General features: G+C 31.8%; 9 protein-coding genes across 21 annotated transcripts; 5 read left to right on the top strand and 4 right to left on the bottom strand.

The window, feature by feature from the left end:
- Positions 1-459: 459 nt before the first annotated feature.
- Positions 460-7728, top strand: LOC137823572 (RNA polymerase II C-terminal domain phosphatase-like 2). 4 transcript variants are annotated; one of them, XR_011083147.1, is made up of 17 exons: positions 460-1001; positions 1093-1563; positions 2878-3088; positions 3310-3467; positions 3551-3621; positions 3699-3804; positions 3938-4018; positions 4202-4355; positions 4436-4812; positions 4922-4979; positions 5179-5309; positions 5390-5443; positions 5711-5807; positions 6263-6423; positions 6570-6665; positions 7055-7131; positions 7392-7728. XR_011083147.1 is itself a non-coding variant. In XM_068628759.1 (16 exons), the coding sequence occupies exons 1-16, from the start codon at positions 729-731 to the stop codon at positions 7426-7428; spliced, it is 2517 nt and encodes an 838-aa protein (XP_068484860.1). In that variant the 5' UTR covers positions 460-728; the 3' UTR covers positions 7429-7728. The 4 variants fall into 4 exon arrangements, 2 of the variants coding, with proteins under 2 accessions (XP_068484860.1, XP_068484861.1); XR_011083148.1 differs by having other exon boundaries at positions 4202-4343; XM_068628759.1 differs by lacking the exon at positions 6570-6665.
- A 6334-nt stretch (positions 7729-14062) lies between these two features.
- LOC137823573 (uncharacterized) lies at positions 14063-15533 on the bottom strand. The gene is made up of 4 exons (XM_068628761.1): positions 15244-15533; positions 14955-14997; positions 14691-14851; positions 14063-14591 (listed from the first exon to the last, which is right to left on the bottom strand). The coding sequence occupies exons 1-4, from the start codon at positions 15433-15435 to the stop codon at positions 14277-14279; spliced, it is 711 nt and encodes a 236-aa protein (XP_068484862.1). The 5' UTR covers positions 15436-15533; the 3' UTR covers positions 14063-14276.
- Positions 15534-20413: 4880 nt separating this feature from the next.
- LOC137826092 (probable LRR receptor-like serine/threonine-protein kinase At3g47570) lies at positions 20414-24282 on the bottom strand. The gene is made up of 2 exons (XM_068631943.1): positions 21449-24282; positions 20414-21366 (listed from the first exon to the last, which is right to left on the bottom strand). Exons 1-2 carry the CDS (start codon positions 24078-24080, stop codon positions 20951-20953), a joined length of 3048 nt encoding a protein of 1015 aa, XP_068488044.1. The 5' UTR covers positions 24081-24282; the 3' UTR covers positions 20414-20950.
- Positions 24283-27439: 3157 nt separating this feature from the next.
- On the top strand, positions 27440-29780 carry LOC137826093 (uncharacterized). Its single transcript, XM_068631944.1, has one exon. It carries the CDS (start codon positions 27605-27607, stop codon positions 28916-28918), a length of 1314 nt encoding a protein of 437 aa, XP_068488045.1. The 5' UTR covers positions 27440-27604; the 3' UTR covers positions 28919-29780.
- Positions 29781-38370: 8590 nt separating this feature from the next.
- On the top strand, positions 38371-42927 carry LOC137825725 (pentatricopeptide repeat-containing protein At4g28010). Of its 8 annotated transcripts, none has more exons than XR_011083334.1 (5): positions 38371-40619; positions 41011-41180; positions 41706-41760; positions 41843-41910; positions 42590-42927. XR_011083334.1 is itself a non-coding variant. In XM_068631467.1 (2 exons), the coding sequence occupies exon 1, from the start codon at positions 38431-38433 to the stop codon at positions 40582-40584; it is 2154 nt and encodes a 717-aa protein (XP_068487568.1). In that variant the 5' UTR covers positions 38373-38430; the 3' UTR covers positions 40585-40619; positions 42590-42927. The 8 variants fall into 8 exon arrangements, 2 of the variants coding, with proteins under 2 accessions (XP_068487568.1, XP_068487569.1); XR_011083337.1 differs by having other exon boundaries at positions 38374-40619; positions 41858-41910; XR_011083335.1 differs by lacking the exon at positions 41011-41180 and having other exon boundaries at positions 38373-40619.
- Positions 42928-45872: 2945 nt separating this feature from the next.
- On the top strand, positions 45873-47530 carry LOC137826373 (uncharacterized). Its single transcript, XM_068632317.1, has 2 exons — positions 45873-46484; positions 46945-47530. The coding sequence occupies exons 1-2, from the start codon at positions 45956-45958 to the stop codon at positions 47304-47306; spliced, it is 891 nt and encodes a 296-aa protein (XP_068488418.1). The 5' UTR covers positions 45873-45955; the 3' UTR covers positions 47307-47530.
- On the bottom strand, positions 47353-49959 carry LOC137826372 (UPF0481 protein At3g47200-like). Its single transcript, XM_068632316.1, has one exon. The coding sequence runs from the start codon at positions 49806-49808 to the stop codon at positions 48441-48443; it is 1368 nt and encodes a 455-aa protein (XP_068488417.1). The 5' UTR covers positions 49809-49959; the 3' UTR covers positions 47353-48440.
- Positions 49960-51000: 1041 nt separating this feature from the next.
- LOC137826374 (uncharacterized) lies at positions 51001-52031 on the top strand. The gene is made up of 2 exons (XM_068632318.1): positions 51001-51435; positions 51747-52031. The coding sequence occupies exons 1-2, from the start codon at positions 51153-51155 to the stop codon at positions 51887-51889; spliced, it is 426 nt and encodes a 141-aa protein (XP_068488419.1). The 5' UTR covers positions 51001-51152; the 3' UTR covers positions 51890-52031.
- An 8334-nt stretch (positions 52032-60365) lies between these two features.
- Positions 60366-67280, bottom strand: LOC137823945 (auxin transporter-like protein 2). Of its 3 annotated transcripts, none has more exons than XM_068629311.1 (10): positions 66586-67280; positions 66346-66457; positions 65870-66078; positions 65599-65784; positions 65227-65339; positions 64932-65115; positions 64628-64725; positions 63507-63714; positions 61743-62000; positions 60366-60876 (listed from the first exon to the last, which is right to left on the bottom strand). In XM_068629311.1, exons 3-10 carry the CDS (start codon positions 66059-66061, stop codon positions 60640-60642), a joined length of 1476 nt encoding a protein of 491 aa, XP_068485412.1. In that variant the 5' UTR covers positions 66062-66078; positions 66346-66457; positions 66586-67280; the 3' UTR covers positions 60366-60639. The 3 variants fall into 3 exon arrangements, with proteins under 3 accessions (XP_068485412.1, XP_068485413.1, XP_068485414.1); XM_068629312.1 differs by having other exon boundaries at positions 66341-66457; positions 66586-67225; XM_068629313.1 differs by lacking the exons at positions 66346-66457; positions 66586-67280 and adding an exon at positions 66167-66247.
- Positions 67281-70799: the final 3519 nt, after the last annotated feature.

Here is a 70799-nt window from a genome sequence, read left to right on the forward strand (position 1 = left end):
ATGCATTGATTATATTTAAAGTGTTATTTAAGTGATAATATTAAAGTATATTTAAAAATAAAAATAAATTGTTCAATTTACATATTTAAATAAAAAGAATTAGAAAGTTAAAGGAAACCATTTATAAGATGAAAATGTCGTAAACTTTTATAAGCAAAATGTCTTTTTACACTAAAATTTATGTTTTCAAGTAGCGTATAGGAGAGAGAATTGAAAGAGATGTTTAGTGTAAAGTGAGGTTATAAATAGTACGATACGTAACCCTCTTCTTTGTACGATTAACGGTGGATGGTAGTGCAACGTGTCCCAGAGGGTCTCGTAATTTGTCCCCACCCGTGTAATTTTAACATCTCCCGGGAAGCTAATCGGGGTATATCCGTAATCTCACACAACATCCACGTTTCCTGTTCAACCGAACCCCTCTTTCTGGCTATATATATGGAAGCGCTGTGATAGTTTGAAAACGCAGGCTAGAGAGAGAAAGAAGAGAGAGAGTGTGTGTGAGAGAATGGTCTGAGTCTCAGAGACTGTAATAGAGAGAGGGAGTGTTTGTGACTCTGCAAGAGTATCTCCGATGATTAGAAGAACCAAACACCGGAAGAAGAAAATGGCATTCGCGAATCTGCGCGAAACTCTCGTCTCCTGAGCATTCTCCTACCTGCTTTGCGTTTTGTCTCCACTGTCGTCGTTTCAGTTTCCGATACTCGGAAGCGTTCTGCGCGCGAGTGATGAATCGTTTAGGGTTCAAACATGAGGTCTACGATGGCGACAAGCACGTTGGCGAACTTGATGTTTCTCCGACGACGCCGTTTCACAACTTCCGCTTCCCCAACAACGAGATTCGCATCCACCACTTCAGTGCCAAGAGCGAGCGCTGCCCTCCGCTGTCGATCCTCCAAACCATTGCCGCATTCAACGTCCGCTGCAAGCTCGATTCCTCAGTCGTCGCAGAGCAAAAGGAACTAACCTCCATCCACGCCAGTTGCTTCTACGAAATGAAGGTTAAAATCAAGAAATTAAATGCGCGAAATGAGTAAATGAAGCTTTTATTTTCTGCAATTTTAGTGTTTCTGACAAAACTGTGCGTTTTAGACGGCGGTGGTGCTGGTAAATGACGAGGAGATTCACCTCGTTTCGATGCCGAGCAAAAGGAAGAAGTTCCCGTGCTTCTGGTGCTTCGCGGTTCCTGTAGGACTCTACCACGCGTGTTTGGGGATGCTGAACCTGCGGTGTCTGGCGATTGTGTTCGATTTGGACGAGACTCTCATCGTTGCGAACACGATGAAGTCGTTTGAGGATAGGATTGAGGCCTTGAGGGTTTGGCTTTCACGCGAGATCGACCCGTTGCGGGTGCAAGGGATGTCGGCGGAGCTTAAGCGCTACCTGGAGGACCGGTTGCTGCTGAAGCAGTTTGCGGAGAGCGATTGCGTGATGGATAACGGGAAGGTGTATAAGGTTCAGATGGAGGAGGTGCTGCCGCATTCCGGTAGCCACGAGAAACTGATTCGTCCGGTTGTTAGGCTGCAAGATAAGAATATTGTACTCACTCGCATCAATCCTGAGGTTTGTGCCTTTATGGTTATTTATTGACTGTTACTATTAACTTAAGACTATAGTCGCTCAATGAGAACTTTGTATGTGTTTGTGTTTGGTTTTAGTTGTTGGTTAGTTTGGGTTTTGGGGTTATTTCTTATGGAGTTAAGTGGTGGTTTGAGATTGCTCGATGGCGGTTTTAGGGTTTAAATTTGGGGTTTTTCGAATCGATGAAAATTAATAGTTGAAGTTTGAGGTGTCTGATTATGGGATGTGTAGTGTGCTGATGTGGTTAATTTTTTAAAACTGTTTGATGGGATTGAAATGGTGAAACGGATTGTGTAACGTGGGTGTTCTCGGTTCTGACGTTTGCAACACTACAACTGCATTGTGCTTTGCTTGTGGATTGCATTGGGCTGTAGTAGAGCACAACGCAACTGCAATTTAAACCGTTTAAATGGTTTGGAAATTGATGAAGAATGAAATGGGAGTTGGGGAGAGTTGTAAATCTTCTTGAATAATTTTTTGCAAACCTGTCCTTATGTTTGATTCTGGGTCACACAGCAAAATTGAATGGGGTAAACATTGGGAAGACAAACAGCTTTGACTCGGATAAGCATAGGTTTTCAACTGGTTTATATATTTATCTACTTCATTACTGCTTTACTCATAAATGAACGCTTTCAGAGATTTGGGTTTGAAGAGTATAGTTTTGCTCGGTAGTTTTTTGGCGGAATTAGGAATGTTTTATTACCTTTATAGGGGAGAGACAAATAATTACATCATTATTGGTATTTGATATTTTATGCTTTCTTTCATCTCGTATTTTAGATGATTGGCCATTTAAGAGTTATTGTGGTTTAATACTTTGTGTTGATTCCTTCTTATTTACAGTTTCAGCTTTTGCTTATTTGTTTGCCTGTGTAAATGTACCTTCAAATTATCTGTTGAGTTACAAAAATTAAGTAATGAGCTAAATAAGCTGAGTGGCAAAGGCTCTAAGGCATTTGAGTCTTAATTTTACATTTCTATTATTGATTAAATTGCTTGGTGGCTACTGATTCCTGCATATGCTTATCCTTGTTATGAATGTATATGCTATCAATGCACTTGGGCAGGGTTTTAGTTTCTTAGTGGATTGACTTTGTTTAGTTTTGTTGTAGTTAAGCATTCTAATTCATCTTCATCCCATCTCTCTAGATAATAAACGAAGTATAAACTTGACTTCTTTTCCTATGAATCTGTAAGCGTGCAATGTAGTTAGTAGTTGCACCTAATTGGTGTAGTTGTGTTTGGAAGCCTTTTGGCATGTAGGGAATTTGAGTCTGCTTGTTTTTTTTACAGATACGTGATACTAGTGTATTAGTGAGATTACGACCAGCATGGGAGGATCTAAGATGCTATTTAACTGCAAAAGGACGCAAGCGGTTTGAAGTATATGTTTGTACTATGGCTGAAAGGGATTATGCTTTGGAAATGTGGAGGCTTCTCGATCCCGAGGCACATCTTATAGGTCCAAAGCAAATCCTTGAACGTGTTATTTGTGTCAAATCGGGTATGATTCTCTTTTGTACCTAACTATTTGAACCTTCTGTAAATAATCTTTCTTTAACATGATACATTTTTCGCACAATTTTTGAAATGAAACAACCTCTTCAAATAAATTGTTCTATTTTGTATTTTTGGTTATGGAACAAATACAAATTGCACAACTTCGTTTGTGCTTTATTGTGTCATGTTGTGGATAATTTCTTCTTGGCTGCAATTCATTTTCAGGCTCCCGCAAATCTCTGCCAAATGTTTTCCAAGATGGCATGTGCCATCCCAAAATGGCAATGGTGATTGATGACCGGTCAAAGGTTTGGGAAGACAAGGACCAGCCTAGGGTTCATGTTGTTCCTGCATTTACTCCTTATTATGCTCCTCAAGCAGAGGTACAGGTTTATTATTGCAAAAAAATATTTTTTCTTCTAAGTATCCATGGTAGAGACTTTAACTTTAGTATTTTTTTTATTAGACGGCCAATGCTGTCCCAGTCCTATGTGTAGCGAGAAATGTTGCATGCAATGTCAGAGGTTGTTTTTTCAAGTAAGTTGTGATATTTAGTTTCACTAGCTCAAATATACTTCCCACTATGACTAAGAATTACTTTGCCATGTTCTCAGAGAGTTTGATGAGAGTTTATTACAAAGAATTGCTGAAATCTTCTTTGAAGATGATATTGGAATTTTACCTCACCCTCCAGATGTGAGCAACTACTTGATGTCGGAGGTATTACACTGGAAGATATGCTTTTTCTAGTTATTGATGATAACTTGCCATCTAGGATGATGTGCCTTTATATTGCTGTTGAAGATTCTGATTTGTTTGTTGCTCTAATATCACCATGTTCACTGGATGACAGGATGTGCCAAATGGTAATACTAATGCCCCACTCAGTGAAGGAATCAATGGTGCAGAAGTTGAACGGAGGTTAAGTCAACCTGTAAGTTTCCTTGGTTTTCAATCTAATATTTCTGATCTCGTTATAGCAATGTTTTCTCAACCTTTCCAGTAAATATTGGTAGGGGATTTCTTGTCCGTGTGATGAATGTTGGTATTTAAGTGCACGGAACATTTGTAGATACTACAATAATTATCCCTTTATTTATTGTATTATTCTTATCAGGGTGATAAATTTCCTGTTGACATGGTCACCCAACCCATGGCAAACAGTGTTGAGTTTAGACATGAGGCCTCTCAGCCTACTGCTGGTATTATTTCAAGTGTCACTGGCCCTGGATCTTCAAGAATACTGATTCCGTCACTGAGTATGGAACATCGTATGCTGTTAGGATTTCTACATTGTACATTCGAAACTATATGCCTTCTTTTGATGTAATCTTTACCAACCTTGTTTCAGAACCTGGTTTGCTTGGACCCCCGGTCAAACATGAAGCCAGCTCTGTTGATCGAGATTATGACATGCGAAAAGGTGTTCTAGGCATGAGACATGGACCAGATATAAGAGGTCAAATTTCAGCTGAACCTCCTCTGATATCTAGGCCACCCAATCAAGCATCAGCATCTTTAATGCCACAGTCATTTGGAGGTGGGTTGGTAGAAGATGATATAACCAGCAGAACTCAAACAAATAATTGGTCTATAGCATCTGGTAAAGAATCTAGTCTAGTAAAGTCCGATAAGCATCAGGCTCAACTGAAACCGTTTTCTCATAGTGTCATAGGTTCACCTTCCAATGTCGTACACCAACAAGCATCACAACTTAAGACTGAAGAGGTTTGTCAACAAACATTCTGTTGCCTCCCAATTTTTATTTTGTACTATGTTTTAAGTGTTCTTTGGAATACTGTAAATTTTCCTGATTTGAAATATTGCTTATACGCAGGCAACTTCTGTTTCTGATTTGCCGAGGCAGAATGCTCCATCTAAGTCTCTGCTATCAGGTAAAGTGTATTTTTGTAATATATTCTGATTCAAGTCTTTAAGTTGTATTTGATACTCTTGTTATGTATGCTGAATTGTGTGTGAAAATATACCATATATTATGGACAAGCTAGTTTCTGGACTTCACATTTGCATTATTTTATTTGCCTATAATTATTGCTTTTTTCTGTGTTGTGTTATTGACCCAACATTCTGCAGAGGATGGGATATCTCAGAATCATGCATCTTCTAATAGTAAAGATCTTCAAAATGAAGCTGGAAAATTGAACTTATTACCACCTCTGTCCATTCAAGTGCTGCAGGAAATTGGGAGGCGGTGTAACTCAAAGGTGTGCATGGCTTCTGCACCTAACTGATAATATTTTTGTTTGTTTTTCTTGAACTGCATTAATATGTTTTTCCTTTAAAGGTTGAGTTTAAGTCTATTCTAAGCACCAGCAAAGACTTGCAGTTTTCAGTTGAGGTCAGTGAAATTTCCTTTCTATTCTTTTTTTTTTGTTATTATATGCTTGTGTATGCATGTCATGTGAACAATTATTCTTATTTGCAGTACTCTTTTCTTATTTAGTATGAGTTGTGTTATACTATTATATGCAGTAGTTGATCTGTGTTATTAAACTAGATTTGTTATATGGTTATTTGTTACCCATGGATCTGAAGTAGTTATGTTCTTATCTCTTTTAATTGATTCATAGCCTGTGTTGTAAATTTGTCTTGTGACTGGGTTTAGGTACTATTTACTGGTGAGAAAATAGGTGTTGGTATGGGTAGGACAAGGAAGGATGCTCAACAACAAGCTGCTGAGAATGCCCTTCGCAGCTTAGCAGGTAACACTGTCAATATAATATAGTGATAGCTTTTACTTGTTGCCTGACAACAAGTATTTGAATCTCCCCTTGCATTCCATCACTATGCATGCATGTAGAATAGTTCTGAGATTCTTTATTTTTAATGGTTTGTGAAATTATACGCATTGATTTTTGAGGCAAGTTGAACAATTAGGAGTCAGTTCAAGAATATCTTATGGTACCCAATGTTCCAGCGTATGTTAAATGTAAGGGTAGAAAATATCAGCATACTTGGTTCAAGAAGTAAATATTCTTTACTTTATTTTCTTGTCTGGACTTGAGGAATTGCTTCTCTGCATGACACTGGTGGATGCATTCTGGTTTATCAACTACGTTTGTCCATGCTAAGTCATTGTTACAACTCTAACTAACTTTTTACCCTTTATTGGAATTATAGTAAGTTCTGAATGCTTTTTTGGTGTATGGAATTACAGAGAAGTATGTGGCGCATGTGGAGCCTCAGTGTAGAGTCGTTGATAGAGAATTTGACAAGCTTTCTCTTGGACGTGACAATGGTTTCTTGTGGGATGTGGTCAATCCTGAATCCAATGAACTGCGAAGAGAAGATGGAGTGCCTAGAGAAAATGCTTCTGAGGTGGGTTTTCGTAATGTTTTTGGTAGTTGACTTGACTTGTTTATTTAAGGAAATAGGTGATGCTTGGATAAGGGGGGTATGTGGACTAGAAATTCCAGATGAAAGTGGTTGTTTAGAGAAATCACATCGTTTATGGAATTGTGTAGCATCAATGTGAAGGCTAAATCACTGAATGGGGAGTGAACTGGCTTCACGTCTGGTACTGCTGTCTTAGACAGGCTTCTTAAGTTCCGGCTTAAAAGGTAATGGCTTGGTGGTTAGTCCCTGGTATCTACCCATTATCCAAGTACACCCTTCTCATTTGAACCATATTGTTGCTATTGCATGTCTCTCATTGTTGCCTTCCAGTTCAGTTGGAAAACAAGTAATCAATTATTTTTTTCCAGAAGTTTATGTTATTCTTTTAATTATTTTTCATAACAGTTGGTCTAAGGTTTGACATGTGGAATTTGTACAGACTAAAATAATTGGTGCCGCTTGATAGTACTTGCACTAGGTTGTTTTCTGGAATTTTTATTGTGTGTTGGCTTTATACCACTAAGGGGAAAAAGTTGATATGCTAGGTCATCTCTGAATTTCCTAACTTCTCACGTGGATTTAATTATTTGTATCAATTCACTATGATTTTCAGGCTTCGGATGCTGAGACTAGATCAAGTACACCTAATGCCATTAATCAACAAATGGAAAAGCGTATCAGCTCCCCGAGGTAATTTAAAATAAGATTTTATCTGAAAGTGTGAAAGCATGAATTTTTCGTTTTGAACTCTTGTATCTCATGTTTTTCCTCGATTTTTTGTTTATTTTTTTCCTCCAGAATATATAATGGTGTCTTTATCACGCCCTTCAATAAACTTTTTGGATCTATATCTAAATTTAATGATTTGTTACTCCAGAAGTTTGGTTTTAGGAGTGAGTATTTTATATCATAAGGGGTGTCCATGCTTAGTTTTTTTTGTTTACTTTCAGAATGGCTTCTGTTTCCAATAAACGATTGAAGGAATGAAAAAGTTGGAAGATGAAGTATTTACCGTCGGTGAAGCAACTGGAAAAGGGGCTTTTGAATTTTCCGGACGGCACATTATCATTTTGCACGCAAAAGGGTTTTTGATGTAATTTGCTCCTGTAATATCTGTGGATAGCGGTTGTAGATATGCCAAGGTAAATTTCCTTGGCAAAATTCTGTCATCGGGAAGGGCATTTTTTTTTTGCCCTACTATTTTCCTCATTTACAGAATGTTTGTGTAGCACCCTTTTCAGTATAGTTGGAATATTAATTACAAGAAAATAATTTCTCCTTTCTTAAGCATTGGTGTCTTCTGATTTGACTGATTAATATTTTTAGTAATCACTGCAATTAGTATCCTGAGATATTCGTATAATCTTTTGATCTTTTGGGTTCATTACGTGACTAGTAATCGGTTAAGAGTTTGAGTCTCTTTTTAAGGGGTGTTTTTCTCAGTTAAACATAGGTCTTCTTGTGACGACCTACATTGGGTCTTTTTATAGATTAAGATGACCAATTTACAAAATTTTCCATTTAAAATATTCAAAATATAATGTTTCTCTGAAAATTTGGTTAAGTTTTTAAGAATTTAGGATATAAAATTAATTTTTTAGTTAGAAGATTGAGAAGTTATTTATTTTGAAGGATTTTTATTGGATGTGGTAAAAACTAGGATAAAGAGAAGAAATTTTTAAATTTCTCGAGTGAACTTTGATGTGTCGGTATGTTGTGTACTGTGTAAAACGTTAAAAAAACAATTATTCAATGAGTAAATTTAGGTAAGAAAGAGAAGATAGAATGTGATAATAAACGTGCGATAGGGGAAATTTACAGTAGGAGGTGATCGAGTTTTTTTTTGTATTAGTCAATAATTAGGTTAATGATGGGATGATTAACTTACAAGTTGGTATTTAAAGAAAATTCAATCAAGTTTAAGCTATTAGTATCTTGTAATAAACTAAACATCCAATTAAAGTAAATTTTAGCCCATTTAAGTTTTATATGCATAATAGACTAAATTCGTCCTTCAGTATTTTAAATTTTTGTTTCTTATTTCTTAATTAAGAAATTGTGGATATATATGATTTATTAAAAATATAAAGTGTAGCAAAGATGACCTTTTATCGTACAATTGCTAGTGTGTTAGTAGTGTGTTAGTGATCTCTTTATTCCTTTCTTAGAATCTCTTCCTTCAAATGTTTGTGTTCGGTTAGAATCGACCTCAAGATAAGTATTATGTGTAAAGAATATATGTTTGTAAACTGATTAAAAACGTACTTTACACATTTGGAGAAAGTTTATTTATAGTGTTGGTTATGAGTCCTTGTTGTGATGTGCTGGATATCAGTTATTCACTGATGTGCATCGTGATCCTTAGAGGATATATTGGTATATAGGTATGTTGAAATATCTAAAGAATATTTGTATAATCTCTTGGTTAATTAGTATTTAGCTAATTTGTCATAGATGTTTTTGCGACTCATTAAGTGTTCTTGTAATTATTATTGTTGTCATTTATTATGTATCTTAAGGTGTTGACTCAGTCGGTCGGTTACCAAGATTGAGACTGACTCGTCCGATATTGACCAATGCATAAAATAATCAACATATAAAGTAATCCAAAAATTTGGTTGGAAAATTTGTGAAAATTAAGGACTTAGTATTATGTAAAAATGTAAAGATTTACAGGGTTTGAAAAGGGGAGAAAAAGTTTTATCTATATATGTCTAAATAGTTTTTTCTAATATTTAAATGTTATAATAATAGCTTATATGGATATTTGCTATCAAGATTTGAACCGATGACTTACGCCTGATCATGGCGTTACTCTACCACTGAGTTAAAATGGCCCTTTTTCTTTCAATTCCTAAATAAGGAACTAGCATGACTAATACATCTATTTGTTACTTTGTATACTTAGTATACTTATTCTATCAATTTCTATAAATTATATAAATGAAATGATATAAATGGGGTTATCTTATCCATCCCACACGATAGACTAAATTAGTTGCAAGCTTTATGACTTTTTTTAGCGGATATTTTGTTACAAATTATTTAAGGAATTATGAGGTGATTAAATTTTTTGTAGATTAATATTGTGATGTTTTAATGTTTTTCGAGGGATTAACTTGAAGTTAGTTTAGGATTGTCAAGCTAGTTCACAAGAGAATAAAAAACATAGGAAAATAACTTGTTCAACTAAACTTTTTTTTATAAATGTTAAATAATATGAAAGTAGTTTTACCTTTAATTGTCTAAAGCTTTGTATAATGTTGAAGTTATAAGAATTAAGATTATTATATAAATATAAATAATTAAATCATAATCTAATTAAATTAACCAATCAAATAGATATTGGTTAAAAGATTCATATCAAACATGTATCATTAGAGATTAATGTATGATATTTTAAGGACGTTGATTTATAATTTAATAGGTTGGAATAAATATATTGCATCAATATTTGTGTATTTGAGTGTGGAAGAACTTTTTTTTAACTTCTTACTATCTTATGTCTTAATATATAATTAAGAAAATCATGATATTTTTTTTTTCAATTGTAGGTTAATATATTCAATGTTACTGTTCTGGTTTAAATAATGAAGTGACTTTAAATTAGTAAATTAAGTGAGTTCAAGTGTCGTATTTATAGAGAAACTTAGTTAAAAAAGACATTACAAAGTACCAAAATTTAATAATAATAGTTAAATGTAGTACTAGAAATTTAAATTTTTACATATTCAATTGACTCAGAAAATTTTAGTAACAAACTCATAACGACCTTATTGGATCACCTTTAGGTCGATGGGTTTAAGTCTTTAGATTATTGGAATGTTAGGTTATTTAGTTTGGATTAAATGCAAGTGGTAGCTTACACTTCATTTATAATATGTTTAATATAAGATTGTATATTTATAAGTTATACATTAAAAGTAACATATTATCTTTAGTGTCTGATTATAATAATATTTGATTATGATAATATAGTTATAAATCACAAACTAGAATAACATATTATCTTTAGGTGTGTGACCTAATTAATCCAATTTTAATATATCATAAAATAAAATAAAAAAATACATCAATAAAATGAAATAAAAAAGAATTATCACAATCCCAATCAAGTGTATTTAAATCTATTAAGCGCATCAAAATTTAGTGAGTGAATAAGTCTAGAATTAATTAACTTTTGTTTATAGACAGATGAATCGTACAATTAAGATTATTATATAAATATAAATAATTAAATCATAATCTAATTAAATTAACCAATCAAATAGATATTGGTTAAAAGATTCATATCAAACATGTATCATTAGAGATTAATGTATGATATTTTAAGGACGTTGATTTATAATTTAATAGGTTGGAATAAATATATTGCATCAATATTTGTGTATTTGAGTGTGGAAGAACTTTTTTTTAACTTCTTACTATCTTATGTCTTAATATATAATTAAGAAAATCATGATATTTTTTTTTCAATTGTAGGTTAATATATTCAATGTTACTGTTCTGGTTTAAATAATGAAGTGACTTTAAATTAGTAAATTAAGTGAGTTCAAGTGTCGTATTTATAGAGAAACTTAGTTAAAAAAGACATTACAAAGTACCAAAATTTAATAATAATAGTTAAATGTAGTACTAGAAATTTAAATTTTTACATATTCAATTGACTCAGAAAATTTTAGTAACAAACTCATAACGACCTTATTGGATCACCTTTAGGTCGATGGGTTTAAGTCTTTAGATTATTGGAATGTTAGGTTATTTAGTTTGGATTAAATGCAAGTGGTAGCTTACACTTCATTTATAATATGTTTAATATAAGATTGTATATTTATAAGTTATACATTAAAAGTAACATATTATCTTTAGTGTCTGATTATAATAATATTTGATTATGATAATATAGTTATAAATCACAAACTAGAATAACATATTATCTTTAGGTGTGTGACCTAATTAATCCAATTTTAATATATCATAAAATAAAATAAAAAAATACATCAATAAAATGAAATAAAAAAGAATTATCACAATCCCAATCAAGTGTATTTAAATCTATTAAGCGCATCAAAATTTAGTGAGTGAATAAGTCTAGAATTAATTAACTTTTGTTTATAGACAGATGAATCGTACAATTAAGATTATTATATAAATATAAATAATTAAATCATAATCTAATTAAATTAACCAATCAAATAGATATTGGTTAAAAGATTCATATCAAACATGTATCATTAGAGATTAATGTATGATATTTTAAGGACGTTGATTTATAATTTAATAGGTTGGAATAAATATATTGCATCAATATTTGTGTATTTGAGTGTGGAAGAACTTTTTTTTAACTTCTTACTATCTTATGTCTTAATATATAATTAAGAAAATCATGATATTTTTTTTTTCAATTGTAGGTTAATATATTCAATGTTACTGTTCTGGTTTAAATAATGAAGTGACTTTAAATTAGTAAATTAAGTGAGTTCAAGTGTCGTATTTATAGAGAAACTTAGTTAAAAAAGACATTACAAAGTACCAAAATTTAATAATAATAGTTAAATGTAGTACTAGAAATTTAAATTTTTACATATTCAATTGACTCAGAAAATTTTAGTAACAAACTCATAACGACCTTATTGGATCACCTTTAGGTCGATGGGTTTAAGTCTTTAGATTATTGGAATGTTAGGTTATTTAGTTTGGATTAAATGCAAGTGGTAGCTTACACTTCATTTATAATATGTTTAATATAAGATTGTATATTTATAAGTTATACATTAAAAGTAACATATTATCTTTAGTGTCTGATTATAATAATATTTGATTATGATAATATAGTTATAAATCACAAACTAGAATAACATATTATCTTTAGGTGTGTGACCTAATTAATCCAATTTTAATATATCATAAAATAAAATAAAAAAATACATCAATAAAATGAAATAAAAAAGAATTATCACAATCCCAATCAAGTGTATTTAAATCTATTAAGCGCATCAAAATTTAGTGAGTGAATAAGTCTAGAATTAATTAACTTTTGTTTATAGACAGATGAATCGTACAATTAAGATTATTATATAAATATAAATAATTAAATCATAATCTAATTAAATTAACCAATCAAATAGATATTGGTTAAAAGATTCATATCAAACATGTATCATTAGAGATTAATGTATGATATTTTAAGGACGTTGATTTATAATTTAATAGGTTGGAATAAATATATTGCATCAATATTTGTGTATTTGAGTGTGGAAGAACTTTTTTTTAACTTCTTACTATCTTATGTCTTAATATATAATTAAGAAAATCATGATATTTTTTTTTCAATTGTAGGTTAATATATTCAATGTTACTGTTCTGGTTTAAATAATGAAGTGACTTTAAATTAGTAAATTAAGTGAGTTCAAGTGTCGTATTTATAGAGAAACTTAGTTAAAAAAGACATTACAAAGTACCAAAATTTAATAATAATAGTTAAATGTAGTACTAGAAATTTAAATTTTTACATATTCAATTGACTCAGAAAATTTTAGTAACAAACTCATAACGACCTTATTGGATCACCTTTAGGTCGATGGGTTTAAGTCTTTAGATTATTGGAATGTTAGGTTATTTAGTTTGGATTAAATGCAAGTGGTAGCTTACACTTCATTTATAATATGTTTAATATAAGATTGTATATTTATAAGTTATACATTAAAAGTAACATATTATCTTTAGTGTCTGATTATAATAATATTTGATTATGATAATATAGTTATAAATCACAAACTAGAATAACATATTATCTTTAGGTGTGTGACCTAATTAATCCAATTTTAATATATCATAAAATAAAATAAAAAAATACATCAATAAAATGAAATAAAAAAGAATTATCACAATCCCAATCAAGTGTATTTAAATCTATTAAGCGCATCAAAATTTAGTGAGTGAATAAGTCTAGAATTAATTAACTTTTGTTTATAGACAGATGAATCGTACAAAATTAAAAACTATATATAATATTTTAAAATCAATTTCAATTCATAAACTACAAATTCCAGTCATTCCATCAAATTAAAAATGCACACAAAATAAACATGCTTAAAGCATAACTACTACCATTCAATTTGATAAAACCAAAGTTCAAGTGTAAAACCCTCACATAATGATGCACCATTTCAAGAACAATAATACTCCATACACATATTCAATTGCGCTAATAAATGAAAATAATTTTCTTTATTTAGAAATTGTTTAACCCTAAAAGGGAGTATAGAATGCACCAATACTTTTAGGAACTTAGGAAAAATCATCACTAGAATAAAAAACAAAAATCAAAGCACAAGAGTTAAGAAAAATACTATTTTTCATATGATAGGGTAAACAAAACTAAAAAAACTTACCATTATAGTTAAACAAATTTAAGAGTAGAGATATTTTATAAAAATGACCTTAAAATTCAATTATGATAAAATATAACTGTTCTATACTCTATTTTTTTTATGAAGGGTGTGTTAAGAAAATGAGAAACAAAAGTAGAAAGAAGTTTGGAGGAGCGAGAGAGCTAAAGAGAAGCAGAGAAGAAGAATATGTAAGAAAAAGAAAGAAGAAAAGAAAAAGGAGAAAAGGATGAAAGTAAATAAATAAATTTGATTGATGAAGACATGTGAACATAGAATTGAAGTGAGACACTTATTTTGACTAACAAAAAATAGTAATAATATGAGAAGAATGGAAATAACTAGCTCAAGACTAATTGGAGCTTTGATTGTAGCCGCAGATCATAATACTTTGTGTGTTGAAGGAAACAAAATTCAGCAATGGCCTCTAAAGAGTGTTGTTCTTCATGACCTTGAAGCATCGGATTTCTGGTTCTCTTTTGCAGTATCCAAATTCTCAGCCACATTGGAAATTTCAGACTTTTTCTGGGAATCCTTATCTGCCTGATCAGCTTTATCTTCCTCTGATGTCTTGGTGGAAACAACTTCATTATCATCTGTTACTTTCTGAAGTCTAGCATTTTCCCAATCCTCAGAAATAGTGATTCTGTTCATAGCTTCCCAAGTCTGAACAAATCTGTCTGGCCCTGGCTGCCACATAATGTCACCATTTCTTGTTTTCAAGATGATTTTGTACTGGAATTTTCCAGCAGGTACAGCCTAATTGCATCAAATGTGGCAATAATACCCAAACCTTTTAGTCACACAAAAATTTCCATAATTTGAAAAGATTTTAATAATAGTAACAATAAGACTCACCATCTCTGCTGTCCACACATGCCCTTCTGACCAGCTCATTGGTATGGCTTTTGCAGGGTTCCATGAGCCAAACATTGGATCATTACCAACTACCATAAATTGTTCCTCAAAACGACATTTCTGATGCAACTGAAATTTGACATTAATGATCTTTGGTTCCTCTGCACCACACAAATGGACATTTTTTAGATAGCTACTTAGACAGAATATATATATTTGGTAGAAAGATCTTATAGGATGTTTGCCAAGACTTAGAAAACTCACTTGGTTTTTCTTCAGTTTGAAGCACCAAATTGTCCAAATCCACCTGCATCATGTCATGCAAACCAGGATTAAATGTTATTTAGCAATCAGACTAGTTTTTGTTTGTCTCTTGACAGAGACTAATTCAGAAAGTTTGATTTCATAACAAGTTTCTCCAAATATGAGAAAGAAGTTGTAAGTTTAATCTAATGGAGAATTTTTAGAAACACATGCAAGGTCAAAACCAATATCCATCATTAGACAATTAAAACAAAGGAAGAAAGCAAAAAGATGTGAAAAAGGAAAGGACCATAGTTTCGGATGGCACAGAGTGAAGTGGGAAAAGACCCTGGTTTTGAACAAGTTTTGGGAAGGCAAAGTTGCAACCCTTTCTGTCGATGGCAGTGAAGAAAAAATTGGGTGTGTTGTGAGCAGACTTAGGAACAGACATAGGAACATGAGTTCCTAGAATGGCCTTGGAGCAAGAGATGTTGAGAGCCATGGCAGTTGATGTTGGTGGAGTGAAGTCACACGCAAAGAAACAAGGTGTATTCCTTTGTAGTAAATAGATGTTGTTGTGAAATTGTTGTGTTATGAGAGTGAAAGTGGGGTTCATTTTATAGTACAGGAGTTAGAGGAGTTTGTGGCACTTTAAAGCATGCATGCTAAAAATAAACACACGAGACCTGGTCTTTTTCATTTTGTTTGAAAATCTCAACTAACTCATGCTTAATTTGTTAAGTGAGTGGCTATACTCAATTCTCGAACTTTTAAAGAGGGAATTAATGAAAAACATTTTTTAATGATATGTTTTAAGTAACTTCTTTCTAAGAATATTTTAAAAAAATAAAATAATTTTCTACACAAGTTAAATTTAGTTTATTTACAAATTTCAAATAATTATATAAATATACATACGAGTGAAAATTGATGGTCCTTTTGTTTTTTTTGTTTGATGTGAGAATCTTAACTTGGTTTATTTTGTTTAAGGGAGTGACAACACTCAATTCTCAAACATTTTGCCATAGCAACACTCTTTCTCTTTCTTTGCGTGACATGTGTTGTATTGGATGCTTCTATATCATTAATGTTTTTAAGAAAATCAGTTAAATTTTTATATTTTACATTGATTTGTATAATTTTATGTAAAGAAACTAATATTAGAAAACATAGACAAGTGCAATCAAAAGAATAAATGCCTTTAAGAAGACATGATATATCTTCTATATCAAAACATTATTATTGGAGGGAATTAATGAGAAAATATTCTTTAATGATATGTTTCAAGTAGCTTCTTTTTAAGAAAATTTTAAAAAATAAAATAATTTTCTGCACAAGTTAAATTTAGTTTATATACAAATTTCAAATAATTATATAAATATACACACGAGTGAAAATTAATGTGGTCCTTTTGCTTTTTTTTCGATGTGAGAATCTCAACTAACTCATGCTTTGGTTTGTCTAAGTGAGTGGCTACACTAAATTCTCGGACATTTTGCCTTAGCAACACTCTTTCTGTTTCAGTGTATATGTCTTGTTGGATGCTTCTATATTATTAATGTTTTTTTAAAAATCAGTTAAATTTTTATATTTTTCATTGATTGATTTGTATAATTTTATATAAACAAACTAATATTAGAAAACATAGAGAAAGTGGAATAAAAAGAATAACTTCATTCTATGTCAAAATATTATTATTGTATTACCATAACATAGAGGGATTAATGAAAAAACATTCTTTAATGATATGTTTTAAGTAGTTTCTTTCTAAGAATATTTTAAAAAATAAAATAATTTTCTGCAAGAGTAAAATTTAGTTTATGTACAAATTTTAAATAATTATATAAATATACACACGAGTGAAAATTGACGTGGTCCTTTTGCTTCTTGTTCGATGCGAGAATCTCAACTAACTCATTCTCGGACATTTTGCCTTTGCAACCCTCTTTCCCTTTCTACGCTTATGTCTTGTTGGATGCTTCAATACCATTAATGTTTTTAAGAAAATCACTTAAATTTTTTTATTTTCCATTGATTTGTATAATTTTATTTAAAGAAACTAATATTAGAAAACATAGAGAAAGTGCAATCAAAAAAATAATTGCCTTTAAGAAGACATGATATATCTTCTATATCAAAACATTATTATTGTATTACCATAACATAGAGGGAATTAATGAAAAAACATTCTTTAATGACATGTTTTAAGTAGCTTCTTTTTAATAATATTTTAAAAAATAAAATAATTTTCTGCACAAGTTAAATTTAGTTTACTTACAAATTTCAAATAATTATATAAATATACACACGAGTGAAAATTAACGTGATCCTTTTGGTTTTTGTTCGATGTGAGAATCTCAACTAACTCATGATTTGGTTCGTCTGAGTGTGTCAATTCTTAGACATTTTACCTTATCAACACTCTTTCCCTATATTTGTTTGTGTTCGGTTGGATTCTATATCTGGATTCTATATCATTAATGTTTTTAAGAAAATCAGTTAAATTTTTATATTTTTCATTCACTTGTATAATTTTATTTAAAAAAAACTAATATTAGAAAACATAGTGAAAGTGCAATCAAAAGAATAACTGCCTTTAAGAAGACATGATATATGTTGTATATCAAAACATTATTATTGTATTATCATAACATAAAGGAAATTAATGAAAAAATATTCTTTAATGATATGTTTTAAGTAGCTTCTTTCTAAGAATATTTTAAAAAATAAAATAATTTTTTGAATAAGTTAAATCTAGTTTATTTACAAATTTCAAATAATTATATAAATATTTGTTATAATTATGTATGTATAAATTAACATATGTGACAAAAAAAGTGACAGTATTTCGGGTGACAAGATAATGAGAATTTTGTGGAAATGACAGTTGAAGAACATTTTCTCCTTAATAGCTAGAGAAAAGGTTAAAGAGCTAAAGCATGAACAATTCAGCACTTTCGGTTAATGAAGTTGGAGACGAGATTTACTATATTTATTTTAATTTATTGTAAAAAGTTTTTAAAAGTAAGTTTGTTAAAATTTGATTTCTTCTCTAAAATTCGATGGTTTATACAATAAGAAACTTAATCATTTTTTAAAGCTAGATCACCGAACACTTTTTTTACATTGTGACGCTTTTAAAATTAAAATTTTATCACAGATTTTGAAAGTTTATATCAGGATATATCTTATAATGTATTTGAACTTATATAATGAACATTTACAATAGGAAGAAAGATGCATAATAAAGAACCTTTGCTTGAATCATGGATAAGTACAATGTTGATTCCGATTCACTACTTAAGGCTCTTCAAGATAAGAACTCCAACAAAGAGTGTCAAATCTCAAGACATCCAAATTTTCAGGAAAACTCAATTTCATTCAATGTTAAAGTGCTTTTTGTACATAAGAAACTCTATTTATAAGATTAGATGGTAAGTTCAAAAAGTTTCATATGATGGACAAAACTAGCAAAATAAACTAATCAAGAGTGACAAACTCCTTGATAGTCAATAATGACACCTATGATTTCATTAATGAAGTATTTAATTATGTACTAGCTTGTAGTTAAATTTGTTTATGTCTCTTTCCACTTCATTCTATAAGAAAATAAATAATTATGGAATTGTGTAGAATATTTGCAACATATTTAAACAAAAGAATTTCTAGATTTTGTTCAAAAAAATATGGTAGGCTTCATCAAATCTTCTTCAATAATTGTCTAGTTATTTATCTCTGTTATTTTTTATTTTTTTTTATGTCATATTCATTGAAAGAACTCCTTAATGCATCTCTCCTTTTTCGAAGTTTTTATCATCTCCTTTCAAAGCTTGATCACTATTTGTGGTCTTATTAATAGGAATTTTTTATTTTGTATCTCATTAAATAGGCTAAAAATTACTTTCATTAGATGTTTAGTTTATTATGTCATACTAATATATTGATAAGATATATACTGATATACACCAGCATAAGTAAAGAACTAAAATCTCAATTATGTAAGAATGATTATGTTGAACAAGGTGTTTTGACTTCAGGGTCTTGTATTCTGAACTTTGATCTTTTTGTATCTAAGTGTATTCTTTTCCTTCTTCCTCAATCATTGTATTTCTGTGCGATTTGGTGTTGTGTGGTTTCAAAGGGTTGTTATGAAAATTGTGTGTTTTTGCGAAAGGTGGTGTGTGTTCTTGAAGGGTTCAAGATCATCACTTTGGTGTGTGTTGTGTAATTTAGGTTTGATTACATAGTGAATTCTCAATGGTTAGTTGAGGACTGGATATAGCTCTTGGTTAAGAGTGAATCAATATAAACATCTTGTGTGAATCTCTCTATTCTTACATTCTTTAAACTGCTTTAACTTTGATTTTATAAACTGCTGATAAAAACAACTGATTGTTTCGCAAAAGCAACGGGTTGATTTTCTGGAATCAAGTTTAAAAACAATTTTCTTTTTGGCTGATCTGATTTCTCATTGATTAACTCTTCATAGTTTTCACTTTACCTTTGTGAAAATCTTTCAAAAACAATTCACCCTCCTATTGTTTAAGGCCTCTAATTCTAACAAGTTAGAATTGGTTTTGGGTAAATAATTGTTTGAGAAACAATTTCTTCTTATATTAATGAGAGTGTTCAATGTGGTATATTTTTAGTCCCGAAAAAAATCTTCCCTTCTTCTTCTTATGTTGTTACATTTATAGATGATTTGTGCCTTGAACAAAATTTGGAATTGCCCAAAATTTCCATCTAACTGTAGAAACGATTAAATTTCAAATATAAGTTGTGAATCTTGTTAGATTCTCGGTAGTACGAATATACCCAAGATTGAAGGAGTTCTCCTATAGACCAATTCTTACCAACCACATGATCTAGGGTTGATTCGCTTAACTCAAAACTTGGTCGTCCAAGAGTTGATTCTCTTAATTCATCCATCTATTAGATATAATGTTCACAAAGTGACAATTAGAACTCGAATTATGTCTAATGATTGATTACTAGAAACTTGGATGACACACAATCCCTAACCTCAAGCTGAGTAGGGGAAGGTACTTATCTAACAATGTTTACCAAAGTTTATAAAAAAAACAAATCATATGCATTAAAAATAATAGTTATAACTTTACTTATTTAGATTTCAAGCTGAACTATACCATGTTAAAGGTTTCCTAAAATAATCTATGTAGTTAATATGAATTTAGAAAGTATTATAATTTTTATGAAATATTTTTATTTATCAATATTAAAACTTTGAGTGAATGTATTTTATAGTTATTTTTTAATGAAGAAAAAAGTTGTGTTTTTTATGAAATATTTTTATTGATTAAAAAACACATTAAGGATAACTAATGAGAATATAATGAGTATGATTAATGGTTTTAAGAAAATCAGTTAAATTAATTAAATTTTTATATTTTCACTTATTTGTATAATTTTATTTAAAGAAACAAATATTAACAAACATACAGCAAATGCAATCAAAAGAATAACTGTCATAATCTATCTTCTATATCAAAACATTATATTATTGTACCTTGCCAGATAAAAGGATGCAATCTAAGAAAATGTTCTGCCTCTCTATATTTGCAAGTCCCACATTGACCAAAACATAAACAAACCAAGTCTTTATAATCCTCTGACAAGAACGTAAGTCCGCCGAGTTGGGTAACGCTAGCTTGTGACTCAAGTGGGGGGCAATACTGCGGTGGGATAGAACTGTGGCTTCATTGGGTTGGGCTTTGATTGCAAAATGCAGGCCTGCCCACTCCAAGTTGAGAGTTGAACCATGGGATCCGAGCGAAGGCTTGGGTTTCTTGGGTCCTAAAGTGGAGGGCACAGCGTGAGGCTGGATTTACAGAGCAGCGAAAACCTCCCTCTCCCGACAGTGGAGGGATAACCGGCCGCTGCAGTTTCTGCCCTGTACGCCTAATGAGCCTGGTCTACTTAGACCATCACTTTTTTTTATTGCAGTTTTACATATCATTCTTACATTTTTCCTTCTCTTAAATGTTGTTCATATAGCACTATGCTTTATCTGTATAAATGTTCTTGATAGTGTGTAGTTTGTTGATGACCACAGTGATTGGCATTCGTTCACTAGGTGGATTTGCAGAGCAAGACATTCCAATTTGCATCAGAGACACAAAGCAATCCTCAATCAAACCTTTAGCTGTGGCTTCAATCTCATTGTTCCTCCTTATAGCTTTCGTTTCACACTCAAATTCTTCACTTCCCCCATCAAAGTCTTGCTCAGAGACTAATGAAGGATCAGCTATATCCATGACATTGTTAGGTAGAGCCATTGCTACAAACTGCTGAATTCCCGTGCCACCTTCAAATGCTTCATCTGTAGGTCTTTTTCCTGTGAAAATCTCCAGTAACAGTATCCCATAGCTGTATATATCTCCAAGTGTAGAAGGCTTCCCACCCATACCATACTCTGCATGTCAATTATTAGTTGGTCATTTATAATAAATATAATATAATTTACAGTTTAGCACTTTGAATTTTGAATAACACACCTGGAGGGATGTAGCCAATAGAACCCCTTAGGCTAGCTGACATAACTGGTTGTGTGGATAACTTGCTTGATTCTTCAAACAGAAATGTAGCTAATCCAAAGTCACCAACATGGGCAACCATATCATTGTCAAGAAGCACATTGCTTGGCTTTATGTCACAATGAACAATTGGAGTTTCACAGAAATGGTGGAGATATTCCAGTGCACAAGCAACATCAATAGCTATGTTGAGTCTTTCAGTGAATGTCAATGTCTTATTCTGAAAGTGCAAATTGCTTATAGGATGCAACCAATCTTCTAGACTTCCTTTAGGCATGTACTCAAACACTAGAGCTTTGAAGTCATTTCCTTGATGATCAACTCCTGAGATGGCAGTTATGATCTTCAGAAGGTTGCGATGCCTTATGCTTCTCAGAACTTGGCATTCATCAATGAAGCTCTTAGATGCTCCTCTCTGTTGAAGTTTTAATACTTTAACTGCAACACTAGATTCATCACCTGATAGAGTTCCTTTGTATACAGAACCAAAACTTCCCGAACCAATCAGGTTATCCTGTGAAAATCCATCAGTGCACTTGGTAATTTCTGAGTAAGAAATTTTCAATTCCAAATCCCTTTCAGTAGTTGATGTAGGAGTTTTCTTTTTTGATCTTTTAACTGTGGGGAGAAGTTTAAGAAAACATGATATAATTAATAGTAATACAACCGCACAAGCTATAGGGATAGCCACCTTAAGAACAAGTCTTCTTGCCAGAGAAGCTTTCCTGACAGTGCATGCAGGGAAATTTAGTTCTGGGACACCCCCACATAGCTTGTTGTTTCCATATAATGAAAGGGAAGTAGCATTTTTGAATATTCCTTTCTTTGGTATTTCACCTTCAAAATTATTGTATGAAAGATTTAGATGTTTGAGCTCAGTGAACTCTCCAAGAAACTCAGGAATCTTACCAGACAAGTTATTTCGTGAAAGATCTATGTCAAGTAAACCTCTCAAATTCTTTAAAGTTTGAGGGATGTTTCCATCAAAAGAATTTCCCTCCAAATGCAGCTTTTCCAAGCTAATGCAACTGCCAAGAGAAGATGGAATGACTCCAGAAAAGTTGTTCTCAGACAGCACCAACTCTCCAAGGTTATGTAGCTTACTCACTTCAGCTGGAAGAGTCCCTGACAAAGCATTATGAGATACATCTAAATATATTGCTAGTGAAGAAAGGCCAATAACTTCAACTGGTATGGTACCACTGAGCTTGTTGCTATAAAGGCTGAGTACCAATAAATTTTGGCAGTTTCCAAGACTAGAAGGGATGCTTCCCTCAAAGTTGTTCTCCTCCAGAAAGAGTTTTATTAATACAGACAAATTTCCCAAGGAGGATGGGATTCTACCTGAAAATTTGTTGACATTCAGATACAATTCTCTTAGATTTTTCAGCCTACCCAACGCATCAGGAAGACTACCAGTTAGACGGTTTCCTTCCAAAGCTATTAGGGCCAGGTTAGCAAGATTGCCAATTCCAGCAGGTATATTTCCATGTATTCCATTGGAATTAAGGGCAAATGTGTGCATTTGGCTTGAGAAATTAGCAATTGCTTTAGGCAATACTCCACCAAAATTATTTACTCCTAGACGTAAAACTTGTAGAACTGTGCAGTTGACCAAAGAATCAAGAAAGGCAACATCATCTGTTTTCCCAGTTCCCAGTCTGTTGTGTTCAAAGCTAAGTCTAGTTAACCTGTTTAAGACCCCTAAGTTCTTTGGCAGTGCTCCAGTGAGACCATTCAAGGAGAAATCAAGAATCTCTAGTTTTGATGCATTCAAAAATGATGCAGGGACAGATCCTGTGAGATTGTTGACCGCACCGGCAAATACTTGAATGTTAGGAAGAGTAATTCCAACATCAGCTGGTAAGTTCCCATGAAGATGGTTTTGAGTAAAACTGAAATAGTATAATGAAGATTTGTTATAGATTGAAGAAGGAACCGAGCCAGACAAGTAATTCCCATATAGCACAAGATAAGTCAAGCTTGATAAAAGGCCTATCTCGTGTGGTATGCTTCCAATGAAGTTGTTTAACCCAAAGCTAATTCGAGACAAAGAAGAAAGGTTTCCAATCCAAGTTGGGATTGTTCCTGTAAGATTGTTAGCTCCTGCAGCTAGTACTTTCAGTTTTATGCAGTGACTGAGATTACTTGGAATACTCCCACCAAAGTTATTATAGCTGAAGTTTAGATGTTGTAGGTAGAGTAAACGACCCACCTCATGAGGAAATTCACCATGGAAGCTATTGTTTAACAAGTTGAGTCTGTTGAGGAATGTGAGGTTTCCTATGAATGGTGTAAGAGTGCCTCCTAGTCTCAGTTGCTCAAGGCTAAGGTCCATGATCCTTCCATTGGAGATGTTGCATGTGATTCCTATCCAACTGCAGTGATGGATGGAGTCATTCCAAGAGCTCATAATTTTGAATGGATCTTCTACTATCCTACTCTTGAAGTCAAGTAAGGCTTGCAAATCAGTTTCATTTCCTGCAGGAGTTGCTGCAATTGCTGATTCCTTGATTAAGATCATGCATACTAGAAGACATCTATTCAGGATTTGTGACAACAGGCTCCTAGAGTTTGCACAAGGATGATTCATATTTTAAGTGCAGAATTTTGATGCCAACTCTGAAATGATGAAGGTTATGTTTTAAGGTGATAATGCTATTAAAAAAAGTAGCTGAGATTGCCAATTTGCATCAATAATAGGTAAGAGATGGTCCATTTGTATTTAAGACGAATGTGTTCTTAGGCACTTTCACATTTATTTTCTGTTGAATAAAATCTCCATACACTAATTTGTGATTCGTAGCTGTGTTAGGTAAGAAAACAACTTGTGTATTTATTTTTGTGCGACTTCAATTTATAATATATCATATAGAGGCAAAGACATAATCTGATGTAAATACTATCATGCTCAAATATATTAAATGAAGTATTTGCATAATATAGTATGAAAAATCTCAAACAAATGAAAATTATATTTCATCAAATTACGATCATATAATTGTTGGGAGTCTTTGAGAGGATTTTTATTCAATTTGTGAAACTATAATTTATATACAGTTTGCTGATCAAACAAAAATATACAGTTTGTATCAGACATAAGTGAATGGAAAGAGCTACCTACATGATTGCTACTTGGTATTATTAATCAAGATCCAAAACTATTGCATAACAGATATGGTTTATTAATTATATAACATAATGAAATATTTATTTAAGTGAGCATTTATGTCGAGCTTATGAGGTGTAACAGTTTTTCATGTGAAAGAGATTTTGGCACTACACCATTGGCTATTCGTGAGCATTTTCAAGTTCTAATTATGTCAAAAAAGTTTTAACAAACACCTAAAAAATTGACTATTTAAAAATATATGAGAAAATTACACAAATAGGCACAAATATTGGAATCAATGTCATTTATTATAGATTTAAAATAATCAATTATTAGATTCCTGAACTTATTTTTAAGGTTCTATTAAGTGACTCTAATTTATTTAATTAATTTAAAAATTCAATTGGATATATCAAAAATCAGTTTAACATGATTTGAGTTAATCCAAATAAAATAAAAATAAAGTTATGTTGGGACCGAAAAGCCCTATATTTATTTGGCATATTCAATTAAAGCCGTGTGTGAGAATGTATAACGTTTTTTCAACCTTTAATTAATGAGTGTTAGTAGGAAAAGGAAAATTCTGATTCCATGACCACAAAATTATTCTAAAATCACTTCTATTATTTTATCAGTCTCAACTTAGAATTAATATTAATGTTTTGAATTTGAAAATTAAACTTAGTATATTTTGAGAATAAGTTCATATGGTGTTATGTGTTATCTCAATCCCATCTCAAATTTAATATTCTTCAAGAAAATATTATATATTAATTATGGAATTATTTGCAACAATTTTTTTTTATAACATGATATTTTGTCTTGAAATGTAATAAATACAAATTAGTAGTTAGTAAAACTTAAGTATTCCAATCTATTACTGTAAATACTGTTTCTATATGTATTTGAATTTTCTCTATTTATAATTAATTATTTTAAATGTGAATTTATAATATATAAGTGATGATAGTTCTCGTACTTTAATAATTTTAATTATAAAATAAAATTATTTAATCTTAATATGAGTTAAATTGAATTTCATATGTTAGTGTAATTCAATTTTAACATTATATTATTATTGATTTGTTCTTTAAAATTTAGAAGAATTTATCTATATTTTTTTAATGTAGTTAGTATTGTTGTAGAACTTTGATGGAACATGGTCTGTTTGATGAACCATGATCTCTTGTTATGCTCACCTAATTTAGAAACTATTTATTATTAATAATAATTAATTTAAAATTAATAATTTTTTTATCTAAAATAATATTTAATTTAGTTGTAATTAATTATTTTTAATTTTTAAAATTAATTTATTTAATGAAGTTGTCTTCTGCTATCATAGATAGATTTTTTATTTTTCTTCACAACAAAATTTAATTCAACTAGTTTAATAAATATATGATTAACTTATTCATAATTTAGTCACAAATTTCATCAAATATTTTGTTAAAACATTTTTTTTAATTTGATGTTTAAAAAGGATATTTATAAGAAAGATTAAATTAAATGTACATTTTCTATTTATGAATGATTTTACCCATATTATTCGATTTTTTAAAAACTGTAATGGAGATTCGTTTGATATTTCTACAGTTTTTACTTTATAAATTTATTTACATTATATATGTATACATATTAAATATTTTATTGTTATAATTTTAGACGCATAAAATGATTATTTAAATATTTTAAATTATAATAATAACTAAATAAGAAATTTAAAACTATACATTTAACTAAAAACATTATATAATTTTAAATTTTATTTTTTACATATTATTATAATTAAAATACAATTAACCACTTACTATTTAGAGATTATATCTATATATAAAGGAATTTCTTATTTAACTGCTCTAAATTGTTTTTCTATTTTATTCTTGTTTAATATTTTATTTTATTAATTTATTTTAGTTATTTGGATATATATATATATATAATAATAATAATAATAATAATATATAATAATAATAATAGTAAAATTAAAAATTAAAAAATAGGATGCACAAGAGCCCATTAATTTATATAATTTATTTAAAAAATGCACGGTAGTTAACCATTTTGAATCATTTTGCAACATTAGTGTGATAAATATGTTTTAAAGTAAGTGAATTTAAAGAAAAAAAAATCGTAATTTCCTTATAAATTCATTCTTAATTTCTATTCTTAATTCTTAATTAAAAATAAAATATTATGAATCATTTAAAATTTAACTTCATGTTAGTAAAATCAATAGTTTTATAATGCAACTAACTTTTAAAAAAAATTATAATAATATTTTTTATTATTATAGTATTTATATATATATATATATATATCTTTTCTATTATATGTTAATTTAAAATATATATTATTATTTTGTAATACATAGCATTAATATGAGTAATTAAATTTTTCATTAATTATAATTAAATCCGTTGAATTTGATGAGATTAGAACACTACCTTAATATTGAAGTTTGATTAAGTTTCCAAATATTATATAAATAAAAATATATTATTCAACAAATTTAAATTAGTTTATATTTAAGTTAATTTTAACTTATAAAGAAGGCAAGTTTTTTTTTCAAAATAAATGCTTGTGAAAAGATTTGTCCATTTATAAATATGTTTTGATCAATTTATTTATAAGAACTTTGAGTAGCAAAAAACTAAACGGAAATGAAAAAAAATTCTACAATTAAAATGAGTTTATGTATCACTTAATTGGAAAAACTTATAATTTCTTCAAAAACTTTCAAACTTTTTAAATTTTTTTTTATAAAGTCTGAATTTATGAAGAATTTTTTTTTCTTTTAAAAATTACTCCGGAGAATTTGGTCAATGAGAATTCTCAAAATTTATGTGATGGCAGCTTTGGAGTTGTGAAAATTTGACATAAACGCGCTTTGAATGCTTCAAACAATGACCAAAAGAGGATCACAATGAAACAATATTCACGTTTCATCTTCACTTTCATGTGTTGAAGTCAAATTCTTAGTCTTCTATGTCCAGCGTGAGAGTATGGCACATGAGTTCCTTCCCATTGCAATTCTCATCATAAAAAGAGTTTTAACTTCTAACAAAATGTTTGATCACCGACTTCTCAAACCTTCCAAGATAGCTATATTCTGTCTCATCACTTTCTCAGCCATAATTTTTCTTATCCTTTGCGATGATCTTCTTTACCAGGATTCCCTACACCCTTCTGCAAGCAAAGGAGCACTAGAAGTGTTGCAAGCTCGAGCTCACAGAAATGGAGAGGGGATAAGGTCAACTCTTGTTCTCACACACACCCCTTTACGTTCCATGCAAGAGAATGAAGGAGTTGGTAGTAAAGGAAGTCAAGGAGTGCTTGTTGCTCCATTTAATTCCACTAAAGAAGAAAGAATTGCTTGGTTTAAAGGGAAGCTTCGCGAATTCAAGATTCTGAAGTCGGATGGATTGAGTAGGCAATTCCATGCTCGGGTTCTTGGATTTTTCAGCCATGAATGTGAGTCTCAATTTTTCATGACTTGGGAGTACCCTGCAGGCTCATTTGAAGCAAGAGAATTGTTGTCTATGGAGAGTCTTTTCAAGGTGCATCCCAAGGCTTGTTTGGTGATTCTATCAAGGACTTTGGACTCCACTCTTGGTTATAGGATCCTGAAGCCACTTCTTGATGGGAGGTTCAGAGTTCAGGCAATGACCCCAGACTTGCCATTTCTCTTCAAGGGGACTCCAGCTGAAGCATGGCTGAACGAGTTGATGAAAGGGGAGAAGGACCCTGGTGTGATTTCTCTGTTTCAGAACCTATCTAACTTGGTGAGACTTGCAGTTCTGTACAAATATGGTGGTGTGTACCTAGACACGGATTTTGTAGTCTTGAAACCATTATCTGGGTTGAGGAATTCTATTGGAGCACAAAGCATGGACTCTGGGAATAAGCACTGGACTAGACTAAACAATGCAGTCCTGATATTTGACATGAATCATCCACTTCTTCTTAGATTCATTAATGAATTTGTGTTAACTTTTAATGGGAACAAATGGGGGTACAATGGTCCCTACCTGGTTTCCAGAGTGGTTGAGAGACTGGGAGAAAGGCAAGGCTCCAACTTTACAATCTTGCCTCCTTTGGCCTTTTATCCAGCAGATTGGAAAAAGATTGGTGGTTTCTTTAGGAAGCCCAAAACTAGAGGTGAATCAGAATGGGTTGAAGCCAAACTGCTTCAGCTTAGTAAGGAGAACTATGGGGTTCATCTATGGAACAAAGAAAGTAGGAATTTGAAGATTGAAGAAGGAAGTGTCATAGCTAGACTGATATCTGATCGTTGTATCATTTGCAAGTATCTGTAATGTTATATTACTCTTCTCATTGAATAGTAGCACTTGATGTAAATCCCATAGCTTTGCAAGTTTTGAAGGAACACTTTTTCAAGACAATAGTTAACCCACTTGATCATTCCAAATTTTCTATGTGCCAAAAAATCAATGGCAATTTGATGGCTCTACCTGAATAGTCTACCCCAAATTCTAACTTTAAGCCGTCTAAATCTCAAAGGGAATCTAAATCTTCCACATCTCCACAAACCAAATCTTGGCAACCTCCTAAAAGACTTTTTCCTAGTCAATTTTCGCTTGCCACTATTGAAATTCATACTGTGGGAGCCAAAATCTCCATCCACGTTACTACCCTTTGAGGCTAACTCACTTTCTCTATCAGTTCCAACAAAACGAGTGGATCCAACCTCCTTGATCAAGGCCCAATGATCCTGGAAATCACGCTCAGAATCAGTATCCCACAAAGATATTGTCTTGGTTATTGGTGAGCCACTGTAGAAGTCAAAATGGGTTGCCAAACTTGTGTGCTCCATGTCAAACAATCTCCTCATGGATGTGCTTCCTCCTTTCATCAACCCCAACAAACTGCGTGATTTATGGGGTGAGGTGAAGGATGATGAGGATTCAGCTGAAGGTGACAAAGAAGAAGATGTTGATGACCCATACACAGATTTTTGGTACTGTATAATATTCCTGATCTTTTCCTTCTGTTTTTCTGTGTTGATAAACCAATGGGTATCTTCATCTATCTCCTCTGTAATTTCAGATAACATGTTGTCTATAAGAATACCACTAGTGTATGTGATGTATATATATTGCCAAGATACAGTTATTTTGATTTTATAGAATGAACAAATCATTTGAAATGAATTGTGAAGCCGGCTAAACTTGACATTTTGTGCACAAAAGGACAGGACATATAACAAAACACAAACTTTTATTGGACACTGCTGAGGTACATGATGTGTGTTTGAAGGGAGGGAGAGCAAATCCTCCCAAATGCTAACAAACATTATGTAAGATAATTTAGCCTCACTCAAGAAACAATCCAAGTTCATCCACATGATACTCAACCATAAATAGGTTTATTCAAGAGGACAAATAACATTAAAAAAAATAGCTAGTTGCTACCAATGTGCTGGACATGTACATGCTACAAATCTTCCCAAACCTTAAAAATACAAAAAAAAATATTAATTTGTTTTCCAATTCAGAATTTATTTTTTTTCATTATAAAAAATAAATAAACATAAACCATTTTCAAGATAATTCAACCCTTATATAAAATAGAACAAAATTAACATCACCTTCCTTACCAAAAACTTACTATTGAGACAACTAAAAACAAACCAACGAAAAACAAAAACAAGCCAACAAATCAAACTAAAGACACCTGAAAATTTTAAGGATAACTTCAGCTTTATTAGAGATTCATTAGTTCACAAGATAAAGTTAGCTCCAACTTCGACAACTTTGTAAATGAATCCCCTGCTACTATTATTAGGATTGCATCATCTGCAGCAGCATTAATTACATGCAAACTTTTCTCTGTGAGTAACTTTAATAAAACATTAAATGATTTTTCTATAAATGAAAATGAACTTAGACAGAAGTTAAAAAATAAACTAATATATTATATAAATTAAATTATAGAAAAACTAAATAGATAATAAATATATTATTAGGTTTTGATCCTACCACAGCCTAATACACTTAATGTGTATTTGGACACTTTAAATACATTTCACTTCAGAGTTTATGTAAAAAAATTGAATGTTGATTTTTTTTTTATCTCTTTTTCATTTTGATCTTTACATGATTTTTTTTATTGAATTTAGATTTTATTTTATGGTAAGTTAGTCTGTGTTTTTTTTTATAGTAAAATAACGATATTATGTGTTTTTCTTATATACTTATTTTAAAATTAAATAGTTTTACTTTTGTTAAGAAGTGTAGTTACTCATATTCTAGTTTAATTTCTATTTTATAGTTTAAATAAATTATTGCAAACAAAATCAGTTAAATAACAAATAAGAGATAACATCTAATAAATTTAATTATTTTTAATAATTTTCAAATTATTTAGTTAGAATAATGTTATTTATGATGACTATTTTTTATTTATTTTATTTTGCAGATTATCTCTAAGAATATAAATTATCTTACACTATAAGACTCAAGTGATCCTATATTGACATTGGTTGAGACACTTAAACTTATACTTACTCTTATAATTTACATTATATTCTAAATTTATTATTTATCTATTGACTTGAGCATCTAAGTGTTATTTCCAGGTGAACCTCCATCCAATTCTTGTCAATTTTTTATTGGTGTTATTTTTACTTCTTATTATGGCTTACAACTCGACTTAAGAGACTAAACATTTCACCCCTTTAAAGAACTTGACTCACAAATATTCAATTTTCAACAAAAATAATTTGAAGTTCATTGTGTGGTCTTAGTAAAACTTTTCCCCATCATATAAAAAAAAATTCACTCTCTTTTAAATTATTTATCAAACAACAATTATCCATAATCTTGTGTGAAGTCACACATTTGTAGTTGAACCACTAATGTTGTTTTCTTTACTAATGTGTCTCTCACACTTGTATGGAAAAACATCTTATTCATTTTTTTGTAGTAGTGCATCTCTCACACGCTTGTAGGGCACAACCATATCTCTATAGGAGAACCTCTGGTACAAGATTTTCTCCTAAAACACACACCACATCCATGTGCATGAAATCACACATTTGTAAATGAACTTCTTATGCAATTTTCTCTACTAGTGCACGTTGCATGTCTATGTCAGGCACAATCACACCTTTACAAACGAACCTATAATGCAATTTTCTCTACTAGCATGTCTCCCAAACCCTTATAAGTGCAACCATATATTTGTTGATGAACCTCTGATGCAACTCTATACTAATGCATCTCTCACACCCATCTAAGTGTAACAACATCTTTGTGGAGGGACCTTTAATGCAAATTTCTCTACTAACACACCTCTTATACTCATGTGGGTGCAAACACACTTTTATGGGTGAACTTTTGATATAAATTTTCCTACTAATGCACCTCTTATACCCATGTAGGTGTTACCACACCTCTAATGCAATTTCCCCTCATGGCACGTCTCTCACGCCCATTTGGGTGCAACCGCACCTCTACGAGTGAACCTACGATACAAATTTCTCTACTATAAGACCTCTAACTCCCATGTGTGAAACCACTCTTCTGTGAACAAATATGTGATGCAATTTTCTTTTCTAGTGTGTCTCCCTTACCCCTATAGACTTAGTCACACCTATATGAAAAAAGTTTTATGTATGTTCTATATATGTGTGCCTCTTAGACTCATGTGGCTACAACCACATCCAAGTTATTTCAGGACAAAGGTGGGGTGGATAAAAAAAATTGACTACACAAGTCATGAATCTTCTTCTTATTAAACTTTAGTAGGTGAAATATCTATGTTGCTTCATATATTGACGTCACTATAACAATCACATAAAATGTTTATAAACGGTGAAATAAATAAAAACTTATACATAATAAAATGCAATTTACTAATTTCACATTAACAAGCTCATTTAAAACTTGAATATAAAACTAGTTGAACTAATTCATTTTGGTACATTACAAATTTTATTTTGTCTTGTGTTTGTATTTTCTTTATTTAAAAAAAAAAAAAAAGAACTGGTACACCCCTTTATTCGTTTTGACTTGTGTCTAACAACTTGGTAACCTACTTATTGTTAAATGTTTGACCTTAATGTGTTGATGATTGACCATCTATAGTTCATCTTTATGTCTAGCTCAATCTCAAATCTTTAACATCTCTAGTTTTCCTCAACTCATTTAGTATGTTTATATTGACTTCACATCTTGAATCTCTTTAACTTAGCTTCATGCCTTCAACATCTTTGACTTAGATTCACAACTTGAGGATTTTTGGCTCATCTTCATTCCTAAAAAAATTTTGTCACGACTTTCATGCCTTCAACATCATTAGCTTGATGTTATATGCCTTAGTCAATTATTTATTGACAACCCATTATACTATATAAATTCAAAGGTAACTTTGCTTTTTATCAAGTGTAAGCAACAAGCTTCACTAATATAGGCATCACATCATAACATTGAGTTATAATAAAAAAGCATAAGTAAAAAGGTATGCAAGGCAGTTTGTTGCAACATTAAGAAAAATTGTAAAAGAAGTGTTATGTAAGACTTTGCGTCGAAACATTGAGCTACACTAAAAAGCATAAAAATCAACTATGCAAGAAGTTGTAGAATTATCTACATTAAAAAATATAACAAAAAAAAATTAACTATGCAAGACATCATATCATATTAAAAAGCAGCAACAAGTTATGCTAGGTGTCACGCCATATTAAACATAATAAACAATCAACTATGCAAGACATCACTTCATATGAAACAATATAAACATCTAACTATGTCAGGCACCAGAGCATATTAAAAGCACAAGCAAGTAACCAGTTATGTTAAGCATCCTTTCATATTAAAAAAACATAAGAAACTTGTTATGTTAAGCATTACACCATAAAGAAAATCATAAGCAACTACATACGTGAGGCATCACACCATATTATAAACCATAAACTGTTAATATATTTAATTTTCTATTTTAAATTATTGGGCTTTGTTTGTTTGACCCAACTTTCCTTTTTCTGTTTCACCTAGGTCTTAATCTTTTTTCTTATATATACACCATGTATTTTACTCTCTCTAATATACAAGTGAATAAAAGTTTCTTTTATATTTATTTTTCTCTACAATTAGGGTTCATCAAAACCTCTCTTTCTTCATTACGATTACGTGCGATTACTTACGCTACATTAAAGCATCACATCAGACAAGGAATATTCATCTTCATTTACTGTAATATGGTATTAGAGCTCTTCGAATGAAGAGTTCTGCTGCGCTTCTCTCTGATTTTTATTTCCCTCTTTGTTGTTCTTGGTTTTTTTTTTCTGTTCTCTTTCAAAATCTTGATTGGTTTTAAAAATCTTTTAGGCAATGTTTAATGAAAACCCTAGTCTTCATAGTCTTAATAGTAGTCACACTATTACATGCAATTTTTGTGGTAAATATGGTCATACTGAGGCTGTTTGTTTTCACAAAGTGGGTTTTCCTTCTGGTAATATTAAAACCTCAAAGTTTTCTTTTACTAGAAAAGTCTGCACTTTTTGTAATCGTCTTGGCCACACTGTTGACACCTGTTATAAAAAGCATGGGTTCCCTCCTGGCTACAAATTCACCAATTGGACATCCCAAGCCAATAATATGATTACTACTGACACTTTTTCTGAGCTTTTTCCTAAAGAACAGGATGTAATGGGGATTCAACTTACATCACAACAGTGCCAATTCCTTACCAACATTTTGCGTCAGCAAAACCTTGAGGATCCTGCCTCTCACACTCAAATTAATCAAGTCGGCAACATCTCTACGGATGAAATCCCCAATACTGAGCATTCTTCAACAGGTAAGTTTCTCTCTTCACTATCTTCTATAAAAGAATCTTGGATTATTGATTCTGGTGCCACTGATCATGTTTGTCACAATTTGAACGTTTTTACTACTTATACTAAAATTAAACCTATCTTAATTAGTCTTCCAAATGGCCAAACTGTTTATGCCACATATTCTGGTTTAGTACGTTTTTCTGATCAGTTTTATTTGTCTGATGTGTTATACGTGCCTCATTTTCAATTAAACTTAATATCTGTTTCTAAACTCACACACCAACTTAAATGCACTTTAACTTTCACTTCAACCCACTGCATTATACAAGACAATCTTACTCAAGAGAGGATTGATACAGTTAAAGCCACCGCTGGCTTGTACCTTGTCACTACCTTGCTTGCTTCTAGTCAATCTAAACCGCATTGTTTTGCTCCTTTTATTAATTGTAATATCACAGACAAAACACTATGGCATTATAGACTAGGACACCTTTCACATGAAAGATTACATGTCTTAAGCAAACAATACTCTTTTATTACTGTTGATACTCATCATGTATGTGACACTTGTAGTCGTGCAAAACAGAGAAAACTTCCTTTCACTTTAAGTAATACTGTTACCTCTGCTATTTTTTTGATCTTGTACACTTTGATATTTGGGGACCATGTTGCATAATTTCTATGCAAGGTTTTCGTTATTTCTTGACTATTGTTGATGATTACTCGCGTTATACTTGGGTTATTCTGCTGCATAACAAATCTGAAGTGCGTCAGCACATCATTAACTTCACTGTTTTCGTTCAAAATCATTTCAAAACTAATATCAAAACGATTCGTACTGACAATGGTGTTGAGTTTGCTATGTCAAATTTTTATGCTTCAAAGGGAATTATACATAAAAAATCTTGTGTTGAAACACCACAACAAAATGGCATTGTAGAACGTAAACGTCAACACATACTAAATGTAACCCGGGCTTTACTTTTTCAAGCAAATCTTCCTCCTATTTTTTGGGAATTTGCTGTAAATCATGTTGTTTTCTTAATAAATGCTATTCCTACTCCATTACTTGATAATATCACTCCTCATGAAAAGTTGTTTGGAAAACCATATGACATTTCCTTTCTAAAAGTGTTTGGTTGTCTCTGTTATGCTAGTACCATTACTGCACATAGGAAAAAATTAGATGATAGATCTATTAAAGGTATTTTTCTTGGCTTCCCGCAAAATACAAAAGGTTATATTATCTTAAATTTAAAGTTTCATAGCATAGAGATATCAAGACATGTAATCTTTCATGAAAACCACTTTCCATATAAATTGGACAGTGGCTTGCCTAAGGACCCTAACACTTTATCTCTCCCTATTTCTAATGCATATAATTCTGCTTTTGATTTTTTTTTCTGATACTGCACCTCCTGTCGAGCCATGTGCCTCTACTCCTGCACCCAATCTCGAGCAATATTCAAAAGCATGAGAAACCAAGTATGTTACACAATATGCGATAACTTTATGTTATTGTATATAGAGATATATTAAAAAGCATAAACATTCAACTATATTATGTATCACATTAACACTAAGCAATATTAAAAAGTGAAAGCATTGAACTATGTTACACATTAAATTATACTTATGTATAAGTAAACATTGCATTATACTACATCCCAACATAACATAATTTCAGCATACCTTGCGTGAGCTCGAATTATAAATTTGAGTTTTTTTTAATACAAAACTCAATCATTTTGTGATACTGATTTTTTTTTCCAATAAATTTTCAAAATCTACATTTCTCATTTAAAATAGTTATTCACGAGTTGACGAGACTTACTCACAAAATTACATGATATTTTACTCATAGTGACATATTACATTACAAAACTCAACACTAACTCAACAATAAAAATAATTATTGTTTAAAGTGCTCCTACATGTTAACATGTAGGAAAAATATAGTTATGCTATGTTTTACTAAGCTTGAGCATTGCACCAAGCAAAACAATACAAAAACTAATTAAGTTATTTAAAATTCCTAAATCCTCCTTAAATAACAGTTGAAAAATTATCATTATTGTTCACTTGTTTAATTCATATTTAACTTGGATTACAAACTTGGTTTTGAGTAAATATTCACTTTTATTTATAATTAAGCCAAAAATGATACCAAAAGCACCTTGATGAATTAGAATTAGCATCATAGTAACTATATTAATAAAATAGTTATTAAGAAGCTATGTGTTTATTAAATTATTAATTTAAACAAATAGTTCATCATCAATTTACATTATCCTTAGATTCCCACCTTGGAATCTTGTATATTTACCGAAGATACTTAAATTCTATCTTATAACTTAAATCAATTATTACTACTTAGTTAACAAAAAGATACTTAAGGTAACAAAAATAGATAAAATTATCAAACTTAGTTATCTCCCACCTCCAAACTATTTTCATTACAATATATGATAACATACAACTTTTATTTTGTTTAAGAGTCTCTGTATTGACCTTTAAAAATATAAACGGTCTTACATAATAAGATCTAAGAGCACCCACTCATATGGGCTCATATAATTTACATTATACTTTTTTATTTTATTATTCTTTTAGTGAAAATTTGGGAATTCTACTCATTAAAATACTCTGCGTAGAAACCTTCAATTTCCAATAACAACAAAAACACGTACTGATAAATGAATATATTTGTTAAACTTCTTACTTTTTAAATACTTATACATGTGTCATATTTTTACAAGAATTTACAAAATTAACTAAACTAAATAATATATGTATTGATAAACTAAAAACTTATATGTAATTATAATTCATTACCTATACCTATATATAATCTATACTTATATACAGGGATTCTTGGTTATAATTGTTTTTTATGTACATAATTTTTTTTTTTATCTTTATCAATATTTTATTTTATTAATTTATTTTGGTTAAAAGCTATAAATAATCTATACTTATATATAGGAATTCTTGGTTATAATTGTTTTTTTATGTACATAATTTTTTTTTTATCTTTATCAATATTTTATTTTATTAATTTATTTTGGTTAAAAGCTGAATGTTTTGTTGTGAAGCTTGATGAGTGATAATTGGATAGGTGGATATGGAACCTAAATATTTTGTGATCGATTTATATTGCTTTAATTTTGAAAAATACCACTTTAGAATCTTAGATATGCATCTGTTTTTTTTTTTTTAATTACCATTCATTTCATTAAAAAATACATTTAAAGAAAACAAATTCGAAATAGAATTAAAAAAAGATAAAAATATATTATATATTATGTATTATAGTTTTTTTTAATAAATAAAATACATATATAATAATGATAAAAAATAAACAATACAAATATACAACAATGATAAAAAACAAAAAAAATTGAATATACATGTTAATATTTAAAAAATACACATAAGTTTATGATGAATTAAAATATTACAATTTAAATTTATAGTTTATTTTAATAAATACAATATAATAATGATAAAAGTAAAAAATATAGATATATTGATATTTAAAAAATACAAAAACACATGAATTTATATGAATTAAATTGTTGGAATATGATAATTCATTTTAATATATATATATATATATATATATATATATATATATGATAACGATAAAAATAAAAATTATGATTAAAAATATAGATATATAATAATAATAATAATAATAATAATGAATAAAAACACACATTAATAAATTAATGCAAATATACAATAATGATTGAAATAAAAAATTGAAAAATAATAATAATAAAAAATACATATATACATTTATAAAAAAATAAAAAATACAAGCATCCGGTGTATAATGATTACTTTAAAAAAAAATTATCATCCAAATAAGTTTAATAATATTTTTTACTCCATTTTAACCATAATTTTAATTAGTTAATCGTGTTGCTTTAAGAAAATGGATTAAAATGACTTACTCACATGCAAATTCGTTTTACTACTTTCCCAAACCCAGACCAAATTACAAACCCCTTAAACTTAAAAATGATCCCCAAACGCCTCCTTAACCCTCCCCTTCCCCCACCGTCTTCTACCACCGTTAATCCATTCAACGTTTCAGCTTCTGCTTCAATCTCCCACACTCCTCACTCCCTATCCGACGCCGTTTCCCTTTTTCACCGCACCATCCACGACCCCAATTCACCACCCTCCGAACCAGAATGCAACTCCCTTATCGACAACCTACGCAAGGCACGACACTACGACGTCGTCGTGTCGGTTTACCGCAAGATGGTTTCCGCGCGCGTTTCGCCCTGGTTCACTTCTCTCTGTGCATTAACCGAAAGCTTCGTCAGCACCCATTACCCAAGTTTCGCTTTTGGAGTCCTTGGCCTAATGATAAAACGCGGTTTTCCGGTTCAAGTCTATAGCATGAATCTCGTGTTGAAGGGGTTTTCCCGGAGTGGTCAATGCGACAAGGCAATGGGTTTGTTTTCTCAAATGAAGAAAAATAGCGACTATGTGGTTCCTGATATTGTCACTTACAATACCCTTATAAGTGGATTGTGTAAAGCTAAAAGATTGGTGGAAGCTAGGGCTTTGTTTGAGGCAATGAAGGTTGGGGAGAACAAACCCAATTTGGTGACATATAGTGTTTTAATTGATTGTCTTTGTAAGAATGGAGAAGTTTGTGAGGGGTTGGTTTTGTTGGAGGAGATGGAGAGGGAGGGTTTGAAAGCTGATGTCTTTCTGTATAGTTCTCTAATTAGTTTCTTTTGTGGCAAGGGTGATGTTGAGAGGGGGAGGGAACTGTTTGATGATATGTTGAGGAAGAAGGTCAGTCCCAATGTGGTTACATATAGTTGTTTGATGCATGGTCTTAGCAAGATTGGTCGGTGGCGAGAGGCGTCTGATATGCTGAAGGACATGACGGCGCGAGGAATTCGGCCGGATGTTGTTACCTACTCGGTTTTGGCAGATGGGCTTTGCAAGAATGGGAGAGCGGAGGATGCAATTAAGGTGTTGGATTTGATGGAGCAGAAGGGGGAGGAGCCAAGTGCTTTGACATACAATGTTGTTGTGAATGGACTTTGTAAGGAGGATCGGGTGGAGGATGCACTTAGGATTCTGGAAATGATGACGAAGAAGGGGAAGAAGCCTGATGTGGTTACTTATAATACGTTGATGAAAGGGCTGTGTGTAGCTGGCAAAGTTGATGATGCGATGGATCTTTGGAAGCTGTTGGTGAGCGACAAGTTCCATATAAAACCGGATGTCTTCACTTTTAATTATTTAATTCAGGGACTTTGCAAGGAAGGACGTCTTCGAGATGCTCTGAGGGTCCATTCTACTATGGTTGAAATGGGGTTCCCAGGTAACATAGTAACTTATAATGTTTTGATTGAGGGTTATCTCAGTGTCGGGAAACTTATTAAGGCGTTGGAACTCTGGAAATATGCAGTAGACTCTGGATTTTCTCCCAATTCAATGACTTACAGAGTTTTCATTAATGGTCTGTGCAAAATGCAGATGCTGAGTATTGCAAAAGGACTTTTTATTAAAATGAAAGCTTCTGGAATTAGACCTACAGTGGTTGATTTCAATGCACTAATGGCATCTTTGTGCAGGGAAGATAGTCTAGAACAGGCTAGGAGTTTATTTCAAGAAATGAGAAATGTGAATCATGACGTCGATGTTGTCTCCTTTAATATAATAATTGATAGAACCCTCAAAGCAGGAGATATTAAACATGCCAAGGAATTGCTATCGGATATGCTTAACATGGATTTGATCCCTGATGCTGTAACCTTGTCTGTATTAATAAATAGGTTCTCAAAACTTGGGCTGTTGGATGAAGCCATGTCCCTCTATGAGAAAATGGTCTCCTCTGGTCATGTACCAGATGTTGCTGTATTTGATTCTTTACTAAAGGGCTATGGTTTAAAGGGAGAGACAGAAAAAATCATTTCCTTGCTTCATCAAATGGCTGATAAGGATGTTGTTCTGGACTCAAAATTAACATCTACCATCTTAGCATGCCTATGTCAGATGTCAAGAGATCTTGATGTAGAGAAGATTCTTCCAAATTTTTCACAACATAGTGAACATACATCAAAAGGAACATCCATTAAATGCCAGGAGTTCTTCATGAAGCTGAATGATGCTCATCCAGAACTAAAATTATTTGTTGCACAATAGTACGTGTTTTCAAGTGTTTATATGGTGGCACTCAAGTAAGTTCTTTAGTTGTCTTTCATTAAATTAGTTACTTTGCATTTTTTTTATCTACTTTTATATCTCAGGTTAAATTGTAAAACTATCAAGATCATTTGGTTTCATTTCAGAGTATGTTAGGGTATGCTGCGAGGCATTCGTTTTGTCTCGTATTTTGATCAGTTGTCCGTTTTGTGCCTGCTTGGATCTTTGAGAAGGGTTCATATTTCTGTTAATCTTGAGAATCTCTTACCTCATGTCTGTATACAAGTATTATTCAAAGATGTGATTTGGAGAATTTTTTTTGACTTAATGAGATCCACATGTGACTTATTCATAAACTAGCATACATCATTGTATTTACCAAATGATGACTTACATAAATCAATTAAATATTTTTATTGGACACAGGGATTGGCAGCCTGACAATTATGGAATTTTGAGTTCATATGCATTTCAACCAGTTGCCATTTTGTGGTAAAAAATGCAGGTGTAAATTTCTGCATCATGGTATACAATGCCCCATTTGATGATGTTACATAACGAGTCCATGAATGAGATTTGTAAAATGTTCTTACAAGGTTTACTTCTATCACAGCTGTTGTACTTGTTTTTTCAAGCTTTCAATATCACCACTTTGTTATTATTTCAGTATAAAATGTCTGCCTTTTGAAGTAATCAGAAATGTCAGAATGGCTACCCCCTTTAAAGGCTCTTTTGTTCTGTCATTTTTATACAAGGGTATATACTAGATTGTGTTAATTGGTTAGAAGTTTAGTGCACACCCAAAATTAAAATAGGTCAGTCTGCCCACCTAAAGCTGCACTAAACCCATTTTAAACAGAAAACTGAAATAGGACTAATTAGTTAACCCATTTTAAACCAACTATAATTAATCCCTAACAGTACTCCTATTGCCCACAACTTGGTTTCTCCATGGAATTTACTTTTCCAGTATTTGTCACAGTTCATCTAGCTTAAGGCTACTTTTCTGAGATATTTTCATGGGATATTAACCAACTTGTGCCAGAACGATCATTAACATTTGTTGATTTAGAACTAACTAATTGTCTTAGTCTCAGCTTGTGTTTTGTTGTGTCTGCCAGAAACACAAGGCTTGCTGCACCCAGCCCCTTACTAATTTCCTATGTTTGAATTCAGGTACCCAAATTTTCTAAATTAAATAGTCTCTTGTAACAATTTAGATGCTTCCAGCTTTGTGTAAGTTCCTTAATAATGTCAGGAACTTGACTGGTAGATGATCCTGAAATCTTGATTGGGGTGAGATCAACTCTCAATATTGAACTGGAGGTTCGTACATTTAGCAGATGTTTGTGTAACCTCTGTTTTTTCAGTCTTGCCATTGTTGGTTTAAATTTAACTTCAAACATGTTGAGCTCTGTTAAATTCTATAGTCTCAACTGGAAATTACTCTTAAGACAAACACTCTTAAAAGCTTTAGTTGTTTTGGGTGGAGGCTCAAGAACGATTTTATGCCTTAGCACACCCGTAAAGCTTAAGCATGATAATTCGTAGGCCTACTTTACCATATGTTGGCAGTTTTGTTAAGCTATGAACAATGCAAAGGGAATGGACCAAAATCTTGTCCATTCTCCCATAAGCTTCAGCTGACATGTAGAGAGGCTGAGAACTACTGTTCTTCTGTTTTTTGTTTTATATATTTCTTGCAGAAAATATGAGAATGAGTACGAGAAAAATTAATAATGTATTTTTAGTTCTTAGGATCCATTCAAAACTTGATTGGATTGAGGTTCTGGGGTTATAATATCAATTATAGTTATATCAGAATTGAAATTAGTTCATATTAACAAAACTTGCATTTTTATTACAAATTGAATTGGGAAATAAATTGTCATTCTGGATTCAATACAGTGTTGTTGTTTAGGATTGTGTTTATTTATGATATTGTGGGTGTAATTTTAAGGTTGACGGGATGTAACTAACTATTTTATTATTATGATTGTTTCAGAGTTGGAGATGGTGATAATAGCAACACTGTAATTGTGACAGCCAGCAGATAAGTGTGGTGATACTATATTAAATTCAAGCATCTTTACCTTTTAGAGACAAAGTGAAAACATATTTTAAAGTATAAAAGATGCACTGTAAAAACACAAATAGTAACAACTAATGTTGTCAATAGCAGATTGTGGAAAATTGCTGTTAGATTATATAGCTGATAGTGTCTCGAGCAAATAGCGGAAGTTGTATGATGAATTAAATGTATTTGTAAAAAGTTAAGGTGTATGTAAATGAAATAAGTTACATAAAAATTGACTCAGTATATATTTATTCATTTTCCTTCAACCCCCTTTGTATTGTTAAAAACAATGCCTTTTAACACTTTTTTTATTCTTCCAAGAGAGAATATTTTAAGACACTACCTCAAGAAAGTTGTGTTAGACAACCAAATAAGTTGTTTTTTCACATTAAAATATGATAAAACTTTTGATATTATTTAAATAAGTTGGAAAGTCACCAAGCTCCCACTCATTATACTAATTCAGGTTTATTCGGTTCCATTCAGATTCCAGCTCAAAATATGAAAATAGTAAATAGTGTCAAAAGGGATTTTTTTTACCTAACTAGGGTAATTTTATAGATTAATTATTAAAATAAATAAAATTTTAAACAAATATTAAAATAAATAAAATTGTGCTAGTTTAAACCAATTTTAGTGTAATTAGATTTCAATTAATACTGAAATTTCAATTGAAATCTAATTACACTCAAATTGTATTTTCAACACGATTATGTATGACTTAACTATTTTAATTTTTCTTTTAAATTTTATTTATTTTGATAATTAATTTATGAAATTATTCTATTTTAATAAAAAAAATGTGAAATTATTCTATTTTGATAAAAAAAATCGTGAAGAGGATAATCTAATTCAAATATTGAAAAAAAAATGAAATATGAAGTATACCACACTTGCATCTTTATAAGAAGTAGCTTTCAGATATGATGGAGTGCACGTGAAGAGAGATAGAAAAGGTAGAAGTACAAATAATATAATCAAATTCCAAATAGTGCTAAAGGTCTTCAAATTTTTATAAATGACAATACATGATTTAATGATGCTGTAAAAATGCATTTTTAGTGAGAGCAAATATTTCCTCAATTTAAAACAGAAGACATAACAAACACAAAAATAAAAACATGATGTATATGGATTTGGGTATTTCTAGAGTTGAATCATACTGTTCTTAATCATACATTAATATCAAAAAGAACTTTTAATTGTAAATTTGCATGTTAAAACTATCTTTACACCATTTTTTTTTCATCTATCACCTTTATTAGCAATGATCTAAAAGGGCATTTCAATTTTGTAAGAATAAAAAGAATATGATTTTTTAGAAAAAAATTTAATTTATTTAAAATTTTACAGAATGAAAAATAAAAGATATTTGCAAGTATAAAAATAATTCTTGAGTATTTTTTTAAGGATACTCAGCATGAGAGAAATAATGAACCATCTAAGAGGGACTTCTACATGAGTTACTTTAAATAAATTACTTATACAAAACTTATCTTCTTATATTCCACAACTTACATATAATATTAAAATCCTTAATTATCAATTAATGATAATTAAATAAACTTTCAATTATTATTTAATACTAATTTATTAGTATAATTAAAACTAACAATACTTTTGCACTCTTGGTTTTGTTATTTACATTTCCATTTTTTTTTCAATTTTTATTTCAATAATGCCCTTATGTAAGAAGTTGTTTTTACTGTTTTCATACTTAAATTCAGAAATTATAAAAATTTAAAACTATTTTTTTGCTAATCAACGTCTTATATGTTTTTAACTTCCATTTTTATTCCTAATTTGTTTTATATTTAATTATAAAACTGTTACATTATTTTCAAAGAATTGTAAAAGACTTTTCTTTACTCCATGTATTTTACAAATATTTGAGGTTTTTTTTCCTGCATCTCATAACTTCTACTTCACCTCCATAGATCAATATAAAAAGACCATTTTGTCCTTTAAAAAATACATTATAATATTGAAATGTATTTTTTTTTATTTACACCTTCCGAATTGTAGAATGAGGAAGGAAGTTAATGTGAAAATATTTTTTGGATTCTATAATTCAGAATATTTTTTATAAAAAAATACATTTCGTATTATGCAATTTGAAAGGTATTTCTGAATTTAGAAATATATTTCAAATTATACAATCTTTAACACCCTCTTACTATATAATATGTATTATGAATTGTACAATTTGAAACATAAACTTGGATTTGGAATTGTCTTTCGGATTGTACAATCCAGATTGTAAGTTCAAAATGTGTTATGGATTGAACAATTATAAGACACTTCCGAATCTAGGTTTATCCTCCGAATTGTACAATCAATAATACATATTACACTAAGGGGTGTTATGGATTGTAGAATCCGATATACACAAAAATATTGAAAAATAAATAAATAAGAGAACAAAAAATAAACTCTAAAAACACTACAAAACTTATCTCAAGCATCCGCCACCACAAGCAACTTCAACCAATTACCACAAGCACCAAAGACCACTTGAAAAATATAGAATAAACCACCACACATGTTGAGAAGGGTAGGATAGGGAGAACGAATGGAGGTGCGGGAAAAATTTGTCATATTTGAAAATGTGTTAAAATAATAAAGTGGATGTTTGATATGCATTTCTACATTCTTTAAAATATCGAAAGTACCCTTGATAGTTTTGGGTAATTCCGAAGTTGGGATTCTGTAAGTAAAAAGATGTTTCTGGAGTTCCATAAGCAAAGCGTGTTTCCAAAATAGGAAATCTTGGAAAACAAAAAACTATTCCAAAATATTCTTCCCAAAACACATTTTTTTGATTTCCAGAATGATAAATCCAGAATTAAAAAAATATATTGTAGAAAGTATGTTCCAAAAATATTTTAAAAAGAGTATTCTAGAAGTATTTTTAAAAGGAATAAAAGAGTCTTTACCGAAAATGATGGGGTGCGGGAAGACATTTGTTGGGGGTGCAGGATGAAACACCCTCATAAAGTTAGTGTCTTTCTCACCCAACAAAAATATTCGGGCCCATTTCACCTGCAAAATAAGATTGGAATCGTGACAATTTTGTAATTAAAAGATAAAAATACAAGTAAACACTTAACAAGTTTATTCTTCCAAAATTAAAGTCAACAAACAAGTGATTTAACCCTTGAAAAAAAAGATAAGAAATAATAAATAAATAAATAAATAGTAATAATAAACATTTGAAGTTGTTTTAGTTGTAAAGCTTAGTACAGTGGAATAGAACACAGTTGAGGAGAAAACATTGCTGCAGTGGGTTCACACATGCCTTATTCTCCACTTCATTTTTACATCTATAAATTAATTATCTACTCTTGTTATTGGACTCTGTTGCCTCAAAAACAAGAAAAGAATTTTCAAAATCCATTTCTTGTCTTGGCTGCAAGTTTGGGAGAAGTCATGGAGGATTCCACCAGTGCTGCCCATCACAACGAAAGAAAAAGAAGCAGTGACAGCAATGCTTTCGCCAAATTTCTTCCTTTTTCTCCGCCATTGGAACACCACCCTGAATCACAAGAAGCTAAATTTGTTGGTCACCTTGACCATGGCCACAAGAGACTCAAACCAAATTCTCAAGCTCCTTTGTTGGAAACCACCACCACCAATTTGACCCCTTCTTCTTATCTTTCCAAACAAAGCATTGATACAAAGGAAATATTGGACTTTTCCTCTCCATCAACTTCCATCAAGCGTTCAGCTAGTAGTGGACCATCACCCCAATCCATTGGTAGCAAGTCATCACTCATTGAGTACGTGGAGAATGATGACAAACTTTGCAGAACAGTCTCAGACAGTGAGTTCTAACTCCCACTTTTTTTCTCTATATATGAAACATTAATAGCTATCATATAAAACCATTTATACCTCCTTTTTTCTCTATATAAAACTTCAGTAGATATTATACCATCATTAACACCTCATTTTTCTCTTTGCATAAAATATTTTAGATACTTCTGATGCTGTTTTTAAATCAAAATTAGAGTTTCATCTGGGTTGTAAGTGTTCACCTAAATTGTTGGAGTTATAGAGCTACAAATACTAATTTTAATTGAAAAACAATACCAGAAAATACCTCTAAAGTCGATTTAGTGGTGGTGAGTTTCGGTAATTTGTATGAAGTTCTAAGTTGAAAGAAACCTTTTTGTAGACAGGGGAATACCCCAAATACATTAGGAAATTTAACTAAGTTTTGTCTTAATAGATATTGTATGCCACCACTCCACCATTAATTTGTGTTTGCATTTGCTGTGTAGATTGTAATTGGAAAGAAGATCAGAATCAGAGTGAGCTAGAATCAGTGGTGTCTATGGCAGCTGAGGAACTATCAAGGAGGCCTAGAACCGGGGGCATATACAAAGCAATTGCGTGTCAACGCGAGTCCACTGTGAAACGTTTGAAAGATTTGTCAAACAAAGAGCCTACAGTAGATGTTGGACTTGAGATGGCTGATGCAGCACATCTTTTGAAGCTCATGAGCTTCTCAAGCAGTGAGATCGTGATGGCGGGGCAAAAGGGTCACAAAGGAGCTATGTTGTTGATTCAAGCAGAGATCCTTCGCAAGAAGGGACATGAACTCATTGCTGAGTGCCAGAACTTGCTCCAAGATGCATTGTAACTTTTGGCATTTGGAGGCTGTTAAGGTTCTATGTGGGGTTGTTGGGAAGATTACAAGTTCAGATCTTTCAAACGTTTTCTGCTATATGTCTACTGGATATTGAAGACTTTCTCACTTCAGTCATGTTTAAAAATTGTAGAAAAAATAGTATTACAATAATATGTAATCAATTTGAGCAAAATTTAAAGGATTTAAAATATACTGAAGAAAAGGGTCTATAGGTACTTGAATTTGCTCCATAATTGAACCTCAACTCAATACCAGGTCACAATAAAAGCAACAGTGAGTGTGAAAGCTGATACGAAAGATTTGCTCAGTCTACTACATTACTGCACTAGCTAATGTGGCCAACAAAGAATTGTCGTTGAAACTTTTGATGACACTATCTTTAGCTTATCTTTATGCATGTGCTATCCAACTGCTATGCTACTGCACTGACACTGTTTGCAAGAAATCAAGAACAGTAATTGTATATTTAGTATGTATTAAAACAATTTCCCAGCTGGAATTGTGTACCTACTTCAATTGTTTTTTGCTGCCCATTTTCTTGTCTAGTCTTTACCAGGGTGGGGATAACAGGAGTTACTCAAGGGATTGAAGATTAATGTGGTTCATGATCACAGTAGAGTACCCATAGGGATTGGAGATTGTGCACTACGAATAAGTCTAGGAATGTGGAAAAAATTAAACCGAATCATGATCACCTTATAAAAATGGTTCGATCAACCAAACCTATCCGTTTTTATAAGATAATTAGAATAATTTTCTTATTTACATCAATTATCTGCTGTAGTCATTTAATCCTATTTTTACATGAAATAAATTTCACAACCCCTACCGATATAATTGTAAATATATGTTAAAGGTTTTCTCTCTAATGAGAGGTATAACAAAGAACGCCCTCACTTTTTTCATGTAACAGCCATAAACTGTATAAATAAACATCACATATGCCAATTTATTGTGGCCCATATTTAAAAGTTATGCATGCAAAAAAATCAATCGGCCTGAATTAACACAAAATTCAATATACGAGTATATTTTTTTGTTGAAAGTTTGACATGTTTGCATCATAATGAAAAATGTATGTCAATCATATGAATCATGGTTGTACTCATACTTAACAAAATTTACTTAGCCACGGGATGAATAGTAGGTTTGCATAATGGTAAGAGCAAGCAGCACTGCAGCTACCACAATTCCTATCAGTTTCCACACATTTGGGATATGATCCCTAATCAAGATTTTATAGCTGTGTTTGCAAGAGTATCTGATGCATTCCACACAACGGTTGCAACAATGCCATATCAGTATAGGGAACTTTCTCAATGGATTCACTGCTGAGTAAGCATTCAAGTCCTCACAAAGCTTACTGTAACTAGAGTCCATTTGGTCCACCCCCTTCGTGATTGTGGCAAACAAAGTGAGCAAGTCTCTGTTGCTGATCTTAGTATCTTTGACCAAAACACCACTGTCCACAAGCAGCTCAATATCTTGCAAGGAACAGAGCAACCCTCTAAGAAACAATGCATAAGAAGTGAATTGCCTGTTGATACCAATTCTGCTTTGCTCCCATGCAATGAAATTCCTCAAATATACCTCAGTTGTTTCGACTACGTGAAGTGGAGGGATTTCAAGCACCCCTTTGGAAAATCTTATGTCAAAGCCAAACCAGTGAACCAGTTTACTGCGCCTATCTACTTTCCTAATTGATACACCAGAAGCTCTAAGCCTTGTGGCGCAACGCTTTAGCTCTTGCTGAGCTTTTTTCACCTTTTGCCCCTCATCGACAATGGAGGACAAGTGCATGAGATGAAGAAAATGTGCCACACTAGGACAGCGGATCAAAGGGTAGCTGAAGAGAGACAGTGTGAGATCAGCAACAAGATGATCAGCTTCACTTGTGAAGACCTCGGGAAAAAGTACCCTTGCCAATGTCTTGAGAACAAAAAAGGGCATTTGGTTCTCTAGAAGAGTGAAATCAGTGAGAATAGATATGAACACTTCTTTGTGTCCTAGTATTGGATCTAAAGAAGAATCATTATGGTTATCTTCTTTTGGAATTTGAGGTACCATGTTTGGTGGTGCACATCTAAGGAGAAGTTCTAACAAGAATGAGCCATCAAGTAAAATTATTTTGGCTAGCTCATGGGGTTCATATTTGATATTACCTCCATAGCTTGCACGAACTGCATCGTCCAAACCAAGAATGACTGTGCCGCATTCATCCAAGGTTGAAACTGGGTTTTGAGTTCTGTGAAGGAGAGCCAGCATGTAACGCCATTTGTGCTCTTCCATGGCCAGAAGGTGGCTACTTGTTCCCCTATGTAAGGGTCCAATGCTGACAAACTTTGGTGAGTACGCCTCCTCGTTGGATTTTCTAAGCTTGCTCGAAACAATAGGAATGCTGCTGATGAAGGACTTAACCTCTCTGTGGTCTAGAGACCCCAATGTTACCTTGATAGAATGCATCCAACCAGACTCCTTTTGAGTTTGGTCCATGATTGGTGAGAAATGGAAGGTGTGAATATCGAAAGAAAAATGGCACTTAGAAAAAACTCAAACTAGTGAAGAATAGATAGGGTATGCTGATACCAGTTCCACACTACACCTAAAACTAAATTTCATATGGTATAACTCTAATTGACTTGGTTTGCATAAGAAAATGGGAAAAAAAGAAAAGAAACTGTTAGATTCCGTTTGAGCTTGATTAGGCACTGCCTAATGTCTAAAGTTGGATCACCCTTTAATGTAAAAAGACTGAAACATAACGTCATTATTCAAACTCCAAAAGATCTAGGAATTGTCAGAGAATATATTTTTTATTGATCTTGTAGCCTAAAGTCATAAAGAGGCTTTAGATTTGAAAAGTAAAATGTACTGACATGATTTTTCAGGTTGCACTATAGACATGTAAATTTATTTAAAATGAATGGATTTCTTTTAAAAATAAATGTATTTAACTACGACTCTCGTAACATTTTATATAATTAAAATAATAATTCAAGCTTTGAACTTGTCATCTAGGATAACAAGGGAATGGTTGTTGCAACTGCAATTGTATTTTGACCAATTATTCTTATAGTGAACATGGGAATAGTTGGTACAAGCCCTGCATGACTTTTCTTTTGACATGTTTTTCTGAAAAAAAAAGGTAAATTTCATTTGCTATTTATGGCTGATTGTCTTTAGCATCTGTCAATAATTTAGGGAATAAAATTCTATCTGTATTAGATGTCAGAATGAAAACGTGTTGAGGGAAGTTTCCCACAAGTATTATTGATAGTGATTGCTGAATTTCTATATCATTTCCTCTGTGTGACATAATGATCATGACCAGTACGTACATTAGGTCCACTGAATTATAACATAATACCAACCAAGTAGAAAATTCCTGCACTATTATAAGATATATTATTTCTCAGTGAATAATCCATGTTCTTGAATCACCGTGTCTAGAAGACATATACAAACAAAATCTCAATAAACAACATGTTTGTTACTGTAATGTGAAAGAAAAAGCAGCGCTATAACAAAAATAAAAGTGTGGCTCGAGAAAAAGTGAATAAAGTTGTCGAACATTGACAACTTCTGCACTTGGACTGATAAAGTCCCTTGATTGATGGTTGATGACTACTATAATTTACTTTTACACAAATCTGTAAAGTTACAACATTTCGAATGGTGGTTTATGCTTATGTAAAATGCTTGATATGATATAAGAAAAGTGGCATAAGAAGTTCTACATGTAGGAACCATTATTTTTGGTATCTTATTACAACTATTTTTGGTCAAAAGGCTTCTAAATCCATACACAACAGAAAATTTGTGTCTTCATCTTGAAGCATGGAAGATCATGGACAGAACTCAAGGAAAAGAAACAATGTTTTTGGTGCGTTCGTGGATAAATCACTTGGTCGCCCATCTTCTGTTGCAGATGACCATGATCCCAAGAAGCTTAAACACAATTCTGAAGCCCCTTTATCACCAATAGACCAACAAGCCCCTGCCTTAGCCCTTCCCAATATATTGGTTTCTGCGTTTGAGGAGAACACAACAGATGGTATCAAATTTCAACTCTTTGTGAGCAAATCTTATAGTGCATCCACTTCCATTTCCACTCCACCAGGTCAGTTTGCGTCTAGATGAATTAATCTTTTGGAGAATTACGTAGTAAAAAACTCAATCTATGATCTTGGAGAGTATCAATGAATTTGATCACATGACTAGACTAGTTATGAATATCATCTCATGGAAGTAATAAGAAACCATTTATAAGGTAAGTAGGCTTGTGCATTGTCCATTCTTCGAGCTCAAATAGGTACTTGGTTTGTGACACTTAACTTGATTCATTAGTTTCCTTGAATTCAAATATGAAATTCCCATTTCTCAATCCATAGTAAGTTTGTGACTGGAAGTACAATTTTCTTTTTGGTGCAGTATACACATTGAAAGTCACAAGTGCTTTAAACACCAATACGGAAGTTGAACCTGCAGGGAACATAGGTGGAGGAGTAGCACCAGTGTTGACAGAAACGAGAATAGTAGCTGAGGGTCAAATTATGCTACGCTCTAGGCTCTAATATTACCTTTGAAGCTTAGCCAAGTACTTCAACTTAGACACTGTTCATTTGACTGCGTTGATGCAATAAGTATGTCATTGCTCCAAATTGCATTTGCACGATGCAATACTCTCCAATACCACTCTTACATTTTTCAGTTTATTTTTTTCTACTTGCTTTACTCTGGATGTATGGAGTAAGCAATGTTCAGTTCTCATATCATTTCTGGATCTGGAACTTATAATAGTCAATTGAAATGCACTGCCAAATTTTCATTTACCATTGCTGAAATTGTTGAGATGAAGTCTGGTAGCATAGTTACCCATCAAATAACATTTTATTGGGTTAAGAAAGAAGAATGTTTTACAATATATCCTCAACTTTGTGAGACTTCTAGTTGGATCGGAACAAGTTTTCAAGTCAAGAATTAAGTACCTGTATCTCTTCTAGGATTAATGTTCTTTATCTCAAGTCCATGACATCATAAGGGTTAGCATATAAAAAATGTGGACAATTTTTGTAGTTAATGATTCTTTCATAGTTTTGTCACAGTTCAAGTTCATTTACGTTTCTGTTAGAAATGATGTACAAGGAGATTAAAAAATGAACAGGGAGATGACCACGTGCAAAGGTAAAAAATTAACTGCATCCAAAATTTGTACATCAGCAATGGCTATAACTCCATTGGTTAAGAATAAGATACATAAAATTTTATTTCATAGTTCAACTTTTTCTGCTAAATCATAACTTAACTTCTAAGTTATAATACTGCAGGAACAAACTATTTAGAAAAAAGCATACCTTTTTTAAAGTAATTCTATCAAACTCTATTCCACGTGATTTCAAACAATCAAAATATCAAATACCTTTTCTTTGCAATAAAAAAGCTACTATTCGATAGTTATTCATTTCATTTTTCAAAATCCAATCTAAATTCAAATCCGAATAAATGGATTGGATTAATCCATATTCATTTTAACTAGATCAAATTTAAATGGATCTTTTTTAAATTCATTTAAAGTGGATTAAATCTAAATTCAATCCATTTTGTTAATTAGATTAAATTCACTTTATCAATTAAATTAAATTCATTTTGGTATGGACACAGACTAACTTGGCTAGAACCGGGCCTAAGCCGACTCAACTTGAACGCGGACCAACTCGGTTCGACATCGACTCGGGTCCAGACTACTCGACATCAACTCGGGGCCGGACGACTCGATAATGGCCCGGGCCTGAATGATTCGACATCAGCCAGAGCCCGTTCGACTCGAGATCGGTCCGGATCCGCTCGACTTGACATCGGCCCGGGCACGCTCAGCTCGATATTAGCCAGGGCCCAATAGGCTTGACAACGACACGGGCTCGCTCCACTCGACATCGACTCGAGCCCGGAGGACTCGACATCAGCTCGAACCCGGATGACTCAACATCGGTCCAGGCCCGGACGACTCGACAATGGCCTGGGCTCGGAGGACTCGACATCGGCTCAGGCCTGCTCGGCTTGACATCGGCCCGGGCCCATTCAACTTGACATCGGCTCGGGCTAGGGAGACTCGACATTGGCTCGGGCCGGCTCGGCTCGACATCGGCCTAGGCCCAATCGACTCGACATCAGCTTGGGCCCGGGCCCAAACGAATCAACATCGGCCCAGACGACTAGAAAATAGCCCATGCCTGGATGATTCGACATCGGCCAAAGCCCGTTCAACTCGACATCAGCCCGGGCCCGCTCGGCTTGACATCGGCCCGGGCCCGCTCGACTTGACATTTGCCAGGGCCCATCAACTCGACATCGACCCAGGCCCGCTCCACTTGACATCGGCTCGAGCCCGGACGACTCGACATCGGCCTGAACCCGGATGACTTGACATCGGTCCGGGCCCGGACGACTTGACATCGGTTTGAGCCCGGATGACTCGACAATGGACTGGGCCCGGACGATTCGACATCGGCTTAAGCCCGCTCGACTTGACATCGGTCTGGGCTGGCTCGACTCGACATTGGCTAGGGCCCAATCGACTCGACATCGGCCCGGGCCCGTGAGACTCAACATTGGCTCGGGCCGGCTCGACTCAAAATTGGCCCGAGCTCAATCAACTACACATCGGCCCGGGCTCGGGACACTCAACATCGGTTCGGGCCCGTTCGGCTCGACATCAGCCAGGGGCAAATCGACTTGACATCGACTTGGGCCCCTCCACTCGACATCGACCCAGGCCGTTTGGCTGACATCAGGCTGGGCCCAGGAGACTCGACATTGACCCAGGCCTGGGAGACTCGACATCATCTCGGGCTTGCTCAGCTCGACATTGGCCTAGGCCTGTTCAGCTTGACATCGGCCCGGGCACGAGAGACTCGACATTGGCTCGGGCCCAATTGACTCGACATCGACCTGGGCCTGCTCCACTCGATATTGGCCCGGGCCCGGGAGACTCGACATTGACATCAACCCAGGCCCGTTCGACTTGACATCGGCGCAAGCCCGACGACTCGACGTCAGCTCGGGCTTGCTTGACTTGATATCGACCTGGGCCAGCTCAACTTGACATCGGCCCGAGCCAGCTCGGCTCGACATCGACTTGGGAATGCTCGACTCGACAACGGTCCGGGCGTGCTCGGCTCGAAATCGGCTCGGACCCGCTCGACTCGATAGGGGTTCGGGACTGCTCGGTTAGACATCGGCCCGGGCCCGCTCGGCTCGACATCAGCTGGATTATCTTGGCTTAACTTGGATCGGACCAAGTCAAAATCCATCCCAAAATGCAATTTGGATAATCCAAAAATGTATAAATCTATATCTAATTCATATCTAGTTAAATGGATTGGATTTAAAATCCAAAAATATGAATTTGGATTTGAAATAAATTCATTTAAATGAATTAAAACTAATATGGATATGGATAATTATAGATTGAATTTTGTAATTTAGATTTTTTCCCACACTTAATCTTCAGTTATAATTATTATTAATTACTTATTTTTTGTCTCTTGTAACCGTTGATGTTTATTATTATGTTATTAAGCACATAATTATGATAGTGTAATCAAATAAAAAATAATTCTTAATATATAATTAACATCTTTTTTCTTATGTAAAAAACATAAAAAAAGAAATCAACATTCTCCAACTTAATTTTGATTCATATACTTTTAAAGATAATCCTATTAAAACAATTGAATCGATCCTTTAATCTTAACCTTAAAATTTATCAAAACCATATAGATATTATCATACATGGTGGTAGTTTTGTTTTAAGATAAACAGCTTCTTCTATGTTTTACAATGCATAATATTTTCTAATAATTGAAATGGGTTCAAAATATATTTATTTAAATGAATCATAATCTTTATATCACAAACTTAATGTTAACCAAGTCATAGAATAGAAAAACATAAACATTAATGCAAGAATATCATATGAATCTAAATTTTATTGCTGACAACCTTTCAGTGAACCATTAATTTTTGCGTTATATATACTCAATATAGATTAACTTTTCATCTGTGTATATTTTATTTCAATATACTTAATGTTCTTACTAGGAATATGAGACCTAGAGAACTATTGACCGATTTCGTCTTCTTTCCTTCTATTGGTCGGTTGATCTACACTTCAGCCTACTCCTTCGGGTCTTGGTTGCTTGATCACTATCTTCTGAGGAATGCCAAAGGGGTACCTGCAGAAGATACTCCGACGCTCAAGTCAGCAAAGGGTGTTCGACACTCGGTTGTCAGAGTACAGTAATTAATGACGTACATTGTTCTTGAAATATGTGTTATTTATATTATTTTAATGAGTTTACCTTATTGGACCGAATTAGTAAGTTGGGTCGTACTTAGAGGTGTATTACCTAATTCATAATGATGATTTAGCCTTGTTGACCTTGATTGAGCGTTAATGAACCGATGATGTCGGTTGTCCTACACAGACGTGTATCATTCGGTCGACTCGACTGTAAAAGCCGAGTCTGATATTGACCGTTCGATCCATACCAGTACATTTATTTTTTTTAATTAATAATTAACCCTAAAGCTCTTTATTAGCATAAATTCAAAAACAATATATCACTTCATTAAATAAATTATTTCTTGGGTATGGTGATATTTTCACAACCACCAAATAAAAAAATATATTCATTTAACAACTCAAAATAATAATATTTTAATATTTAATTTAATTTAAAATTATAATATGTTGTTATATTATTAAAGTGAATTGTAAAATGGGTGTATTTTTTTAAAAGAGTGTCAGAGTATTACTTTTGTTATTTGTTTATAGTGGTTTCTAAAAATATCATGCGTTTTCCTTATTTTCTCAAATTTTAGTTGTTGAGAATTTTCACTTCCACTAATTGAAACATTTCACTCTTTAACTTTTGCGTGATAATTTTTTTATCAATTATATGATATTTTTAACTTTGTACAATTAAATCTTTTCTTGCTAATACATGGATAAAAAATTTACAAATGTTATATATATATATATATAATTAGCTACTAACATGACATTTTGGTATATAAAGTTGATTAGATATTATTTTTTAATTTAATAAGAAATGGATTTTAAATTTCACTTAATCTTATTAAATCGGTTTATAAGGTGAGGTTTACATTCACTTATATACTATTAAAGGTTACTATCTCTAATTGATATGGGATCTTCAACACACATCTCACACCGAAACCTGTAAACTTGTGCGTAAGACTATATATTTATGAGTGGTGACCTGATCAACCCAACAAACTTTCGTTATGATAGACTCTATATGACTTTGATACCATATTAAGAAGTGAACTTTAATACCAACTCAACCTTCTAAAATCAGCTCATAGGGTGAGTTTTGCATCTACTTATATACTATGAAAGATCCTTGTCTCTAGTTTATTGAACAAGAGCTTTGATGTCTCCAAATCTCTATGGATTGCTTGAAGGCTGGATGTAGCTTGTGTGTGTGAGTTCTGAGTAGTTTGAATTTGTAAATCCACTCTTAATTAGGATTCAAAGTTGGTTTAAATCAATTTCTTTTGAAAAAGTGTGTTTTGCAAAAAAGTGGAAAAACAACCAGTTATTTTATCGTTTCAATGGGTTGTTTGACACTTAGTGGTTTTTGAAACAGGTTTTGACAAAGCTTGAAATTGGTTGACTTGCTGTCAAACCAATTCAATCGGTTGTTTCAACAATTCAACTGATTGTTTTTTTAAATCTCTTAACAAAATTTATTAAGTTTGGTAAATATGTTTTAATTAATTCAAAACTGTTTTGGCTCCTTCATTAAATGCTTTTAACTAACTTTTGGACTTTATATAGGTTGTTTAACGCTTCTGATAGTAATGATCAGAGATTAATCTTTTGTAAATAGTTTTCTCCAAGATTTACATCAAGCTTTGTTTGAACTTGCTAATAGTGGAATAATACTGTTGTGTAATCTTTTGTGATTCAGTCTGTATCAGGTGTGATCTTTCCTTATTCTCTCTTGATCTGTATTTATGTAAAGAATTGTGTTTCACAGAGTCAGAGGGTGTTCTAATATGCGTGGTATGTTGTAGTGCCAAAGGAACTGTGTTCTTGAGGGGTTCAAGATCACTTCTTTGGTGTGTGTGTGTGTGTGTGATTGTAATCTGTGGTTGATTACATGGTGGAATACCCATTGGTTTCTAGGGACTGGATGTAGCTTTGGTGTAAGAGTGAACCAATATAATTTTGTTTGTGTGATTCTCTCTTTCCCTAATCTCAATTATAATTTTTTTAAGTTTTTTTTAAACTACTGATAAAAAGAACCGGTTGAATCACAAAAACAACCGGTTGAATTTTTTGAAATCAACTAAAACAAATTTTTAACTTGAGCATTTTCATTCCTTTGGCTTTGATTCTTCATTGGCTTTCTCCGTACCTTCAAAGTTTGCGAAAAACATTTAAAAACAATTTACCCCCTCTTGTTTTAGACCTACAATTCTATCATAGTCGATACGAGATTTCAAACATTTCTCAATGAGGACAATTGCCTTAGTCTTCTTCTATCCCCAAAAACCCCAAAAAGCATTCATAACCAATTTTATCACATCAATAATTTTTAGAAACACCAAGGGTATTCATAATTAAATACTTTTCTTCTTGCACTCTCATAATTTCTTCATTCATTTACATAGGAATAGTAAAATTTCCATTTTACACTTAACAAAATAAATAAATAAACCCACAACACTCCCTTTTCCTATTTTGCATCTTCTCAGCGAACATGTTCTTTTAGTAAATGTCAATGGTCAATGGAACCATCTCAATCTTCCATTGGTTTCGTTGCAACCGCAACTCCACAATAAAAAATAACTTTTGAATTTTCCTCCATTTCTCATTCTAAACAACCTTACTAGCAATATACACATTCTTGAACATAACATACGCAACACCAACACCAAACACACCCCACCAGCCACGAAATCGCATCCCTCACCTGCAACAATTTATTGGCTAAATCATTAAAGCACACAAATTCATTTGTGGCAATAACCTTAAAAGCCTTCCCAGATACTCTTACAACACTACTCTGTCCTAAGTACAAATTTGTATTCTAGATTGTGTAATCTGAAGTATAAAATTTGTATTTTGGATTGCACAATCTGGAATATAATTTTTTTTCTTTTGGATTGTGCAATCTAGAATGTAAAATTCTATTATGGATTTAAAAACATCTTCCAAGTTGTATTGTCTAGCATGATGCATTTTAGATTATACAATTGGAAGATATCAGAATTACTTTCTGGATTGTAAAATTTGAAAAACATCATGATATACGGTATAGTTCAGATTTTTTTTTATAAATATGGAATTAGTTTTTTTATTATACAATCCATAATGTATTTTTTTAAAACATATTATGGATTGTGCAATCCATAATTAGAAAAGTCTTTTAAATGGTACAGTCTATAATATAAAATTATATTTTTAATTGTACAATCCAAAAATATAATTTTGTATTTCGAATTGCACAATCCAAAATGCATAAAATCCAAATTTTTATATTATAGATTCTATAATCCAGAAAGTATCCATATTTCACATTTTAGAATTGAAAAAAAAAAATAGAAGAGCAAAGTGGAAATTTTCATATTTATGAAGGCGCAGAAAGGAAATTATGTGGTGCAAAAAGAAAACTCATATTAATCAGTCCTACTCTCAAAGTATCGAGATTCACACGAATTTGAACAAATAACAAAAATGTGTGGAGAAGATTGTGTTTGTTTCTATATGTCTTAAATAGTAAAAAAATCTATTGACCCTAAAATATCTCCTCTCAATTTACCTTTCTTTTTATCTGAGTTATAAACTAAATTAACTATTAAAGTTATTATTTAAATAGTTGTGACATGTATTTAACTAAAAAAAAATCATAAATATATTAACAATGGCAATTTGATTACAAAATTGTTCTTTGATAGAAAAATATATATTATGTTTTTATAGAAAATATAAATATAGTGAAAAGTGTAATGCGTTTTTATCAATCTTTAACTTAGAAAATAGAACTGTGTTGTTTAAATCTCAGGTATGAAAGTGTTGTTTTAGACTTGATTTTCCAAAAAAAAATAAATTAAAATAGGGTAAAAGATTTATATATATTATATATATATATTTGTAAAGGGAATAAAATTCAATAAAAATAAAAAAACAAATGTCATATACTTAATGAAATTTAAGAGAAGTAAATGTAATTTACTTGTCTAATAATCAAGCTTAGGTTTGCAGAGCTAACTTTTCCTTATTTATTTAAAATAAAATAAGCAAAAATAGTTTCAGGAAAAATCTCCATAGAGTGTTGAAAATTTGCTCCATTTTATTTATAGGTTGCATGAAAAAGCATGTCTCAAACTGGTACAAAATTAGCACAAGCTTCACCCATCTTAATTGGTTTGTCAGCCTTTTTATCTACCCATATTGAAAACCAGCACTTTTATGAAACCTATTGAATTAAACATCTAACTCCTTAACAATGTATCATTATTATTATATTCAAATTTATTGTTTATATTTCTTTAACAAAACAGAAATTATTCATTTTAAAATCTGATTACTGTTGATTTTCATATCATTGATTGAAATTATTTGGTCTTTTGGAACCAATTTTCTGATGCGTCCACTCAACTTACAAGACAAAAAGGGAACCAAAATACAGAGAAATGCAATAACAGAGGTTGATGCATCATGAATTATGAACACAAAGTTCTGATAATAAATAATTTTCAACACTCCAACTTCGGTGGCACATGAGAGACAGAGAAGCATAAGATCGCACATGCATCCCATGTGAATATGCAAAGGGTCCACGCTCTATTCACTATCCATCAAGAACATACACTGAGAATCTAAAAGATTAAACAAAGTTCCAAGTTCCACACACACATGCAAAGTAATAATAATGAGATAGAGTCCATGAATGAACACAAAGAGAAATTGGAATCAAAGTCTCAAGCTATCTCCAAATAACAAAAATGAGAAGATACCAAAACATAGGTAAATTAATTAGCCCATGCATTTATAGCAAAGGAATCATCATATCCATTGGCCACACTATTTTTAAATTGTAATCAACTAATCTCAAAGGGAAAAGGAAAACCTATAGTGTAACAAGAGAGAAAAAAAATTGCAGCAAAACACAACCAGCACACACATCAAATTAAAGGGGAGTGTTACTAAGATTCCCCCCATGTATGATACAACATATTGATTTCAGCTGAACTCTATTTTGTTGTTGAGGTAGTGAGTGAGTTAAACTCAGTGTTGATGGTGGTGAGGGGGTGGTGCTGCTGCCATGGCTGGTGGAGTTGGGGACTTGCATTGGTAGCACTTGGCAAAGAGTCCAAAAGTGTCAATTTGCCTGATGAAGTTGGACATGCTGGCCCATCCTCCAAACCCAAACCCAACCACCAAAACCCACACCACAATGAATGCATTGAACAGATACATTGCAGTCCAGCTTGGCATAAAGAAAGGAGGCTTCTCGGCAGCATTCTACAAAACAAAAAGCAAATTGAGTCACATAATTGAGGCCCCTACTTATACTCTCCAATTGCATTATTTCAAAAATTTCCAAAACAAGACCAATAATGATGTCAAATGGAATTAAAATCAAAATGTGTAGCTCTTTCTTATATCTTATCTTAAGTACTGTGTACTTATGACCCTGATCATCATCATATCTGAAACCTTTTATTCCAACCCTTTTGCACTAAGGTTGGCCAAATTTGCACTAATGTTGGCCTAATTTGAATTATTGGGGGGAGAGAGATGAGTGAAATTGGCCAGCTCAAGAGAGGCATAGTACGATATTGTTGACTGTAGCAAATAACTGAAAGAAAATGACCTCCCACCAGTCCTTCAATCTTCTAATGCATTCAAATCCAAGCCTTAAATGCTTCTGTACATTTTCTGCTCTCACCCTTTCCTTGTGTTTCTCTTTCTCTCTCTCTCTCTCACACACACACAAACACACACTGTGCGTGCACATTTAATAGTGGGATACGGGAAGAAGTCCCCATCCAAATGCCTATGTCCAACAAACGCATAATGACACACATACCCTCTGTCACATCCTCATATTCACAATAATGCCACATCTCATTCAATCATATTCAACTTCAGGCATAACATGATAAAAATGGTAAAATCTTATTAGATGTTTCCATGTTTGAGTAAAAATGTCTTGTAGTAAAAGTGTTTAAAAACAAGCTGGCATTGACTTCATGAAGAAACAGCTGAGCTAAGTGTCACTGTAACATATCTAAATCAAAACATGAAAACTCAGAAACAAGATTAACAAAACTGAATGTTATCTTATGAATTTTGAATATAAGTGTATGAAACACTGAATGGTTTACCTGTCTTGCAGAGGCTTTTCTGTAAGTGAGCATATGTGCTGAGGCGGGGATGATGTAGACAGTGAAACTAACCAGCAGAGCTCCAACTGCAGAGTTGATGGGTCCAAAGAAAGGGAAGATTATGGCAAAAAACCATATTGGTATCACCACTGGCAACCTTGCAAGTGCCCTTAGACAAATGCTTTTTGTGTCATGCATCCCAATTACCTTCTCCCAGACAAAGTACAGTGGAGTACAAGCGAAACCGAAAGTGATGAACTGCATGCATCCCATTAAATATTTGGAGTTAGAACTCTCCTTTCATCCATGCTCAAATGTTTCTTTCTTTTCTTCAATTATTTAACAAAACCATCGTAATAGGAAGGAACAAAGGCATTTATTTGCTGTGTTCAACTTGCTGGCTTGCAGCAATTGTCTTTTGCCACTTTTGACTACTGGTTTTGGACAGCATAGTTAATACAAAGTGGTATTTGAATTTATGTAAATTGTATAAAAGAATTTCACCGACATGCAAAACATGACATTAGATGGATTTTGAATGTTAGAAGGAAATAATCTTTCCATTGAAACACTGCAAAATAAAATACCTGACTTTGGTGCAAAAGTTATATCCATAATCGTTTTTGAAAACATACTGTTGTTATCGTTATTCGTTTTTTTGTTTTGGGTTATGGAATTGCTCACCTACCCCGAAAAGTCTATGATCCAGTTCTTTGTTCTGACATGCTAACGTAACTAGATAAACTTTTTTACCCCCTTTTAAATGAACATTTATTGCAACAAGGTTTAACGGTGACAACTTTATTGTTTTCTATTAGTTCTTACAACCCATATAAGCATTGAATGCTAGATTCTAATGTACTTAACTACTAACAAAAAATCAAACACTATACCTGTTTATAGAATCATTTACTTGAGCATTATTTTACCCTTTAAATAAAAACAGCAAAACTACCATAGCTATGACTTACACTCTTGAAATGGTTACATTTTGTACCAAAATACAAAAAATATGCGTGAACTGTAGAACTTTATCTGGTGAATACTTGCTGCAACAGGGATTTACATGACGAGTTTTTTATTTTCTATTTACTGCACTAGAATTTACAAGATCTAAGTACCTATTAATTATTACAATCCAAATAAGAATTTAATATTAGTTCTCTAATACGTCACCACTAATAAAAAGTAAAACAGTATCAGAGAACTTATTTAATGCGTCATTGCATCAATTCATACTTTTTAATAAAAAGAACTGAAACAGAAGTAGTTATTGCTTAACACAATCTCCAATGTAAGCTTCTTTACGTCACATTATAAGTTTTGTTCTAATTCAATGAGTATTCTAACACTCACTATTGTATAGTATTTTGTTACACTTCAATGTATAGTCTTTAGAAGATGAAAAATAGTTTTTATTGTTATTAATCAGGATCTTATTTAACATCCAGAATTTTCTCTTATACCAGATCAGCATGATCCAAATAGGATTTTTATAAGTCCTAGTCTTAAGCCTAAAACTCTAGCCATGATGTATAAGTATCTACTAATTAATATAATCCAAATTAGCATTTAATTTAATTTCTTTAATAAGTAACCACTGATAAAAAGTAAAAAGGTATCAGAGGACTTATTTATTAACTATTTACTAGTGCATTAATTTACCTGTTTAAATAAAAACAACAAAATACTGTTATTTATAATGACTTAGACTCTTGAATTGAAATGGTCACGTTTTGTAGCAAAACACAAGAATTTGTTTACCTGGTGAATGAGCATGAGGATTACAGCAGAATCACGAAATCCATTTTTGGGGAGGAGAGAGAAGGCATTGGAATGATTGAGAAGTTCATCACCAAAAGCCCAGTAAACAGCAGCAGCAGAAGGAATCGTTAGTGTGAAAACGTACAAAGTGGCCAGCAAGTATATGTACTTGAACTTCTGTGGCTTCCACATGGCATGCATAATCTCTCTGCAACATTTGTCACCCTTCATCACTTTCACTCAAGGATCAAAGAATAATCATAATAATAGGGACATTGGAATTTCTAAAAACGGGTGAATAAATAAAAATAGTTGTGACTCTCTTGGCTCCATGGCCACTTTGTTTTTACTAGACTGTGTTGTGCAGAGCAAAGGACAGTGGGAGCCACTCATTCAACACATTTTTTGAGAAATTATACTTGTTCACAAAACTTATACCAAAAATAATAATATATCAGTTTTTTAACTTAATTTTATGCGGGGCCGTAACTTTATGTTCTGCAAAGTTTGAAAGGCTTTAGATAATTGGTTTTGAAAAAGGACAAAAAGCAGCAAAGCAAAAACCATTCAACTGTAGGATTTAGTGGAGACATTATTTAATTATATCTTAGTATGATAATGTTCTTACACTCTGTCTCATTAGTTAAATAGGACATCATTGCCTTTTATAATCCGTTCAGCAGCTGTGATTAACTGATATATAAAAGAAAAATAACGAAACAGATGTTATTATTGAAAGACAATGATGACATGAAGCTTGGAACCCATATAGAGATTCTTGGAACCTTATGACACATGAAGCTGACAACACACATTTTTAAAACAATTTTATAATCTTATCTAATATCATAATCCAAGTATATCTTCCTATCTAATAATATTTCTTCCAAGATATAGAGAGAGGAATGTACAAATATTTCTCACAAAGAAGGGTGATTTCGCATAAATGATTAAAAGGGTTAGAGTATTTATATTCAGACACTTAAACATATTATATAATTATAAAACATCTATTATTTTCTACATCTCTATCTGTTAGATCACACCATCTATTACAGTTGTGTTTGTATTTCTCTCTCAAGGTGTTACTTAGACCATATTTTTTCCAAAGGGTAACTTACACAGTAACTGCATGTCCACCAAACGTGTACAGTATGTTGGTGGCTCCGGTAAAGTACAGCACTAGCTTTTTTGGACCAGTGTGAGTCACATTTTCTGCCTGCCATGATATTTCCACGCATCAAATTCTTATCTTAGCATATAATGATGTTTCAAACACTAGTAAAATCAGAATGATTTTTATACACATGATATCAAGTATGTTCAAAAAGACTAGATAATCTTGTGCATTGATGTGACACTAACATTTATTAAATGATACTTTACATAAACTTATAAAATTATGGCTCGGAATTACTGATTTACCTGGCCATGAATGAGAGCTGCTATAGCCATGTACCAAGCAGTGTAAGTGGTCATTCCAAGTCCAAGAAAAGACCAAATACGGTAATTGTGGAAGGAGGGTATGAACACAGAGGTGGCACAGCAAGCTCCAAAGATGTAAGTCCAAGTCCGTTTATCCAAGTGGTCATTTATGTAGTAAATGTTACTGTTTTAGCAAACAGGAACCATAAAAGGTGTAAAAGATGTTTTTGCAATCAGAACAAAGCCATACCAGATTGCCCCAATTTTTTTTGCAGAAATTAAGAAAGAATCTTACCTTGCACATGCTATAAGCTGAATCACAGATCCAAAGAGAAGGAAAGTACAGTTGAAGGCTAACCCCACCGCTTTCCAATACGGACCCAGCAACCCATCAAGCACTTCAAACCACTGAAAAATCCAGTGCAGGGAGTTTCAATTTAGACTACTTGGTCAATGATTTATAGTCATATATATTTTATATAATACTTTTACTAAATGGCCTTATCCTAAGTTTCTAAGAAATTGTTCAAGTGTTTGAAGCCACAATTGTGACTATTATTGGCTACTTTTGTCTATATCCACATGTTAAAAAATTGTGATTGATATGTAAAACCTGAACTCTTTTGACGGAGAGATTAGGAAGAAGCTGTGAGGAGAATTACAATACCTGAATGACATGGTTCTTGAAACTGACATTTTCTTTTTCCTTTCTGGCACGGTACTCCATGTAGAGGACACTTATTATATACGCTGTCCAACTTCCCATGATTCCATAGAAAATCTGAAGCAAGATCCCTGATACCATTCCAAGTTGAGAGAAAGAACAGGGAAGTGTCAACAGCACTTGAGCCACCTAATTAGACATAGAAGATGAAAACAGTAAGTGATTACTGTTATGAAAGCTTTGTTTTTTAGTGATGGGAAGACTGTAATTTTACTTGATTTGAAGCACAGCTGAACCATGCGTCCCAAACAGAGCCTCCATGCCAGAGTATGCTCTTGAGACTGAACATGGAGTGGTCTTGCAACTCTTTCTCTTCCTCCCTCACTCCCCCCACTTCACTCTCTGTCTCGTTAAGGCTTGCCACTATTGCTTCCTCTGCTTGCTTCTGAGGCAACATTGTTTCCATTTCTTCTGATGAAGGATCTGAAACACACGAAAGTACGCTTAATAAGACAAAAAAACAAAGATCAACCACTACCCCAGAAAACGAAAGCCAAAGAAAAAAGAGCACCATCCCAGATCCAGATAACTGAAAATTCTTGCAGCCTTTTCACAAAAAAACAACAACATGAATCCCACCACACAAAAAGAGAGACTAGGAAAATTACAAAGAAAAAGTGTCTATATAGTATTTAGAATCACAGTAGAAAATACAATGCAGATACCTATCTCACTTTCCACTAACCTTACCTTGTAATGTCTCTTTCTCCAAAAGGCTGAAAATTTAAGCAACCCCTGTGCCCCTCTAACTATCTTCTAAAACCAAAACGACCTTTGTGTTACTGAATGCCTTCACTGAGAGCTGTTAAGTACAGTCAGTAGCAGAGAGATGTGTTAAATATGTTAATGCTAAAGAATTCTCTATTCATGAAATTGAAACAGGAAGCTTTAAATGTAGTGAAATATAGCATATGAAGTTAAGTTACGAACATTGCTGCTGTTGTGGTTGGTACTGAGCAGAGAGATTGAAAACTGAGCAAAATTGTTATTATAAAAGCAGCACCGCTTTAATGCGCGCCACCAATTGGCGCAGAAAAAGGCAGAACCGAACGGCAAAGGCGGCGAGAAGCCGCAAAAGCAGGAAAGAACAGAAGGAAAAGGAAAAAAAGAAATCACTCACTCACTCAACATTGAGGTTTTGGTTTTGGTTTTGGTTTTCCAAGTTGGCCTTTGTTTTTCTCTTGTTCAGACTTCAGAGACTGGTGAATGGTGATACTATATATAAATAAAAATAAAGACCCTTTTGGTTACTGCTGAACCAGATATTGCATATATAAATGAACGTGGACCATTTTTCAATGCTAAAATGTGGACAAAAGTGAAGAAAAGCAGAGAAAGAGATTGAATTGAAGAAAGTTGCAACCAAGCCTAGCTTGCAGCTTATGTTCTATCAGAGTGATTGAGAGGTAGAGAGAGAAAGAGAGAAAGATGAAACCCAACTTTGATTTGATTATTGGGTTTCTGCAGAATTTGAAGATGAAAGTGAAGAGACTTTGTGTTTTTGTTTTGTAAGGAGTGAAGTGAGTGAAAGAAGGTGTGTTTTTATAGGCCGAAAAGGTGCTTCAACCTTAACGGTTTAAGATTATACTTTAGTATAAAGAACTGAACCTAGGATTTGGTTCTCCAAATTCACATTCAACATCTTCGGGTTTAACTTTCTTTACTTTATTTCCCTTTTCTCATTTTACTTTTTCTCTGTTACAAATTAAAACTTTTGAAACCTTATAACTATAACATTATCAAAATTGTGATAGCATGGATCATATTTATTTGCAAGTTTTTTTGTTTTATTAGAAAAGATGAAAATTCACAATTTCAACCTTTATTCGATTTAATTCTTCTAAAATAAAGTCTGTAACATCATAGACAAACTGGATGGACCAGCATTAATAATGCATGATAATTTAAAAAAAATATATATATATATAATTAAAAAATTTACTACTTAAAAATAGTTAATATCACCATGATATTTACATTAGAACTAAATTAATTTCGCTTTCTAATTGAAATTCAATTCACTGTTAACTTGTTTCTGTTTGTCTAGTTTAAAAAAAAAAATATGTTTCTTTATTTGAAGGTTTTGAATTATTAATCTCTTTTAATATATGATTTACTTTCATATTAAATTTTGTTTTGTAAAATACACATTATAATATTGTATAAGAAAAACATATACAAATTTATTTTGATGTAAATAATGATTAGTACGAGTAGAACACTATTTTTTATTTTTACAAAAATAGGTAATTTTCATTAATAATTTTTTTAAAAAAGAATGAAGGGATAGCCTCCCACAATAATGGATGTAGCTACCCACAATGTGTACGGAGAAGAAAAGGCTTCCTACGCCTAAGGGCACTTTCATGATACATAGGGCCTAAAAAACCTATTAAACAGAGACATACAAAACACTTTATGAGCAATCATATAAAAGACTCTACTATTCTACTTTTCTAATTTCCTCTTCTAAAACCCAATTTGAAAACCCAATTTTCTTTGTTAAAAGTTATTTAAGGGAATGTTTGAATGTCGATTAGGGTTATTCAAGAGTAATTCCCTTTCAAAACAATAATTTACAATATTCACAATTTTGATGCATCAAAACTTTTTCTCTTATTTTATTCATTAATTTTTAATTATTTAAACTTTTGGTTCCTCCATTTCTATTACTTTTATTAACTGTTTTTTAATTATTAATTACTTTGATCAATTTTCAATTTAATTATTTGTATATTTTTTAATTTGTCTATGACAAGATGAAATTGGAAGAAAATATTTTATAGTTCTACCATCCAAAATTTATATATCTAACTTCAAGTTTTAACCATATATATTTAAAGCAAAACATCAAAAAAAAAATTATAAAATTATATATATCTTATTTTACACAATATTTTGTCAATCTACAATTTTACATATGATCATAATTGAATGAATTATGACTAAAATTTGATAAGACATATTCAAGAAGATACATCTTGAACGTGTTTATAAAAAAACTAACACTAACTAGAGATCAAATTCACTCATTTTTAAAGATAGTACTCAAGAAATTAGGGTAACTAATTATTACATACATGGATGCAAGAACTTCCACGGACTTTGACCCTAGTATCCTTATCTAGATAACTTGAAAATTAATAAAATAGAGATATCTCATTTTCTTAATGGTTTCCTATTTAATACACACTACATGTCTCACATAAGTAAATTAAATGAGAACAACACCATATTTTTTATGACATATATATCAATTTTAAATAATGTCATGCTTGTAAACATTTATTAAACAATTACATTATTTTGAACACAAGAATCAATCAAACTTTAAATATTAAATAAATAATAGGGGTCAATGAGAAAGTAGATTTTTTAATTAAAAGATATTCTCTAAGAGAAAAGATAATTAATCTAATCTTTCGAGCAATTATCTATTGTATTGAGTTATCAAAGTTATTAATATAGTTGAGTAATGAGTCTTTACTACAATCTTACCATTTAACACTTTTCATAATAACCATTTTTGAATAAATTTTCAATTCAAAATAAACATATTTTGTGTGTGTCATTTCTACTCAAACTAAAGCATTCAACATCATAAATAATCAAACATTTCAAGAATAATCCACATAAAAAAATAATTATATCACAATCTACATCAGCACAACTATAATAGTTTTTCTTATCTAATAATATTGTGATCTTCAGTAAAAACACATATAAAAAAAGTGTTAAAAAATTCTTAACTTGCTCATAGGAAACTTAATATAAAATCATCATTGCATACCTAAATTAGTATAAATTCATTTTTTTAACTAAGATCTTACATTCAAAATAATTAATCATTCACATGCATAAGAAATCAGAATAATAATTAAGATATAACAAGAAAGAAAAACTTACTCAAAATAAATAAAGAAAAAATAATCACTTCATAAATCTAAAACAGAGTCAGATGTTTCCTAAATTTAGAAAGATAATTAAAAAAATAAAATATTTTTTTATAGTATATATAACATTATGTGTAAATTAAAAATAATAAAATATAAAGTTTTCACTTATCTCAAACTTATTATTCTAAACTTAACAAAATAACAGATTCTTACAAAACTCTCGACTTTTTACATAATTGAAAAAGATAGTTGGAGAGACTTGTTATAGCCAATGTGATTTAATAGTAATTTAATATATTTTTAATGCTAAAAGTTGAATGGTTGTAGATAATTAAAAATTAAGAGATTAAATTGTGCAAAACAATAAGATTAAAATAACAGATAAGTTTGTAATCAAAGAACTAAAATGGCAGAAAAAAAATTAAGAACCAAAATTATAGATTTAAAATATAGAAACCAAAAATATAATTGATAAAGAAAATATTTTTGTATCTTAAAATTTGAAAAAGATATTAATTTTTAATAATACATTCCTAAGTTTTATCCATTAGAATAATAATATATAGGAATGTATGGGTGTTTTCTTAGAGTGTTTTTGGAAATATTATGTAATAAAGGCAAGTACCAGTCTTTAAATGAATCATGAGATGTGATTCAAATTCATGTAGAGAATGGGCATAAAGCATCAGATGCATAATTGTTTCAGTACGATACATATGGAATGTATCAATAAATAGCTTCTCAGAAGTAAAACATTTTGTGCACAAGCCTCCAAAAATATTTAACTACTTCATAATTTTACACTAGATTATAATTTATTTGTTTTAAATGCGAATTTCACATGAAGAAATAGAATAATTTTAAAATTACATTATAATTGTAAACTAATATCTTTTAATATGTAGTGTCAAAAATCAGAAAATAACATTTTTCTCATGTAGAGAAATTGATATAGTCTTCCACTACATGAATATCTTGTTATAACAAAAAAAGTAATGATATCTTAACATTACTTTCTTCCGCTTGATACCTAAAAAAATATTATTCTATTATAATATAATATTTATTCTAAAAAATAATTGTTTTTTAGTATTAGAGTGAAAAATAAACTTTGTATTAAACTAAAAAATATTTTGAAGACGAATATTAATAAATATTATTAGCAATCAAATCACTGGATAAATCTTATCACTACAAAAAAATCATCAAATAGAAACCAATTTTTAGAAATCAAAATAATTAGTTGCA

Source organism: Phaseolus vulgaris, chromosome 8, assembly GCF_000499845.2.
Source record: "Phaseolus vulgaris cultivar G19833 chromosome 8, P. vulgaris v2.0, whole genome shotgun sequence".
NCBI classification, from domain to species: Eukaryota; Viridiplantae; Streptophyta; class Magnoliopsida; order Fabales; family Fabaceae; genus Phaseolus; species Phaseolus vulgaris.

What these genes read in the sequence shown, in the direction of transcription:
- LOC137823945 (XM_068629311.1), bottom strand. Translation starts at nt 66,061, where the DNA reads ATGGAAACAATGTTGCCTCAGAAGCAAGCAGAGGAAGCAATAGTGGCA. An exon ending in GGTGGACATGCAGTTACTGT is followed by an intron (nt 63,715 to 64,627) that starts GTAAGTTACCCT and finishes CAAATGTTGCAG; the next exon opens with AGAGATTATGCATGCCATGT. An exon ending in GAAAAGCCTCTGCAAGACAG is followed by an intron (nt 60,877 to 61,742) that starts GTAAACCATTCA and finishes TTTGTTTTGTAG; the next exon opens with AATGCTGCCGAGAAGCCTCC.
- LOC137823573 (XM_068628761.1), bottom strand. Translation starts at nt 15,435, where the DNA reads ATGGCTCTCAACATCTCTTGCTCCAAGGCCATTCTAGGAACTCATGTT. An exon ending in TCAAACTGAAGAAAAACCAA is followed by an intron (nt 14,852 to 14,954) that starts GTGAGTTTTCTA and finishes TGTGTGGTGCAG; the next exon opens with AGGAACCAAAGATCATTAAT. An exon ending in ATGTGTGGACAGCAGAGATG is followed by an intron (nt 14,592 to 14,690) that starts GTGAGTCTTATT and finishes TGATGCAATTAG; the next exon opens with GCTGTACCTGCTGGAAAATT.
- LOC137826093 (XM_068631944.1), top strand. Translation starts at nt 27,605, where the DNA reads ATGGCACATGAGTTCCTTCCCATTGCAATTCTCATCATAAAAAGAGTT.
- LOC137826372 (XM_068632316.1), bottom strand. Translation starts at nt 49,808, where the DNA reads ATGGACCAAACTCAAAAGGAGTCTGGTTGGATGCATTCTATCAAGGTA.
- LOC137826092 (XM_068631943.1), bottom strand. Translation starts at nt 24,080, where the DNA reads ATGAATCATCCTTGTGCAAACTCTAGGAGCCTGTTGTCACAAATCCTG. An exon ending in TATTGGCTACATCCCTCCAG is followed by an intron (nt 21,367 to 21,448) that starts GTGTGTTATTCA and finishes ATTGACATGCAG; the next exon opens with AGTATGGTATGGGTGGGAAG.
- LOC137826373 (XM_068632317.1), top strand. Translation starts at nt 45,956, where the DNA reads ATGCCTTATTCTCCACTTCATTTTTACATCTATAAATTAATTATCTAC. An exon ending in TTGCAGAACAGTCTCAGACA is followed by an intron (nt 46,485 to 46,944) that starts GTGAGTTCTAAC and finishes TTTGCTGTGTAG; the next exon opens with ATTGTAATTGGAAAGAAGAT.
- LOC137825725 (XM_068631467.1), top strand. Translation starts at nt 38,431, where the DNA reads ATGATCCCCAAACGCCTCCTTAACCCTCCCCTTCCCCCACCGTCTTCT.
- LOC137823572 (XM_068628759.1), top strand. Translation starts at nt 729, where the DNA reads ATGAATCGTTTAGGGTTCAAACATGAGGTCTACGATGGCGACAAGCAC. An exon ending in TCACTCGCATCAATCCTGAG is followed by an intron (nt 1,564 to 2,877) that starts GTTTGTGCCTTT and finishes TTTTTTTTACAG; the next exon opens with ATACGTGATACTAGTGTATT. An exon ending in AACGGAGGTTAAGTCAACCT is followed by an intron (nt 4,019 to 4,201) that starts GTAAGTTTCCTT and finishes TATTCTTATCAG; the next exon opens with GGTGATAAATTTCCTGTTGA.
- LOC137826374 (XM_068632318.1), top strand. Translation starts at nt 51,153, where the DNA reads ATGGAAGATCATGGACAGAACTCAAGGAAAAGAAACAATGTTTTTGGT. An exon ending in TTCCATTTCCACTCCACCAG is followed by an intron (nt 51,436 to 51,746) that starts GTCAGTTTGCGT and finishes TTTTTGGTGCAG; the next exon opens with TATACACATTGAAAGTCACA.